General features: G+C 33.5%; 2 protein-coding genes across 2 annotated transcripts; both read left to right on the forward strand.

Annotated features, from left to right (window-relative positions):
* Window positions 1-53,910: 53,910 nt before the first annotated feature.
* Window positions 53,911-56,449, forward strand: LOC125054054 (cyclohexanol dehydrogenase-like). Its single transcript, XM_047655723.1, has 3 exons — window positions 53,911-53,980; window positions 54,092-54,286; window positions 55,353-56,449. Exons 1-3 carry the CDS (start codon window positions 53,911-53,913, stop codon window positions 56,138-56,140), a joined length of 1,053 nt encoding a protein of 350 aa, XP_047511679.1. The 3' UTR covers window positions 56,141-56,449.
* A 9,599-nt stretch (window positions 56,450-66,048) lies between these two features.
* Window positions 66,049-67,238, forward strand: LOC125053744 (3-oxoacyl-[acyl-carrier-protein] reductase FabG-like). Its single transcript, XM_047655268.1, has one exon. The coding sequence runs from the start codon at window positions 66,176-66,178 to the stop codon at window positions 66,926-66,928; it is 753 nt and encodes a 250-aa protein (XP_047511224.1). The 5' UTR covers window positions 66,049-66,175; the 3' UTR covers window positions 66,929-67,238.
* The last annotated feature ends 4,851 nt before the right edge of the window (window positions 67,239-72,089 follow it).

The raw sequence follows: 72,089 nt of genomic DNA on the forward strand, positions 1-72,089 counted from the left end.
AGGTGAGCCTCCTGCCCGTTTGCCTCCTACATAGAAAATGGCTAATTGGCAATAAAATTATATATTGATAAATGGACTATCTAAACAACAATTTTTTTTCAGTTTCAACCAGTAATTTCGTAGCGTGTACAACCAAACATACGAACATATAATGTATTTCCATAAAATTCCATTCTCAACTAATAAAATTGTGATGTATGGAATAAAATAAAACATATTTATGCACATGAGTAGCTTAGATGGTAATGGGAGCGTGGAGATAAGATTCCCGATAATTCAATTATTGTTCCAGAATGACATTTAAAATGCGTAGTAATAGTAGAAAAACTGGTCTTTAATCTATTTAGAATTTAAAAATTTAAAAAAAAATTATATTTATAAATAACATATGACTAAGTAAAGAGTGAACGAACATTATAAGCAGAACTTCTAAGCCTCACAAACTATGGAGTCAAAAATAATCAAACAATGAGTGAGTTCCGTCGCGGGGTCGTATTTCACTTACACAAAGCAAACCGGAGAGAACCGCCGAGAACCGGTTTCTTGAGACGATGAGAACAAAGACCGAGTTATTGCTTCCGCCGGAACGAAAAATGAGATATGAAGACATCGATTGTTGGAACTTCACTATTGTACGATTTTCGATATTAAAAAAATACTAGTACCAAGATTTTCTATACAATTGACATATCTTATGCAGTTTGTCTAACTCTACGCTGGGTTCGTGCAACATGTCTATATTTGGTTGTTACCTTAACAAACATAAGAGTTAGGTAATAAGACGCTATTATTATTACATTGATTCTCACCCCTGTGGTCGTAAATTCGATCCCCGGCTGTGCACCAATAGACTTTCTTTCTATATGCGCATTTAACATTCGCTCAAACGGTGTAGGAAAACATCGTGAGGAAACCAGCTTAACTTAGACCCAAAAAGTCGACCTAGAACCTATTAGATTGACAAATGATCATGACACAGATACGGAAATCTGAGGCCCGGACCTAAAAAGATTGTAGAGCCTCTGGTTTTTTTTTTATTATTACACCCCTAAATTATTCCTGTTACATCAAGTAAGATATGTCCTAAATATATATAAATTAGAAGATTATGGCCAGTTTAAACATATCGAATTACACTTTATACTATCAAAAGATAAGTATGCTAACAAACTTTTTAGTAATTAAAAACTATTAATAAAGATATAGAAAGGTAAACCTAAGGCTCGAGATATACTCGGCTTTAGGCTTACCATTAGTTAGTTACGACGGCTCATTGGTCTAGTGGTTAGTACCCCTGACTGCAAATCCATGGGTCCCGGGTTCGATCCCCGGTTGAGACAAACATCAATGTGATGAGCATTTGGTCTTGTGCTTAGGTCTTGGGTGATTAAATATGTATTTATATGTCTATCTATCTATAATATTTATGTATATCAGTTGCCTAGTACCCATAACACAAGCTTCACAAGGTCAATTGGTGTGAATTGTCCAATAAAAATAAATAAAAAAAAAAGTTATTATTAAAGGTTTATCATCTCTGCACATCCTGGTCTTGTCTTAGTTGGTTACGTTAGTTACACAAGCTCCTAGTCTCATAAAACAATATAAAATGCTGATAATTAAATAAAAAACATTCCGATAACATGTTCGTTTGAAAGGGACCTCTGTAAAAGAGGGGTAAAGGTCAAAGAGAAACATTTTTTTCCTGGGAATCAACTGCTTAAATGAAAGAACGTGAACATTTGAGGTACCGCTAATAATGGATGGTGACAAAACAATTTTGCCTAAGCGTCGTAAAAAGGGCTGTGCCGACATGTATCAAACTGTCGTCTTAGACTTATTTATGAGAGTTTTTCCTATTCGTTTCTGGGAATGGAAATGGAAAATAATATTCGTTACTTTTCGTGAAATGTGTATTCGAGTGATTTGTCAACTTTATTTTTGAATTTATTTACTAATAGCACAAATACTTATAAACTATTAAAGAGTTGAAAATCTCATAAATAAGCTTTCCTAAGGTGTAACAAGTGTCATTATATTGAAATTACTATGTTATTTTAGTTATTACTAAATATTAGAAATAATATTGATGACCTTTTTGCTACATACAATCACAACAAATCTTTGGTTTAATGTCTCTTTAAATTAATAAATAATAATTATTGTAGTTGGTGCATAATGTAACTAAATATTTAAAATAATATATCCATCCATATTACACCTGCAAATTAATTACTACTGGCGCCATCTGTTGGAGAGTAGCTGTATCAATCGTAAGCGTGTTTATGATGCTTGTAGCGTCAATTTGCTAACTAAAACATTATTTTTAGTAAGAATTTGTTAATCTTATAATTAAATTGGACTTTTAAGTGATAAAAATAAGATAGTACATATAGTTTTATTTTACAATAAATTAGAAAACATCTATCGTCAACTCAACTTGCGCTCTAATGATTTTACCTTTAATGCTACGACGTAGACCTGAGCTACGCCGTAGCTATAATTCATTTCATTCAAGTGCCTAAATGAGTAATAATTAGGGTAATAATATTTCATAATCCCATCACTCCCCGGGGAAACCCGAACCGGGCTACATAAAATCTTTAAAATAATATTAATGCTATCATAACCCTTCCCAAACTCAAAAGTGAATGCAAATAAATAATAATAAAGACTTGTCTCACCTTAAAACGAAAATTGTGTCTTTGTTAAGGAAGTGAAAATTTATGGACTCCGCAATTATATGACTTAATGAGTGCTAGTGTGCTGAAATTTTATAAGTCTGTATAAAGTAGTTTTTTTAGCTTTTAAAAACTACAATTCATATTAAGGTTAATTCAGGCTACTTTATGTATTATATGGTATCGTGGTTACCTCTAATTTGAGTAATTATTATACTTGTTGTATAAGTTATATAAAAAATATTTAAAACAGGTTAACGAATATGTCATTATTCACTTATTAATTATATATCTTATTATTAATTATATATATATCTCACAATTGTACAAGTATACAATTGTTACGTCAATTGTACTAGTCGTATTGTAGGCGTAATCTCTTGTGTTTGATTCCCTGTGATACAATGTTAACAACATATTAATGGCGATTAAAAATAGTGGCGGAGAGTTTATCGCCAGTTATTCTCTTCCGTTCTACTCCCTTGATTTGAGAACTGGCAGTAAATGTAAAATTAGAAGCATTTAATGTATATTTCTTTTTTGACGTTCATACGTGTACATTGTGTTACCTATATGAATAAATGATTTTTGACTTTTATCAAAGTAATGCTTACTGTGTGAGACAGAATAGAATTTAGAAAATTAAGATATGACAGAATATAATTTTGCACGCAAATTTGTAAGCTATATATAGTCAATATTTTTACCATAATGCCAACTGTAAACTAACCGACATATTATTTAAGCGAAAACCCAGCCGCTTATAAAGAATATTTAAATTATTAAAAGTAGTCAATAAATCTACCATAAGTGAGAGAATTGGATTCTCAAATCTATTTTAGTATAAACCAATAGTATTAAACAGAAGGTGGGTACAAAGATATTAAAACTATCAATAAAGCTCCGCCCAATATTATCGGTTATCGGTTCGAGTCTGCGCAGATGTGAATAGAACCTTAAACAGAGCCTTAGGATTCAAATATTAAATCTCTCAATTTCTACTGGACATTGAAGTCTTGTTAGGTCGTAGGGAAATATATTTTGTTTAGATTTAACAAAACAGCGTGACAAATTAAGAAAGCTCTTTGCATTGTTCAATTAAAGATGTTACATACTCAATTTCTACTGGACATTGAAGTCTTGTTAGGTCGTAATAGGGAAATATATTTTGTTTTGATTTCACAAAACAGCGTGATAAATTGAGAAAGCTCTTTACATTGTTCAATTAAAGATGTTACATACTCAATTTCTACTGGACATTGAAGTTTTGTTAGGTCGTAGGGAAATATATTTTGTTTTGATTTCACAAAACAGCGTGATAAATTGATAAAGCTCTTTGCATTGTTCAATTAAAGATTACTTTTACTAAGATTACATTACTACTACTAAGATAATATGTTATGAAATAGTGCAGAATAACTTTAATAATCTTTAGTAAGTTTACCTGAATATCAATTTTGTTGAGTAAGGGTGAGCTCTGATTATTAGCACGAAATCCTTTTAGTACATTGTTCATTACCGAAAAGTTCGGTTAAAAAGCAATAAAAATTATCTGCTAAGAAAAAGCTGGCAGCGCTCAGCAGTCTGCATTATTGTAATTCGCTTTTAGGGGAATAGTGTACTATAATTTAGTTACACGTTAAGCTTAAACTGTTAAAGTTTGAGACGTCTTTTCTTATTGTTATAATGTATATTGTATTGATTTAATAAATAATCTTTCATGTATTTGAATAAAATCAACAATCTCGAATATATTTTACATATAGACTACTCGATCTTCTTAATCATATATAACTGAGTAACTAACGTAGTTAGTAAATAGTTAACAGCTACTTAAAAATTCCGTAAAGATTTATTTTTACCATATACATATATAAACGGAACTTGATCGGTGCACTCTATGAAACCTAATAAGGGATGATTTCACTAATCTACCGTCAAACATAATTGAGTTCTGTAAAATATACCGATACATACTAAACGTAGATACCTTCAGACTAAGTTGCTGTTATATTTTGTATCAAGAGGATATCGAAAGGCTTTACGCCCACATCAAGGCGTATTCAATATATCGATACCCGATCGCCACGCCCTGGAGAAAAAAAATCACCTCCAACAGCGCATGTCCAATACTCTCTAACCGATAACGGAAGGAGAACGAAACGAATGATATTTTAAAACGTTAACTGAGAACTTTAACTGCCGTTATTCTATTCTAATCTTCCGGTTATAAAAACGTTTCCTTTAGCCTAATTACGGCTTATAGTACGTTTTATATACAGACATTTGATTTTCAGAATCATAATATATTACATTTTTTAAACTTAGTATTGATTTAAGTGTAGTTATTGTTCCCTGTTTATTTTTAAGTTTTTAATTATGGTATTGTACTGTTACTATTTAATAAATCTACGTCTTGGTTGTGTGGAAGAAACTGCTCTTAGATGTGTCTTTTTTATGTTACAGGGGGCAGACGGACAGGAGGCTCATCTGATGTTGTCTGTGATACCGCCGCCCATGGACACTCGCACTGCCAGAAGCCTCCTTTCTTCTAAGAATTGGTACACTCTTTTCTTGAAGGACCCTAAGTCGAATTAGTTTGGAAATACTTCAATGGGCAGCTGGTTCCACATAGTGGTGGTGCGCAGCAGAAATTGCTTTAAAAATCGCTCAGTTGTGGAACGACGGACGTCAAGGTGATACGGATGGTATTTTGTATTCTGCCTCGACGTCCGATGATGAAACTCAGCTGCCCAAAGTGACTGCCCTTATACACACCTTGTGCACTTATATTTTCACTTGTTTGCAATACAAGTTAAGTGTTTAATGATCGTAATTATTATTTTCCATAAATAGTTTAACTTTTTAACGATGAACTAACCAAGAGGAAGTCCGGAAAGTAATTCACATTTCACATTTTGCATTTTTCACTACGTAATTGAAAAGTTTGATATGATTTTCTATGTGACACTAGCGCGTGAGTTATTAATAGTATTAATATAATTGGATCAAAGCTACGTCGCTTGTGTATACTTTGGAAGCTATTTTGACAATAGATAGGCCTGGAAAGATAGCTCATAAGCTGTAGGTACGTAGAACAGACCTTACATTTTCTTTTTATTGAAAAAAGATTGCCAACGCTCGGCACACTGATACATACATACAAAAGAACCACAACATACAATGTTTAATGTGACAAGCATTAATGTGGCAAATATGACATACACGAAGAGATAATACAAATATTTAACAAAACAATTATTAAAGGAAACCATTACTAATCAAAAATAAAATTACAAAAATCGATTTTAAAGTGTCAGGAGAGCAACTATGAATATCCAGACCATAACCTCAACCTGGACATCGGTGAGCTTTGACCAAAACGCGTTCTTCGGAAAGGAGGTAGAAATGGAATGATGGGATGCCTGTGTGGACAACAATAAATATTAAGAGGTGCAGAAATGTTTCGGTCCCAAGTCCCGTTTTGTAGTTCTTGTACCTCAACAAGTACTTTAAAGTTATCGAAGCGTTAAACTTATAATATTGATTATCTGCAAATTACTACATCTAATTGATAAATAAAAATAACATTCATTCAAAAGCACTCATAAAGCTCGTAGTTAGAAAGCTCCTTTCAAGAAACTAAACACTCAAATCTCGTTTTCGTAAAAAGATACGAAAAAACTCCGCCAATGCGGTGTGAGTGTTTGAACTTAGAACGCGTTATAGGTTATCGATTGGTTTCCAATCAGCCAATGGGGGCAGAGTAACACGCCCGGACACACGCCTACCATGAAGGCTCTATTGAATATTGATTCGTGAATGTGTTATGGGATATGTATTGGAGAGATTTGGAAGCATTGGACGGGTATTGGTTGAGCGTTTATGTTGCTCAGAACCTCAACAGATGAGATATCTGACTATGTATTTGTATTAATAATATAATGAAAGTGTTTTTTTATTGAATACAACTATCTTGTTGAACAAAATATTTGGCAAATACAAGCAGTGTCGGAGAGTCTATTGGCAGTTCTCAATGTCTGTACTTTGTCCTTGATTTGAGAAGTTATAAAAAGACATTTGATGTTCACTTACAAAATGTACAATAAATAAACAAGCGGCGCTAGTACATTTTTGGGTCTGGGCCTCAGATTTCTGTATCTGTTTCATGATCATCTGTCAATCAAATAGGCAAGTAGGTTCAGCCTTCTGTGCCCGAGACAGGCTGTCGAGTTTTTGGTCTATGGCAAGCCGGTTTTGTCATGTTTTCACCCTTCGAGCGAATGTTAAATGTGCACATAGGAAGAAATCGATTTAGTCCAATTCAATAGAAAAAATATTTGACTTTTACTTTACTAATGTTTAGACATGTAAGAATAGTAGCGTAAGGTTTAAAAGCTTTCTAAATTTTTTAAGGCTGTTTTCACCATATGAAATTGTATGTTATTAAATTATACATGTTGTATTTTAAAAATTACAAAATTATTTGTAATTCAAACTTTTTTCCAATTTTAAAATAAAAAATTCAATTATTATAAAATGTTTATTTTTTTTATTTTTTACATACATTGCATTTTAGTATACAATAATGAATGTTCTGTTGTTGTCTTAACCTAAAGCTTCTTTGATAAAAATAACGAAAAATATTGATTCTGTTGTAACTCTAAATAAAAAATATGAAATAAGAAGTTATTAAAAAGTTTTTATTAGTAATCATACCTATCAAATATACAGTATTTACAAAAATTTTAACCTACATAGTAATAATTAAAATAATTAAAAATTAATAAAACGACAATTAAAACAAATTTATAAAGTTTCCCTGTGGCAGTGTACCTTTAATGCTAGCAGCATTTCGTCGCTGTATTGTGATACATAGAAGTTATATAGATTTATCAATGAATATTGTAAGGAATAAACTCAAAAACTAAAATCCCCATTAGAGACTACATTAAACCCGAGAAACGTATATATTTACTTAAAAAATAAATCTCCAGCCATGCAAAACCGCTAAAGGCCGCCAGTATTTCTACGTAAAAAATCAGGACCATTACACGTGAATTATCGAAAAAGGAAAGACAAATTTAATTTATTCATAAAAATTTCATTAAATTTATCACGGCTTCAAAGAGAACAATGGCAGTCATACAGCGAGTGGATCGGACAAACTAATTTGTAGGACTCTATCTTAAAGGATAAAAATAATTACAAGATAAAAGATCTCTCAACGGCGGACATTTTTTTACGTTTTGTTTTTTCGGAGACGCGATCTGTCGACTGTAAATCGGATGGGCATATTGTGGATATAATAAAATAATAAGTACTTATTCTGATATATAAAATAAATCCTTTCCTCAAATGTTGTGCTTAAATTATTTAATCAGATGACACATTTAGGGTCGATTCGACCAAACAAGAGTAAATCTTAATCTTAGAATAAATCGTCAGTTAATCGAGAGTAAATCAATTTTACGTTTTACCAACTACAAATTCTAAGAATAGTGGTCTTATTCGGGAATTGCTACTATACCACCGTTTCGCACGGAATAACAGCTATTCCTAGAATAATTTAATGGCGTCAGTCAGTCCAATCAGCTGATTTCTGTCATTTCACAAATATGTATTCTGTGTTTTAATTTCAAGTCAACGCAACGCACTAAATTAATAGTTTAGCATTGTATAATGAAACGTTTAAACAATTTATTATTTATTTATTTGTTTTTAGATTTTTTATTTTCTATAATATTAGAATGAAATTCAACTGGGCTCAACAGAAGTTCCTTTTTAGACGAAAGCCTCAAACAAACAAGAAATAAAAACTTTTTGTTGTCGTTTGACACCTGTTTAAAGCTACTTTTTCACACTATAATACGGCAAAATCGAGTTGACATGATGTATGCTCTTACACTGTCCCGTTTTGGAACAACATTTATTTGCCGAGTTTTATTTTCGTTCACCATTCTCTTGCTATTCGCGTATTGTTATTCCTAGCACAATTATACTATCGATTACGTGGACAAACGAATATGGATTTACTCGAGATTAAAATCATGGAATAGATTATTCTTGGTATAGTTACTCGTGTATAAATTGAAGTTTGGTCGAATCGACCCTTAGTGGATTTAAAAGGCGTTCTAAATTTAAATTAATTTAGATAACATTTTTTTTGTGAATTGATTTTTCACATTTCCATTACGAGGTTAAAATCATCACTTCTCTGCATCTGTAGCTTGAATCTTTATCGTACTTAGGGCTGATTTCACCAATGTCGTAGTTATCCGAGAATAGCTATACCAAGGATAAACATATTCGCTTGAATTTAATCCCAGATAACTCACTTTACATTTCACCATGTAAAACATCCGATAAACTATTCTCAGATTAGCTATTCTTTGGAATAGCCGTTTTGCTTATCTGTGGAAGTGTATATTGAGTGAACGAACGAATGAGTGTATAATGAAAACAAATTAAATGTGCAATTTCTTTAAAGAACATGAAGGTTAAATGGAACTTTTTACTTTAGTTGGATTATACGTCAGTTTGAAGCTGTCATGGAACCTACTTTGTAATCTGTGGTCAGGTCATAGAAGCTTTGTTTTGCCTGAGTGTTTATTTTGGTTTTGATTTGAAAGAAGAAAATAAATAACAGAAACAATATCGTTCATGATAATGACCGATAGAAAAAGAAGTCCTAACTGGCAAATGCCAGAGAAGATGTTACTGGTAGATCTGATAACTGACCATTTTAAGATAGTGGAAAACAAGCGTACCGACGCAGTAACCATGAAAGAAAAAAATGCTGAATGGATTAAAATATCCAATGAATTCAATTCGCAAACCAGTTTCAGCCACAGAACCGCGGAAAATTTAAAGACACAATGGGAAAGCTTAAAAAAATTCACCAAAAAAGAATCTGCTGCTGCAAGGCAGTACATGATTCAAACAGGTAAAATCATTTTATCATTTTACATGCTTATTTTCGCAGCTAAAAGCATCTTCATGATAAACCTATGGTGGTACTGTGACATTCTTAACTATATTTGATTTTTTGTTTAGGTGGGGGACCTGCAAAGCCTTAATCTGACGACCCGTTATTTACCCGGATCTTGGGTCTTATTTCAACAGTTGCTGTTGGACTCGAAAATCTATATGATTGCGATAATTTTATATTAAAAGAAAATGAAACATTGGCTACAGTTAAAATTCCAGATGTATCAGGCATATTTGTGCCGAACACCACTGTGACCAAGTCAACGCCTCTTGACTTGGATATTGATGCTGCAAATTTTACCTGCGATAATGATAAATCACAAAGTGACTATGCTGCTGATTGGGGAGACTACACCCCAAAGATGCTGCAATCTCAGAAATCTGCTCCTCTGCGTGCACAGTCAGTTCAGCCTGTGGTTCAGCCAGCTAAATCGACGCCTCTTGCCTTGGATATGGATATTGATGACTGTGCTTTAATATCTGTAGAGGATGCTGGAAATACCCCTCTCACTCAAAAGAAAAATTGGAGCAGCAGACGCAGACCTACTTTACCGGTTTCTTCAACTTTAGAAGAGTTACATAAAATTAAAATAAAAGCTGTACAAATGCAAATGAATTTTGCTGCTGAGGAGAGAGAGGAAGGAAAAAAAATATTTGAAGTTGAAATAAAAATAAAAAATGAAATATTAAAACGGGAGAAAATCAAAACACGAAATCTTTTTGCACAAATGAAACATCGAAGAATAAATAGAAAACAGCTGACATGACATGGCGGCCATTTTTAACCAAGGAATATCTCCGTATTCGTTCAAAATTGGGCGTATAAATCTTATCCTTGGAATAACGTTTTATTCTCAGGTTAAGTATTTGGTGAAATGTAAAATTTGCTATTCCAGGGTTAATTCCTTGGAATAAAACTTATCTGAGTTTGGTGAAATTAGCCCTTAGACGTACATTTCTGACGTTCCCGAACGTCACGACGGCGCAACGGATTTTATAGGAGAGTAATCACTCTGTCTATTTATGATAACACCATCCAGTTAAAACTAAGTATCGCAATACAGCATACTCACAGAGTCCTTCTTAAAGTCCAGATATATTTATTACTAGCGGACCCGACAGACGTTGTTCTGTCTTAACTATGAATATTGATTTCAAATTGGTATAATTAATTAAAAAATATTTCAGAAACAAAGTGTTTATTATTCTAATACTTTATGTTATACAACATTCTTTGTTTGTTTTTCTGGCTCGCATATTATATATTATCAATATAATAACTCCGATCGAAGCATTTATTTTAAATGATATTCATTTTTCTTACATCCTCTTTGACGATATTTGCAGCACGCATTCTGTCAATGTTATGTCAAACGCCATAAGGTTACATCAAAAAGTTCGAATTCTATGGTGGTTAAGTATTCTTACATTTTCTAATTTTCCGCGCAATTTTGTTCTTTTTTTATTTTATAAGAACCTTCTCCTGACAATTACAAACACAACAAAAAAAAGTCAGACAAATCGGTCAAGCCGTTTTCATGTTATGTCGTGATAACGGAAAACGGGTTTCATTTTTATATATATAGATTATTATTTGTATTACTATGTAGGTTAACAATATTGTTAATACTGAATATTTGTGTGTTGGACATAAATAATACCTAGTCTTAATGTAATCTCTGAATAAACTAAATCGCACGCCAATCATGCTTATATCACGATAAAACTGACACACGACTTGCACACTGATGCTACCCCTGCTCATTTCCCTGCGCTACAACCTTTTTAGGTGTGGGCCTCAGATTTCTGTATCTGTTTCATGATCATTTGTCAATGTAATAAGCAAGTAGGTGATCAGCCTCCTGTACCCACGCCGCCGGCACATAGACAGAAAGTCTATTGGTGCACAGCCGGGGATTGAACCTTCGAACTCAAGAATGAGAGTCGCACGCCGAAGCCACTAGGTCAACGCTACTCCTCAAATAAAGGTGTATAAAAATATCTAATGCTCTTATCCATGCTACACCAACGTGCCATTTTAATTCAATTCTCGGTCCATACTAATTAACCCTTTCTAGAGAATTCTTCACAGAGACAATAATAATAAACGACGACCTGAGCTAATTCTATATTCTTTTTACGCTCTTTACAAGAAAAATCAATATTTAGAACTCACAACAGCGCTCAGGTTACTAAGTTTTATTTCTTGTATTTTAAAAGCAAAAATCTTAATAATCAGCGAAAAATATGAAATTATTTAAAATTAATATCATGTCATCAACATACGGTCTTTTGCTTAGGAATTAAACAAGTATATCCGAACCAATTCGAGTTAGGGTCCTTCAAGATAAGAGCGTACCAACTCTTAAAAGGACGGCAGCGCGCTTGCGAGCCTTCTGGCAGAGTTACCATGAGCGGCGGTATCGCTTAACATCAGGTGAGCCTCCTGCCCGTTTGCCTCCTGTAACATAAAAAAAATAAAAGGAAACTTCTTTTGGCGCATGAGGGTAAAATTTTTACTGATGAAACGCAATAATAATAATATTAGCGTCACAAAGATGTGCAGCGTTTTTTTTTCGAAGAAAAGAGAGAGAACGATTGAGGCCGATTATGAGAGAAGGGCGAATTACCTTATAGAAATTATATTTTTAAAACTAAAATTTCGTAAAGAGAATTTATGAAGTATTGTACAATAAAAAGAAGTTTCACTACTGACACGTGTATTTTGTACGCACACACTTTTTTTTATAGAACAAATTATAATTATTATAAGAATAGATAGGGCAATTGGGCAGGAGTCTTACCAGAAGGCTAGCGACTGCGTTGCATTTTAAGAATGTTTATAACAAACATAAAAAAACTTTGAAGTTTAAACGCTACGATCATTGTTAACGAAATGTGTATAGTGTTTCAGACATTAAAGGAAAAAAATAGAAATCCAATCCTTTCTGAAGGGTTACTAAAAAATACCATGTGTTAATTCACAGGTGGTATTAAAGTTGGGTCCCTCGGGGTCATTAGGGCCCGGTCGTCTTAATCAAGCCGACAAAGGACAATCGCTTGACCCTTCAGGAGAGGGTTAACTCCAAACTAATTATTGTCATTGGTAGTTGATCAATGTTTAATGTCCTTGTTACAAGTTAATTATTCGAATTTGGCTGGCTTTGTTTGGGATAGGTGTGTATTGATTATTGTATAGATGTGTTCGAACCTTTTTTTATTTGTTTGCTAAAGCGCTAATATCTGAAAATATAAATAAATATACTACCTATAACAAAATATAAATATGGAAGCTTATAATTAAGATTTTGAAGGGAAACTTCTTTAGGTGCATGAGGGTAAAATTTTTACGGACGAAACGTCACGAAGATTTGCAGCGTTTTTGTCGAAGAAAAGGGAGAGACCGATTGAGAGAGAGTGAAAAAAATACACGCTATTGGTTGATGTATTCGTTTAGTAGTTATATATTATAACTTTAGATGGTAATTCTGTCGCATAACGTCTTGTGCAGTAAACGCAGATTTTTTATTAATTTATTATCATTAGCACGTATACAGTGTAAGCAGTGTGAATATAGATACCTATACAAATACATGGAGTGATCATATACTGGTACATGATCATCTATTGGGGCTTTTACCTTAGTAATAATTAATTTACAAAGAAGGTTCACTTCTAACATGTGTACTTTGTACGCACGCACTTTTTTTTATGCAACATGGGGCAGGAGGCTCACCTGACATTGTGATACCACCATTAACACTCACATAGCCAGAGGTTTTACTAGTGCAGCATGTTAAGAATTGGTACGCTCTTTTCTTAAAGGACATTAAGTCGAATTGGTTCAGAAATACTACAGTTGGTTCCACATAGTGGTGGTGCGCGGTAAAAGCTGCCTTAAACACGCTCAGTTGTGAAATAATGGACGTCGAGGTGATACGTTAAGACTTTCCCATATTGAGTATGCTCAATTTTAAGTTCCCTTTAATTATACTCATCCCTAAGGTAGTAGGTTCGATCCCCGGTTGTACAACAATGGACTTTCTATGTGCGCATTTAACATTCGCTCGAACGGAAATCGACATGTCTTCGACGGCGTGTGTCTCCGTCAGGAGGCTGTTCACCTACTTGCCTATTAGATTGAAAAATTATCATAGAACAGATACAGAAATCTGAAGCCCAGACCTAAAGAGGTTGTAGCGCGACGTTTCGTATAAGTAGAATAGCAGTAGAGTAACTTATTTTATCACCTATTCATATAACCAATAATTAAAAAATCCTTGTCTGTTATTTACTTTGTTTGTCAACGTATTTATATTTAAAAACACATAAAAAATTATAGGCCGCTATAATACTACACAATTCCTCGTTTCTTTCACAAATATTTTAAGGATTTTCTAAAGAAAACCTGCAAATCGTTACGTTTTATTGTTAAATCAGGCGGAAATCCACAGATTACAAAAACTCGTATCAAATAAAAGACGCTTTAAATTTAGCTCGGTTTGCTAAATTTTATTATCAATCAATATTTTTATCAATTTGACGACTCATTGGTCTAGTGGTTAGTACCCCTGACTGCGAATCCATGGGTCCCGGGTTCGATCCCCGGCTGAGGCGAACATCGATGTGATGAGCATTTGGTGTTGTTCTTAGGTCTTGGGTGTTTAAATATGTATTTATATGTATATCTATCTTTAATATGTATGTATATCCGTTGCCTAGTACCCATAACACAAGCTTCACCAGCTTAACATGTGACTAGGTCAATTGGTGTGAATTGTCTTTTAAAAAAAAAAAAAAAAAAAAAAAAAAAAAAAAAAAAAAAAATATATAACTGATAGTATAATGTAAAATTGCAATTGATAAAATATAATTAAGTCTCTTATTAAACGGCATGCTTATTGGTTAATCGTCACCATTATTCATTTGCAACAGACAAATATAATAATAATAGTTTAAAATGTATAAATAGAAAATTTAAACAAATTTGAAATTTCTGGTCCCTTTAACGCTGGCAGCATTTCCTGGCAGTTTTGCACCACCACTATGTGAAACCATCGCCCACTGAAGTATTTCCGAACCAATTCGACTTAGGGTCTTTCAAGAAAAGAGCGTACCAATTCTTGAAAAGCGGCAACGCACTTGCGACCCTTCTGGCAATGTGAGTGTTCGTCATGCCTTCAGGCCATGGGCGGCGGTCTCACTTAACATCGGTTGAGCCTCTTGCCTGTTTGCCTGCTTTTACATAAAAAGCGACTTGTGTTGTCGTTTTTGGATAGCGACTGTTGTAACTATGGCCGGATAGAAATTTGAATCAAGATAAGAATTCAATTTTGCGCGGCAACATTGAGATCCTTTACAGTTCTCGTCGATACGCAAAAAGGGTTAAGATTTTAAACAAAAAGTTAATTTAACTCTGACCTATTAACTTGTACCTTTAAAGAGATGTTATAGTTATAAGGAACTATAATATTAAAATCAATCCAAAAGCTCTTTACAAAGACTACTAAATTTAAAAAAAGCACTTACAAGATGTAGTACTCGTGACTATAGTTAGTAATGATTAAAAAGTTTTATTTTATGTAATAGGAGGCAAAACGGACAGGATTCTCATCTGATGTTAAGTGATACCGCCGCCCATGGACACTGACATTGCCAGTGCAAGTGCATTGCCGGCCTTTAAAATAGTATACTATAATTCGTGTTTTTGGCACAGTAGGAATGTCTAAAACATTAAAATATATACTTTCGATTTTTTTCTTGTAAATTCGTATTTATTTATAATATAAGCGTCCTTAAACAGGTACAAGAAAATTTAGTGAGTAAAACCAAAATATATTTAAATTACTACAATAATTGAGACTTAATATGACTATTTAATCGACCCGATATGAGGTGCACGACAAATAATCTATATTATGGACTTATTACTAATTGAGAATTGACCGGCCCGATGTGAGGTATCCGATCAAAGCTATTGGTATCTGTTGTCCATTTCCTTTGATAACGGTGTTGCGTAAGAGGGGCAAAGGGAGTGCAATGGATATGTAACACGCACTTCTGAAAGTATTTTGATACCTTTTTTAATCAATAATATAATATTAATAATTGCTTTATTTGGATAACAGAGAGTCTTGTAGCAGAGAGAACCTCTCTGCCTACCCCAGTCTCAGTCAGATCTTTCACTCATTAATACGTGTACAATATATTTCAAACTTCTAATTATCTCTTCATTCCTTTATATCTGTCTAAATTACATTTAGACCAGTGCAGATAGCCTTTAAAATAAATAAAAAGTGAAAAAAATTACAGTAGGATGAAACCCATTAGAAAAGCAGGGGAATATGATCAAAATGAAAGGAAAAATAAATTACGGTCGATCTGAGGACGGGAAGGGGTAGGGGGGGAGTTTTAAGGGTAAAAAACGGTTTATCTCGATTTCCGGCAAAACTACAAGTCCTATCGAAGAAAGTTAAGTGGTAAAGTTGGAGGTAATAAAAAGATCTAAAACTTTTGTATTCACACATTTTTCACATAACCTCAAAATTTATGTGAAAAATTCAAAAAACCAAGTTTTTTATTTTTATTTTTATCTTTAACAAAAATATTTTTTTTTTAACGAAATTTGGTGAAAACTTACCTATCTATGTCCCAAATACACTGTAATTTATTTGATTAAAAATATTTATTTGTTCACCTTATTTTGAATTAATATCGAAAAAACACCCTAATTTTCAATCGAAAATTCTGACGTCAAAATTTCAGCTTTTTTCAAAAAGTTGGTGTGCTTTCAGTTCGTTGAAATCTCTACTTTCCTATGGTGAAAAATTATATATATATTACCATAGTAAATCTTCTCAGAAAACGCAAAAAATCGTATGCAGTAACGCCCAGACCTGTCATCCCCTTCCTTACTTCTCTATGAAATACGAAAATTTTAGCCCATCTAAAGGCTAAATTTTTTTTTTAGGTCACTCAGGTATATATAAGTTATCTTAAAATAGTAATAAATAGGCATCTGATTATAATTTAAAGAAGATTCATAGAGAAGTAGGGAAGGGGATGACGGGTCTGGGCGTTACTGCATACGATTTTTTGCATTTTCTGAGAAGATTTACTATGGTAACATATATATAATTTTTCACCATAGGAAAGTAGAGATTTCAACGAACTGAAAGCACACCAACTTTTTGAAAAAAGCTGAAATTTTGACGTCAGAATTTTCGATTGAAAATTAGGGTGTTTTTTCGATATTAATTCAAAATAAGGGGAAAAAATAAATATTTTTAAACTAATAAATTACAGTATATTTGGGACATAATAAGGTAAGTTTTCACCAAATTTCGTTTAAAAAAATAAATTTTTGTAAAAGATAGAAATAAAAAACCAAAAAGTTGGTTTTTTGAATTTTTCACCTAAATTTTGAGGTTATGTGAAAAATGTGTGAATACAAAAGTTTTAGATCTTTTTATTACCTCCAACTTTGCCATTTAACTTTCTTCGATAGGACTTTTAGTTTTGCCGGAAATCGAGATAAACCGTTTTTTACCCTTAAAACTCCCCCCCCCTACCCCTTCCCGACCTCAGATCGACCGTAATTTATTTTTCCTTTCATTTTGATCATATTCCCCTGCTTTTCTAATGGGTTTCATCCTACTGTAATTTTTTTAGGTTTCAAAAATTATCGGCACTGGTCTAATTAACATTTATATCCACATTTGTAGATATCTAATAAAAATTGCGTAAATTTAGTTGACATGAACTCGACAAGTGAATTCAAATCTGTGAAGAACAAAAAACAAACTTCAAACGCTGAAACTGACAGCTCAAACAAACAGCTCTATACAAATACCGATGATCTGAAAACCAAAAAGAATTCAAAGACAATACAGGGGACATTCTTCTAGTTAACTCGCCGTTATAATTTAGTCCCGATTGGGATCAAGACGAAATTAAGAAAAAATAAAGGGACAAAGGAAAGGGCGCTGATTGTCTTTTTTATCTCGAGTTGATTTCACAAACAAACTCTTGATTCGAATCGGCTAATAAATAAAAGGATTCGGGGGACTTTTTTCGATATTTTTAATTAAAGATGTTGGAATGAAAAATGAAATGTCAGTGATAAAAGATGATTGAAAATTGTCTTTTTCTTTGGTGGTCTGAACATTTGGATGGGTAAACTGAGACTGTTTTAGTAATGGTTTTATTTAATTGGCAATACTTATAATTATGTACACACTTACTTTTGACGACTCATTGTTCTAGTGGTTAGTACCCCTGACTGCGAATCCATGGGTCCCGGGTTCGATCCCCGGCTGAGACGAACATCGATGTGATGAGCATTTGGTGTTGTGCTTAGGTCTTGGGTGTTTAAATATGTATTAATATGTCTATCTATCTATAAATATGTATGTATATCCGTTGCCTAGTACCCATAACACAAGCTTCACCAGCTTAGCATGGGACTAAGTCAATTGGTGTGAATTGTCTTTTAAAAAAAAAAATACATTGGTTCAGTGTTCTTAATTTAAACATAATTAATGTTTCGTAATAAAAAACGTAGGTAATATTTTTGCAAAAACTTTTAGATATTTTATCGTAAAGAGGTTTTAAGTGACTACTATACCCATAGTTGCTCCGCTCCCCTCACAGTATAAAATCGATTTTGTTTAGTTTTTTTGTATTTTTAATTTTTTTTATTAGTAATTGTTTTTTTTAATGTTTATTTTTATTAATATTTGTATGATCTCTACATATATGTCATGTTTGCCTTCAAGTGCTTGTCACATTAAAAATTGTATTTTGTGGTTGTTTTACCAAGATCAGTGTGCCGAGCGTTGGCAAGCTTTTTATCAACAAAGAATAATAATTTTTAGCGAGAAAAATATTCCCTCGATAAACAGATTACCTTACTGAATCAATAACCAATAACGCTACAACCCATAACATATATATCGTGTATTTGTTTATGACAATTTATCCCTTAATGCGGGTTTAATAACACACACATTGCAACAACAAACTATTGACATTTTCTTTCATAATTCGTGATGTATTGAAATGCGTATAAAAGAGTTGCGAATATGAGTTACTAAAAGTGTTATTTAGCTAACAATACACCCAGTTAATAGGTGATTGACCTGACAGCATTTGAGTCTCACTTGTCTGCATAAAAGCCTACTCTTGAATAACCAGGTTACAACAGTTATGAAATTGAGGGAAAAATAATATACCATCTTCAATTAACTGCAAGTGCCACTTGTGTTGCCAGTTAATTAATTTACATGTTTTTATAAAACTGGCGTTGACATGTCGCTTTTGTTACGGAGTGATTTGTTAGAAGAGTAGCTTAAAAAAATTCACAATAGTATATGTGATTGCCTGGAGGAGATCCTTACCCGTGAAGGGGGTAGTGAAGGAAGTTAGGATATTACTTGTAGGATAATAATAATAATAAATAAAAAATGTGTGCGTGTACTAGGTGTACACACGTAAGAAGTGAAACTTCTTTATGACCTTATTTTTCGAAAAATGATCTACTATATGCAACTTAACGAAATTGGTTAAATAAAGTTTAACAAAAGGCTTTTATTATCAATACAAATACAATTATTTCATTTTACCTTATTACTACTAAGATTATTACAGAATTTCATTAATTGTAATAGAATTATTACTATCATTGTTATCGTTATTATATATTTTTGTTATTAACGGCTTCGAATCTCTTCGGATCAACCGTGGTAGGGACAAGAAAAAGATGGCGCGTAACCGAAAAACGTGACGATTTGCTACAAAATTTCTCCCATACGTTTCACTTCAAATATAAAGCCCGTTTTATTTCCAATCATGACAAGAACAAATTATAATACACGGCTTAGATTATTTTACATTTTTATGTTTTTTTTTTGCTTGTTATCCTACATCCTAGCTTCCTTCAGTACCGTCGATCAGAACCCCTTCACGGGTAAAGGCCTCCTCCAGCTTTTTCCAACTAACTCTGTCTATGGCTGTCTTTCTCCATTCGTTTCCTGCTACCGCTTCTATTTCTTCTATCCACCTTTTTTTGGGCGACCTCTTCTCCTTCTTCCTCTTGATCCTTTCCATACAGTTGTCTTTAATGTCCACCTATTGTGTATCTTGCTATATGCCCATTGCCATTTCTGTTTTAGGGCATAATTTAAGGCATCTATCACTTTTGTTCTTCGTCTTATATAAAACAAATCTATACTTTTAAATTTAATTAAAACGGGTTTTTTATATTATTATCGTATAAATATAATACAGTTGATTTATATATTTAATTATGTGTTTTCAGATCCCGGCAATTAAAAAAAATTCTATGCAATTTTTTTTTTTTATAAATTATCAGACTTGTATGTACTTCAATTTGCTGGGACTATATTCCATGGGATGCCGAACGACCTGCCTTCGCAAGCTGCAAAACAGTTTCATTTTTAATTTGCTGAACTATGCGTTCAGATGTGCCACTTTCCCGTTGGACACTCACATTGCCAGATGGCTCGCAAGTGTGTTGCCTGCCTTTAAAATTTGGTACGCATTTTTCTTCAAGGAGTTGCAATCAGACCAATAAACCAAAGTTTAAAGCTATAAAATAACATATTAAGTTCAAGTAAAATTTGAATAGCAATAAAAAAATTGTCTCCATAGGATAAGTCATTGTACTCTGTAAAAACGAAAAAAACCTGTTTATCTTTATAAGAGGCGTTAACTGCTTAACTTCTGAACTTCGCTTCAACTTGTCATCGGCGACTTTATTTAGTACTTCAGCTTTTCAAGGCTTCTTCAGATAAACTGTGATCAAACGCACAAAGACCGGTTGTCAAAGTAAGAATGTCATATACATTAATTGCCGCCTCTTTCAGGTTTTTTAAGATCTTAAACAATAAACAAAATATTTGTTTTTACAAATATTAATAGATTTTACCTGTTGTTTTTAACCTTTTAGGTCTGAGCCTCAGATTTCTGTATCTATTCCGTATAAGCGAGTGTTAAATGCGCACATAGACAGAAAGTCCATAGGTGCACAGCCGGGGATCGAATCTACGACCCCAAGGATGAGAGTTGCACTCTGAAGCCACCAGGCCAACATTTATTACTTGTAAATTATTGTTTGTGTCATTATATATTTATATTTCCACTATATTAAAGTTTCTATTTCGGCTTTTTTAGTTTTGCTGTTTACCTGTGATTTTTATTTGTTACTTCTGTTTATAAATTGTTTTAAAACTTACAAATAAATATCAACAGGAATATCTAAAACAACTTAAACCCACCGTAATGTAGAGTGCGGTAGCGTATCGTATGAAGAGCCCTAACTATTATGCTAATAAAATGATATTGTTTTCTTTACAAAGTGCTATTAATTAAGAAGTGTGACAGTCACATTTTGTTAATCCCAACCAAGTTAGAAGCTACCCCATTAATGTTCCAAACTCCTCTTTAAAGACAGAAGGTGCGACAGTAAAACACACTTTATTTATTCCCTAATAATTCACAGTTTAATGGGATGTTTTTCGAAATTATGATTTCTTTTAAGTGTGAATTATATTGTGTTATTAACACGAATATAAATGAAAATATAACTACCATATTTAATTTATTAACAACAAAATAAGCTTATATATATATGTATATATACGGTAACTATTAACATTTACATAACATACAAAACAATACATACACATTTCACAGATTAAGATATTTACAAAAACACTATTTGTTACAGTATAGGAACTGACATGAAGCAAACCTTTAGTCAGTTCAAAGGACAATTAAAAACGTCTGTTGATCTTAGCAGTTCATGAATTATTTCCATATATTCTGTCATACTAGTCAATAGTCAATAGTTACGACTGTCCGGACCGTATTAGTTTAGAGAATTCTTTTACTTTGAATTTTATAGATCCATTTATCAAAATATGAAAAAATCAATAATTCATATAGGTACCAATGTCTATTTTGTGTTACCAATAGAACCTATATTAGCAGTGTTGACCTAGTGGCTTCAGCGTGCGACTCTCATCACTGAGGTCGTAGGTTCGATCCCTGATGTGCACCAATGGATTAACTTATGTGCGCATATAATATTCGCTTGAACGGTGAAGGAAAAATTCGTGAGGAAACCGCTTGCCTTAGACCCAAAAAGTCAACGGCACGTGTCACGCACAGGATGGTCACCTACATGCCTATTAGATTGACAAATTATACAGAAATCTGAGGCCCAGACCTAAAAATGTTGTAGCGCCACTGATTTATATATATTTAATAAATTACCTTTTCATTTAAATTAACTAAATCAAGAACGTACCACTCGTTTCAATTGCCAACTATTTTACAACTTTCTTCTAAGGAGCTGGCATTATATTTAGATAAATCCTGAATTATTACGCCTAAAAGTATCCATTGTTGGTAAAAATATGGCCGAAACATTAATGCTTTACTTGCCTTTTAGCGTCACGTTCAATAAATTAAAAGTGCTAATGGAAGTGTACCCGTGGCCCAAAACTTCGGCCACATAAATATGGCCGATATTACGAACTAAGGCGCTACAGCAAAAATCCATCTCAAACTTGTCGCTTAAGGGCACTCGTGATGTGTGCCGTGTGGACGCGCCTTTATTCCGCGTATTTTTGGATGTGCTTTCCTGGTATTTAGAGATGTTATTAATAATTTCAGATGCTTTTCTAGATACAAAATTAAATTAAAATTAAAAATATTCATACTATTTAATGTAATTAAACACACAATTCTACTGTGCGTCATTTAAATTCGAAATTCAAAACCCAGATCAAGTTACATACATTACAAAACATGCGAATTTTTACGATTTCATGATTTGATGATTTTTCGTCACATTTGCAAAGATTCATGCTCATTTCAAGGATAACTTCCTCTAAAGCCTTTTATTTATTGCATAATCAATGTAAACCTAATCCTATTATATTTTTTAAAACAAAATAACTTAAACAAAGATGTTACTAATTTTTATCTGTACTAAGTAATATCTATCTAATTAGTTTGCAAGGCCTCCTCCAAGGCCCTTCAGGTAACTTCCGCTAAATACCACCTCCTAAAAAGCTCTTCCGACATCATCGTACTAGGTGCGATACATTAGCACACGCGTCATTTGGGGCGCGATAGAAACAATAATGAGCGTTGGAGATTTCCCAAACGTGCCTCTGGAACCTACGAATTTGGATAAAGTTATCAAATTTTCAAAGCCGAGCGGTAGTTGAGCTTCGCACCTAATTATAATTGCAATTACTCTGACGTGTATAATGGTATAATCCACGACAATTCACCGGTATTCATTTTCTCTGGTTTATTTTGTTCATCCATTAGCGTAAGGTCTTAGTGTCTGCTATTTTGAAGGAGAAAATTCTAGCGATCGCTTTTATATGTGACATAAAATGTAATGTTAATTTAACATATTATAGCCACTTTGGTAATTACACGTTATCGTTAGGGTATGAAAATATAAAAAAACTAGCTGACCCGGCAAACGTTGTTTTGCCATGTTTATTTCTAGGAAACCTTTTTTTAGTTCAATAAAAATAGCTATCTACTATAATAAAAAATAGAGGTTGATCGTAGAGGGGTGAAAATTAGGGGTTGTATGTATTTTTGTAAGTTGTATCATAAAAAAATAATAACAAAAATTTTTATCTAAAAAGTAATAATTTAGGGGTGCACCACACATTTAGAGGGTTGAAAGATAGAAAGTAGCCTATTCTCAGACTTATTGAATATGTATAAAAAATTTCATATGATTCGGTCGAGCCTTTTCGGAGGAGTATGGGAACGAACATTGTGACAGAATTGTATATATTAGATAAAAAATTTCATGAATTTAAGTTAAAAGTTTAAGTGTTTACCGCCGCCCATAACTGTGGACAGGAAGTTTGCAAGTGCGTTGCCGGCCTTTAAAGTAGTGAGCACGTTATCGTCTTGAAATACCAGAAGTAACGCTAGATGTCACGGTGGAACGGATTGCATTGTCTTAACGTCCGATGATGAAATATAGCCAAAGGAAAAGGTCTGAAAAGTTCTTCTGACCACTACCCCTGTTATATCCGATAGTCGATCCAGAGGGAACCTACACATCGCCATACATCTGGGGTGGTTGAATGCAATCGATTGTTTCTTTCATAAATTTTGGTAATATAGGTACAGTACAGTTCGTTTAATTATAAACCCTTTAGTAAACAAGTATTTTAAAGTTGAAGGAATCATCGCACGCTAAAACCTAGTATTAAGTATCACATCAATACTTTTTTACAATTTTACATTATTAGTAACAAGCATATTTACTTATAATGAATAAACACATTTTTTTGAGAACAGCCCTGCGATTCTGTAACTCACTTTTTGAACTCATACAGCGGTTTTCGCAGCGGCGGTCGCGCTCAAATCAGTCGTAAAGCAGTCATTTTACGATTTAGCATTATGATAAACAATAAACTACAAGGAGGTACCTTATCAGAATGCTAAATAAAAAATTACTGAGTGAAATGACTGAGAGAAAAGTGAGTTACAGTTACGCGTGTTCCTCTTAACGCCGGTCGTAGTTTCGAATCAAGGATGTGTAGTCTGTACCAATGGACTTTTTTTGTGAATGTGCGCACTTACTCTCATTCAGTGAAGGAAAACATCGTGAGGAAATCGGCATGCCTTACTCCCAAATAGTCGGCAGCGTGTTTTAGGAACATTGTTGTTTTTTTTATATCAGCTAGCTAACAGTGTCATAGAAGCTATGCAAGGTAACAATGTAATTATAATAAGCAATGATTACACGTTGAAGTATAGTGGTATCTATCTCTCAGCTCATAACTATAGATTGATTAAGAGCTGGTATTACACAATATACAAAATTTGCACCTAATAAAATTAATTTTTAGTTATTTTTATTATTACTATGTAGGTTAAGCAAATTGAGAATACTATATTGTTATAGTTACTATTAAATATATATATATATATAGAATATAGCTAAAATCATCATCGTGCCAGCAGTTATCAAGCTACTAATTAAAACCTTAAAACATACATGTATTAGTTGTTTATTAGTCAAATATATTAGTTATTTAATTCAATTGTTTTTTTGTGATGAACAAAACATTCTGGTATTTTTATATTAACTTGTATATATTTTAATTGTACTTTTTATTTTTTTTGTAACCTTTATGTTTACCTAATTTTTCATACATTTTAGATAAAAGAGTTTGTAACATATTCCGTAGATTTAGTAAAATATATGATGTGTTGAATGAAAAAAAAATGCGGAAAGGCTGGAGAGCCTTAGAGGAGGCCTTTGTCGGAAGACAAGATGTAACCGAACTACCGTTTGCCGATAATCAATAGATAGTAAAACTCTTAGTATATTAGTTAAACTCTAGTTAATAGTCAAAATGTGTTTTTTAGTCATAAGTAAATTAATTTTAGGCACACGAAACTACTCTGTGTAAAACTTGTTAACAACAATAAAGGCTTTTTATTTTTATTATATATTATGATGTGTTGAATGGATAAATAGAAAATTTAAAAAGTTAAGTCTCTGTAGTAGTGTACCTTTAATGCTGGCATTTTCAAGCTGTATTGCGATGCTTTTTCAGGACACTTCAAATAAAATTCTGCTAAACCATTGGTCAGTGACCTAAACGAGCGATATTCGAAGTTCTTCGATTTGGCTTTATTTAACACAAAACACAAGTAATATATGTATAAGCAGCGCATTATATTCCAACTAATAATCTCATTCGACACGCGGCAATTTTCAGTTCATTTGATATTAAAAGCTTTTCACGGAGGCGGCGTGCATCGTCTATTCAGTCAAATGGCGGGAACTAGCAGCGCCCGCGCGGTTATTGCAATTAGTATCATTTTATATCATATTGGCTTACATTATACACTAACGAATATTACCACCTTCGAATCACATTGTTCGAAATTGAGGCATAACATAAAATCTAAATCAAACCCTTTTAACTAAAGTAATGTTTGACTTGAAGAGTAATGTTGGCTTAATGGCTTTAGCATGCGACTCACATCCCTAAGGTAGGTTCGATCCCCGGCTGTGCACCTATGGACTTTCTTTCTATGTGCGCATTTAATATTCGCTTGAACGGTGAAGGAAAACATCGTGAGGAAACCGGACCCAAATTGTCTTATCCACAGCCTGATAGATTTCGTGTTAGACCTATAATTTGTTTTTAATTAAACTAAAAAAAATATTTTAATTATGATATACTTATGTATCTCTGAATTATTATCTAAATGGTTTTTATTATAAGCCATAATATTCCCCAAAGTAACCCGAACCGAATCTGAATTTGAAATGTATTTAAAACGAAAATAACTTAATGAAATAATAGAAAAACTTATAAATATTCAAGGAAATCTTAAACCTTTAGCGACTGACGGATTCGTTTTTACTTATTCCGCAGAAAATCTGCTTAAAATCTGTATTTAAAAGAATCACTCGGAATTTATTTGCTCCATGGGTTAAATTATAGGTTGTAGCGGAATCTGATTTTAGTTAAATAATCTTTGAGTTGTAATCTCGAAAACACTTACGCTTTCAACAATGGAAGGCTGCCTTCCTGGGCCAAGCTTTGCGCCACCGCTACCACCTAGTTTCATTAATTATAATGGCTCAAATCCAGGGTAAACAGCGTGTAGGTAGAAGGAAAAATCGTGGCTTCGCAGCGTTAAGGAGTGGAAGGGTATTGCGACTGCGGAAAAGTTGCTGCATCTGGCACAGGACAAGACACGCTTCAGGAGACTGACGGTCAACCTCCAGTAATGGAGAGGCTCCAAAAGAAGAGAAAGAGAAGACCCTTATATTGTAAGTATTGTAAGTGTAACGGTAATTCATAAATGTTTGCTTTAAAGTTCCACGAGAATAATGTGTGATAGTTTGATGTTTTTATAAAAGAAAATCAAAAACTGGACTTTGGACTTGTGACCTAATCTTAAATAATCGTTGGGCATGTTCGTTTGTAGACATACAAATGATCTAACTGTGTGTGTATACTGTATATTAAGTTTCTGCTCTAATATAAAAACACTGCTTTTAGTAAGTTTTGATACGCAATTTGTTTGCCTTTAATAATAATAATATTTTAGTTAAATCGTAATTTAAATATATATAACACATTTAACTTGCCCCGTGGATTTGCATAAGTAGTAGTGTTTTTATAGATTTTTTTTTAAACTTTTCAATATTAATTAAATAAACCTTCCTCGGTACACACGCTTTCTAGTAATATTATATTCATACAAGCAGGTAGGTTCGACCAGGTCACACTGATAAATTGGTACTGAAGAAAAATACAATACAACATTTAATTTGACAAGTATAGTCAAACAAATCCAAAGAATAAAACATCGGTTCATAAATTATAAAAAGTAAAGGAAAATTTATTTCAAAGTGTGAGGGGAGTAACTATGGCTATCCAGACCTGGCTAATTTATCAGAATACTCAATATCTGTGAGTTTTGGCCAATGGTTTGATGGGATTCTAGAAATCTAGAGGGTACACGAAATTTAAATTGAGTTAAAAGGTTGCGGCAATCATACTAATTCTTTCTGACATTGAGTGATTGTTTGAATGCTTTTGACATCATTTAGGAATACAGTAAAAGCTTATATCTTGGGCTAAACATAGCTTCTTATCTCTTAGCAATGGTCTCGATTCGCGGTTACCCTTTGGAAGTCGTAGCGAATGATTTTAAATGTAAAAATTATTCAAATGGTGCGGATAAGTCGCGGCTCGAATGGCGTTTGATCGCGGATCGTAGCCCACTTGATCGTCTATTTTGTTTTATTAAAGTATACTAGCCCTGCCCTCTTCCAACTGGTGCACTCTGGTCATAAAGATAAGCTAATTAATTTATCAAATCTAAGTGATATTGAGGACAAAATCAGTCGTAGTATGTGTACATATTGTATATTCACTGATGAAGCGATACAAACCTGATCAAAGATAAGGTGACTAGCAAAATGGAAACAGTTAAAAGCCTTTTTTAAATAGAAATGGATAAATGCAAGCTGGATCTTGCTGGAAGGAAAGCCTTAACAATAATAATAATAATTTATTTCAAGTTTGTTTCACCGGAAAAACTTATATCTAAACTAGCAGACTCGGCCAAGCGTTGCAGTGGCTAAGTTTTTTGTTATATTACATAGTAGGAAACTATTAAAAGGCAACGGTAGGAGAACACCAGTCATGGGGACCACTAACCCCTTAAATATAACAACTATAAAAGAAAACTCTAGCATCAAGTACATAGCTCATTGAAAAATATATTTAATTAGTTAATCTCATTAAGGGTCTGTTTCACAATGTATGGATAAAGTACCAAATAGCTATGCAGCACATAAGTTATTTGGAAGATAAATTGTGCTATTTGACACTTCATCGACTCATAACTTATGATGGACTTTATGTGACGAATAGCGCTATTTGACAGTCGTGAAACGCAACAATGGTGTTTATCCTACCAATAAGTAATAAATAGCTAATTTGGAACTTATGCAGAACTTATCCGTACATTGTGAAACAGACCCTTAATTTGAGTATCGGTGATTCATAAATTTTTGCGTTTGCCCACGAGAAATATTTATTACTTGTAAACGAATATTAGGCCGATGTGCTTGCGTGAAACAGATGCAGAATGATAATATGTAATAGCCATTAGTAAACAGTCTTACGTAGCTTTAAGCTATTGATGAAAGTTATCAAGTACACAGGAACTTGTTCAATATGCCTCGCCACAGGATAGTCAACACAACAGACAAACATCTGTATGCGACTAATCATACGAGTCGGGGCTTCAGGATGTCTCTTCATCTTGCTACTAGAGATTGCCATTGCTAGGGAAAGTTATACATCAAATCCAAGACAATCAAATAGTTAATCTAATTTAATAAACCAAAAACATATTTTGTCTGTTTACTTGATATAATTATTAGACTGATTCAAAATAAAAACAATATTTTTATAGAGTAGATATATCTAAAAAGATTCTTTGTTAGACAAAAAAAAAACCACCTAAAAATGAGCTTGATATCATGAAAATTGAGCTGGCGCATGGGAATGGGATGCATTGAAAAAAAGAGTTTTTTTTTTATTGTAGTGTCGAAATTTTTTTGTTTTTTTCAAATTTCTCTTTTTGATATCTTGTAGGAAATTAAAGGAAAAAAGGAAAAACTAAAATTATAAAATAAATTTACTAATTAGGTAATAAAAAAGAATGTTGTTTTATTTAATAGAAAAATTGAAACGCACTTTTTTGACTTTTTATAATTTTAAGCCCCGTAACTTTTTTCCTATGCATTTTAGCGAAAAAATGAAAGGGACCTTTTTTGTAGAAAATTTAATTTCCTACAAGACACCAAAAAGGGAAATTTGAAAAAAAATTGTTTAGATGATTTACAATGAAAAAAAAGAAAAAAGGTCAATACATTTTAAATGGGCAAGGGGACCCCCCATGCGCCAGCTCAATTTTCAAGATATCAAGCTCATTTTTTAAGGAGGTTTTTTTTTGTCTGACAAAGAAGCTTTTTAGATATATTTACTCAAAAAAAAATATGTTGAATCAGTCTAATAATTATATGGATAGATCTATACATTTCCGTCAGATGGACTGGACAGAAATATAGCAAAGTTTTACCTTTCGTCAATCATACAAAATTATGTATCTGAAGTATATAAACCATTTATCTGACAGAGCCTTAATTATCTTTAATATATGTATGTCGTAGTAAATAATATTTATAACATACGCACAAATATACAGTATTTACAATATTCTTAACCTACTAATAATAATTAAAAGTAACTAGAAAACTAAAACAAATTTAAAAAGTATGGTTCCTGTGGCAGTTTACCTAATCCTGGCTGGGAGTAAGAATGTACCAAATAGCATCAAGACTCAGTGTCTTAACGGCAAATTTTTGCACACAAATGTTATTTTAAATAAAAATGATTTGTTATTTTATTTAGAGGATGTATGTAAGAAAATAGGGATGGATAGCTTAATCGACGCCCCGGTGATAAAGTAGCCGGGGAAGGTAGGCTTATTAGGACCAATAAAAAAAATTAAAAAAATCCTGGCAGCATTTCCTCGATGTGATACTTATTCGTTGAGTGAGGAAAGCACCAGCTCTTTCACCGATATGTATGTATTAGATGTAAACAAAAAAAAGCAGCAAACAGAGAAGCTTCCACCGCTAATATACGAAAATAATATACAATTGAATAGACACGAACTATGAATAATGTTTAAACAATATTGAAAACATTTATAGTTTCATAAAGACCTCATCCAAGGATCATCTTGTATTTCAAAAATATTATTATTCAAAATTCATAATGACCAAACTACTACGAAGACCGAACCCCATGATGCTACGAAATTTTAAACTCGTAGAATAGCTACGTAAATACACTCAAACATACATAATAATCGATCGCTTAAACCGAGAAGGCTTTATGTGTAAATTAAAAGCCTCCTCGTATCTGGATATCCGTCATTCCACATTTCTTAAGGCGGTTCATTAATATTTAATCATCATTTATATAGGCTTCTAGGTTTTTCGACATTTATTTTTAATTATCTATACACTATAAAAAAGCCGTACATTAGTAATTAGTCGTAATTCCTCATTTTTACCTAAAAAATTCCATTCATTCACGTACTCACATGTACCGCTCAGACATGACGGCATAGTGCCCTGAGTTATTTAGTTATTTCTGATATAGTAACAGCCTTTTAAGCGTAATTTACGTTGGTTCATTTCCAGGAATTTTTGTTCCATGGGCTATCACAAGCAGAACGAAGAATAAGCTGCTGTCAAAGGTATTATAGTACTAATACTTAAAAAGCCGCTGCAAGCAAATCCATGGTATCACTAAACATCAGATGAGTTTGCTCTATTAAAAAAACGCATCTTTTCACTGCATTGGTCAGTGGTCATTCAAAGCGATGTATAAATGTTGACCTACGGTTAACGATTTGTATATGTTTACATGTGACAGTTGACTGGAATGTCTCTTGCTTGCTTGCTAAATGTGAAGCCGTTACACAAGTTGTATTTAAATAACCGAACATGCGTTTATGTCATCTATTTTCTCATTATTCAAATTTCGAATTTAATATTTTGTAGTAGGATCGATCTTCTTTCTATGTGCGCATTTAACATTCGCTGAAACGGTGAAAGAAAACAACGTGAGAACACCGGCTTGCCGTAGACACAAAAAATTCGGTGTGTGTCAGGCTGTTCACCTACTTGCTAATTTGATTTACAAATGATCATGAAACAGATACAGAAATCTAAGGCCCAGACTAGCTGACCAGGCAAACGATGTTTTGCCATGTATATTATTTCTAGGAATCATTTTTTTTAATAAAAATAACTATCTACTACACTAAAAAATAGGGGTTGATCATAGAAGGGTGAAAATTTAGGGTTGTCTGTATTTTTATATGTTTTATTATAAATAAATAAACACAAAAAATTGTCTATAAATAAAAACATTTTTTTTGTGTGGACACTCCTTCCACTTAGGGGTTTGAAGATAGATAGTAGCAGATTCTCAGATTTACTGAATATGTATAAAAAATTGCATAAGAATCGGTCGAGCCGTTTCGGAGGAGTATGGGAACGAACATTGTGACACGAGAATTTTATATATTAGATTCGTGTTCATATTCGTAAACAACTTTTTAGTCATTTAGTCATGCGTAAAGAGATTTCGCTGATCGATCTAGTAGGGTGTTGGAAATGCAAACGAGGCACACGCAGGTCACACAGGTAATGATGTCCTATTGAGTGCGGTCAGACTATCTCCCGGTCAATGTAAACATGGCACAGAGGGAACGATTGCGGAATGCAAAGCGACATCTTTTGGCCTCGATTGAATGTGTGATCTTTCCTTTGCTTGACTTTTCTTTTCATTCCCGAAGATGTTTCAATTGAGATATACTTTCCTATTTACAGGTGTATACGAATACCACCCTGATGTACATAATTTTATAGTATTTACTGGTCTGAAAATTCTATTACTTTTTTGGTTAATTTAATTTATTTATAAAACTTCACCTTAGTTGTTAAGCTAAATTCATATGTTTGAAGCTATATTCTTAAACACATGACAATTATGGGTATCATAATTTTTTACAAAAAATTAGAGAAATATATTCGAAAACACTTGCTCGTACGGTGAAGAAAATATCAGGAGGAAACCGGCACCCACCTACTTATCGTCGTGTATAGAAGGAAATAGTCTGTAAAATAATGCAACAATGTTGTAATTAATTGTTTATTACCTGTGACTGTAATACGGATAAAGTATTGCCATTTCCATCTATTAAAAAAGCAAATACGTTATACTCTCTGGCATTGAGAGTGTCCATGGGCGGCGGTATCACTTAACATCAGGTGAGCCTCCTGCCCGTTTGCCCCCCGTTCTATTAAAAAAATAAATAAATATATAAATATAACATATACTCTACCATAAATTCGTTACTAAATTTTCAATAACACAAATCATATTGTCATTTCGGCGTTCAGTTTTATAATAGAATAATTTGCTGTATATTTTACATTAAAAAATATGATATATATAAATAATAATTACTCGTACAAGGATTTAGATTTTATATAGAAATCGGGCTTGCTTTTACGACTTACCTAAGCAATTTTACAGCGTCAAGTTATTCCCTGTTTGTACTTTATAATTCCGCTGTCATTTTATTTATATTTTCCCAAGATATCGCCGGTATCTTGCTAATAAACTTTGCGATGAGATCGGTCGGAATTTTAAGTATTATTTTATGTTAATTGCAGTCATAGTTGAAACCCCGTCGTAACTTTTAACTTTGATTTCATTTGCATTGTTCAAAATAACTTTGTTACATTACAAAGCTTTTAATATTATAAATAAAGTGTTATAATATTTCGCGAGTCAAATTTATTTAATTATTTCGTTAATTTTAACGCAAAGATGCGTTTTTTTCTACAGATTTAATGCGATTTAAACTAACATTATTTATGTAATTTATATGTAACAAGAGATTAGCATAGGAAAGCCATGCACCACTTATGTGATTCTAAAGATATTATTATTTTAAGAATACAATAGGCAATTGGCAAGAGACAGCACGGTCTCCCGCGGCTATTGCTTCATCTTCTGCCCTATGTCTTACAGATCTTGTGATTTTTTCACTAAGACTCCCAGCTGCCTAGACGCTAATGCATTGACACATCTCTGATAGAAGATATTTTCAATTATCTCTAAACATCTATAACTAAAACATCAATGTGGAACCAGATGCCCACTGAAATTCTAATATTAATTCGACTTAGAATGTTTTAAGAAATGAGCTTACCAATATAAAAAGGCCGGCAACACACTTGCGTGTGTCTATGGGCGGTGGTATCACATAACACAAGCTGTGTCTGTTATTGCCCCCTATTATATATAAAAAAATTTAAGGTTCAATTTGTACCTAGGCTGGACAAGCGAAATGGAAGAAATTTTAGAATTACAATATCAGTAAATAAAAGTAATTATGTACATGAGTATGCACTTTCAATTTATGTTGTTTTTTTATGTTACAGGAGGAAAACGGGCAGGAGGCACACCTGATGTTAAATGATACCGCCGCCCATAGACACTTGCACTGCCAGAAGACTCGCTGCCGGCCTTTGAAGAATTGGTACTTTATTGTAAGAAAGAAAAATCTAATGTATGAATATTTAAAAAAAAATCCATTTAGAAGCAAATTTTACAGATTTGTTTCCGGTACTGGCCTCTTTCTTAGTCAGATGTAGTATAAAAAAATGCAAATACTATTAGTATTAGGAAATTCATTAATAATTCAAATGTACTATACATAATTAAACAGATTAACACTGCAAAGTTATCAATTTCGTGTATTTGAGAGGTCAATTCAAACAACCTGAGGGTTCTAAGGTGTTCCTTTGAACTGGCAAGTGGTGATGTATAGTTTTGTAGTAGGGTGACCACGATAACTTTAAATAAGGATGACAATAGTATTTAGTTTACAAATTTACGTAAATTTAATTATTTATCAGGCCATTTAAAATGTATTATTTCACAGGAGACCTAAGAGCTGGCAGCTACCTCGGACAGAGAATTAGTCTGGCAATTCAAGACTACCTGCCAGTATCTCCGGAACCTTGCCTAAAGGAGTCCCTCCTTTTAATAATATATATTAGTAATTTTATTTTAAGGTTAGTTATTGGTTTTTTGTTATAGATTTAATTTGGTTATTTATTATATAATATATATACATTATTAATTAAATAAACTAGTGTAATAAATGAACCATTTGATTAAATTTCTATTTACAACGAATTCTCGACTTCCCTTTTAATATAACCATAAAAATATATTCCCTTTTAAATTTTTCTTTTCTGTGTTCGAACCCTATTTGTGCTCTAATTGGTAGTTATATGAGCAATCAGTACTTATTCTTAACCAATAAGAAAGAAGATGTCATGTACCATAAATGGAGATGATGGATCATGATAGCGTGGTCATAAAATTTTATTTCTATTTACAACGAATTATTTACTTCCATTATAATAAAATAAATGAGACGCTACTTAGTTCTGGGCCTCAGGTTTCTCTGCTTAGTGAGAATTTGTATTTTCCGTTATAATAAATATATTCCCATTTAGTTTGTACTATTCTGAGAAGCATCCGGAGGCTAAAGGTTCACGCCTCTTCAACAAATTAAATTACTTATTCTAAAGTTGTTATCTAATCTATTAGTAATAATTAATTAATCTCAAAATAGAAGACCTGTTACCCGAGAAAACCCGTAATATCCAATCTCAGCCGCTTCTTCCTTATTAGGCTGTTCACAAATTGAATCGCCGGGTATCTTGTGCTAGTCTAAAAAGCTCCTCAGCAGATGTAGTGGCTGCCCACACCCATACCGCAACCACAACATCTTCCTTCTACCGGCTTCAGCTTATCGCTAAGAACTCCTCAGTTCATACAATTTTGTGGCACCACTATATTGCTAAATCATGGCCACCATTGCAAGATACCTTTAAGTGGCAATGTTTGCTAAGGAAGTTGACCTGTATTGACTCATCTGATTTGCTTAGTCCTGTAGTTTTGGAGTTATTAACGAACATACATAATAGCCTAATTGATGTTTGCCAAGGTCTTTGTGGGCTTAAGATAAACCCGTTAATCATTTGTGACCAAAATGTTGGTAAACCCTGGAGACACATAGTCTGTTATTATATTTGAATTATTGGTCTGGAGGATTTAGATAATTGTGAGATACAAAAATTGTGTTAGACAAGATTTTTTTAATGTCACATGGGCAAGAGGCTCATCTGCAGTGATGGACTTGGACACTCACTTTGCCAGAAGGCTCGCAAGTGCGTTGCCGGCATTTTGAGAACTGGTACGCTCTTTTCTTGAAGGACCCTATGTCGAATTGGTTCGGATTGGTCCGTTCTACGCCCTTGATTTCAGAACTGGCAGTAAATGTAAAATTAGAAGATTAATATGTATTTCTTTACTGACAAGTCATAAGTGTACATTATGTTACCTACATGATTAAATGATTTTTTTAATTTTTTTTAAATACTTCAGTGGGCAACTGGTTCCATAGAGTGGTGACAATCATCAAATTTAATAATACTACCAATTAGTCAAAAATACATATTATTAATTCAATTAATTAATAGGTGAATTAAATATTAGTACTAGCTATCCACGACACAGGGAATCCTAGTGTGGGGGCTAGCGCACTTTATTTTACCTAAATATCCTGTTATTGTGTATAATAAAGTTTTTAAAACAAAAGCTGGGGCGGCCGCAGAGCAGGCGGAAAATAATAAACGGCTCAAATATAAGAGTCTTTCCACCAACTTCGAATTTGTTCCCTTTTGGGAGAGACTTGGGCCGTGGGGTTTAATTGCAAGCGCAAATTACAGATTTAAATTGGTATCGCGTAGACTGAACCGGTGACTTCAGAGCTGGTGCTTTCCTCGCTCAACGAATAAGTATCGCAATACAGCGAGGAAATGCTGCTAGCGTTAAAGCTACACTGCCACAGGGAAACTTGATTTTAATTAAGTATTACCATAAATATATTACAGTTAACAAACACACGCACAATCGCTTAGATTAACCCTTTAAAACATTTAATTACAAATGGATCAGAATATGCTTGTCATTGAAATATAAAAAATCACTACGCTAATTAAGGTGCGGTTTGAGTAATAGATTGGTTATCTCACGAAGCTTTACGGTTATTAATGTAATTCATTTGAATGTAAAGCAAAAATAGGTTTGTGTGTATAATTAATCGGAAAGGATTATAATTTACTATTAAAATTTGTCGTCATCGTGGCTTCGTGTGTGTAATGCAAATAAGCAGGTCGTCATGATCGTAGAACAATGTCGGATTTGAAAAAAAATCCAAAATCCACTTTCTATCATATTTGGATACTACATTGACTAAACGTTACGGCTACATTAAAAAAAATTCCATGTGTTTTAAGTTTCAAATTAATCAGCCGGTAAAGAACATATATTAGAACTTTAGATGGCAATTCTGTCGCATAACGTCTTGTGCAGTAAACGCATATTTTTTATTTATTTATATTATCATGAGCACGTATACAGTGTAAACAGTGTGAATATAGATATACAAATACATGGAGTGATTATATACTGGTACACGATCATCTATTCTTAGAAATAATTAATTAACAAAGAAGTTTCACTACTGCCCTGCGATTCTGTAACTCACTTTTCGAACTCACACAGCGGTTTCCGCATCGGCGGTCGCTCTCAAATCAGTCGTGAAGCAGTCATTTTATGATTTGGCATTCGGAAAAGGTGGGAGCTTGTAGTTTATTGTTAATCAGAATGCCAAATCATGTGTACTTTGTACGCACGCACTTTTTACCATTAATTTCGTCACTCTATTAAAAATTTCTTACGGTCATTATTAAATTTCTTCCTCAATAAAATTCACCGAAAATCTTTAAATCAAACATATGATTCCCTAAGGGAGTTGTAATTGTTATAACACACGCGAAGGCGACATTGTTATTAATTTCTGTCATTCCACCATGCTTTTACGATCGTTAGGTGGCTAATATACCATAAATATTATTGTTATATGTAGGCTGGTGACAGAGCTCCCTAAACTATTAAATTTTGTATGAACTGGACGGTTAAATGCTTAGAATTACGTTCAAAAACCTCTAGTGAGCAACGGTTTAGTTGGAACTGTTTTGGATGTAATACTATGGCTATGACTGATGAACCAAGACTGAAACATTTAAAAAAAAACGATGGGTTGCACTCCGGGAGTGCCGGCAGAAGTGAAAACTTGAATATTAACGTTGTGCCTTGCACGAGTTGCTTTATTTATCAGTATAAAAGTATCATTATGTGGTAGAATACAATATTTATTTATTGTGCTATCGTAGACAAACATGACAATTTATATTACACTAAATACGCCGCGCCAGCTGTCTACTCTCCATCTGTCTTACGAATTTTCGATCAGGTCACGTGTCCTGACGCGAGTTTAAATTTTTTTACCCATTCCAAAAAAAGTATTCGCTAAAGAAGTTTTCACTTCAAAATATACTATTAGACAAAGCAAACTACAATTTACCTACCTTCATTTGTTTTTAGTGAGTCATAGACAAGACAAAATTGGTTGGGGCTTACAGCTCCGCTACACTGTAACCAATGCTTATGTGCTACGAATACTTTGACTTAATAGGTTTATTTTTAAATCAACTATTGTTTGACAAAAGGCTTTGTTGAATGAGAAAATTTTGTATGAACACGTATTTATCGTTATAATTTCTTTGTTATACGAAACAACAAAACATTCATATAAGTCAGTTATTACATTAATATTCGTATATTAAAAAATAATTAAGGTCACATTACACCGCCCTATAATTAATCAGAACAAATCCGCTCCCAGCTATTCCGAAACATATTATTAATTACAAGTATATCACGATATACATTTATGTCTTTTATTTGCATATCTGTATGGGCGAGGTTCGGCATGCGATCTGTTTGGTGCAAGGTACACGCTTACGCTTACAAATAAAATCCGTAACTGGGAAAATTTAGACCAGGAAAGCTCAGAACAGAGCAGAGTGGAGAGAAATGGAGGAGGCCTTTGCCAAAGTTGGGCAAACAGATGGGTTGTCGGTGTCACCGACTCACTAGTGTTCAGTTTAAGTTTAAAATTATGTTATTATTTTCTATCTGATTAAAGGCTTTATTATTATTATTATTATACACGCTTACGAGCCTGCTTACCGCATCTCATAATCTTTTTGTTGACACTGAGTGTTTTAAGGCAGTTTTTCTACCACTATGTGGAACCAGTTACCCATTAAATTATTTCCGAAAACTCAACTTAGGGTCCTTCAAGAAAAGAGCGTACCAATTCTTAAAAGGCTACGCAAGCCCTCTGGCATTGAAAGATTTCATGGGTATCGCTTAACATCAGGTGAATCTCCTGCCTACTGCGTGCCTTTATGCTGTCTGCAAGCGAAGAAAGTGCCCTTAGTGTGTTAAGTGAGCTCACTAAGTGCTTCATCACCATGAATTCTTTTGGAATTTTCAGGAAGTAACTCGATAAGTATCCTCACTCGTAAAGAACTAATATGAACCCATAAGGGTCCTTCAAGAAAAGAGCGTACCAATTCTTAAAACGCTGACAACGCGAGCCCTGTTTTAGCCGAGTTTTAAAAACTGTTTGGTAAGATGTTTATAATATGCTTTATCAATCTAGTCTTGTCTTTTCTATTATTGATATCTCACTTAATATAATTTTTAATAAAGAAATATAAGTCTATAACTTACACCACAAATATATTTTGATGGAAATATGGGTGTATCCATCGAAATACGAGTGAACTGTCCTCGTTTACTTGGTTTAGGGTTAAAACAGTAACGTACAAAACCCCTTTGCATACGTCCAAGCCGTATTTCATCATTTTAATAATCCCATAGCTTTTCGACAACTGTGGTGGCGCTACAACCTTTTATGGCTGGGCCTCAGACTTCTATAACAGTTTCGTGATCATTTTTCTTTATAATAGTTAAGTGACCAGCCTTCTATGCCTGACACCCTGTGGACTTCCTTTCTTTCCTTCACCGTACGAGCGATTAAATCACCATTTTGATAAAAATCCTTGCGAAAGAAAAAACTACTACATATGTTCTAAATAACACTGGAATGCAACTCCTATATCCATACGATATTGTGTTTCACAGAAATGGAGGCTCTTTTCATTGGAGGCTTTAATCAATACGAAGATCATTGCACTCGACTTTCTAGTAGAAGCATGAAAGCCTTTCAAAATGCCTATCACAGTATGGGCTAGTAAAGTATATTTAGTTACTAAATTACGGCAAATTTAATTGAATTCGAATTCTGTACGAATACAACAAAATTAACTAATTCAGAGTTTATATATTAGAGGTTAATTTAAATAAAAGCGTAACAGTTACCTATCTGCAAATAATCATTCTTTAGTAAGATATTAAGGTAAACATTTTTATTTTTTTATTATATAATATACTAATATTAGTTTGAAACTTTAAATTATGTATATTTAAATATAACCTGTAATTAAAATTCTTTACAAGTTTTTTTTATTTCTGTTCTGTGTTAGTTTGGGTGGCTTAGGAAAGATTATCGCTACAAGGCCGTTGGGATATGCATTTATTTGTGTATTTCGTAATCCTTCAACTAACATAGATTATAATATGTAACACGAAACAAATATACTAAACATATAGCCAAAGATTGAATTCATAATATATATAATACTATATCAATAATATTACCGGAGTCCAACTACTATGGATTAAATAAATATTAAGTCCATAATAGCAGAGTAGTGCGGCACACGGTTGGTCAATCAAAACAAAAATATACAGAACCCTATATCAATTTATAATGCTCTTTTCCTAATAGTTTTTTGGAATTATGCGCATGATAATAATAAATTCTGACCTTATCGAAAGATTAGGAATTTTTAGATTTAATTAAATGACCAAATTCACGGAATGTATTACCTAGATATCCTCGAGTATTACTTGGGAAGTTAGTATAATTCAAATTAAAATTTATACTTGCGATATGAAAACAGGTGCGCTACAGCCCTTTATATATGCCTCAGATTCGTAGTAATTTTTTTTATTAGGCAAGTAGGTAATTGCTGTGTAAACAATTAAAAACTTAAATGGACTTGGACTGGGAATATCATAAAATAAAAATAAATCAGCGGCGCTACAACCTCTTTAGGTCTGGGCCTCAGATTTTTGAATCTGTTTCATGATCATTTTTCAATCTAATAGGCAAGAAGGTGATCAGTCTCCAGTGCCTCTCATACTTGACAGATCAGACAGTGTCGACTTTTTGGGTCTAAGACATGTCGGTTTCCTCACGATGTTTTCCTTCACCGTTCGAGCGAATGTTAATGCGTACATAGAAAGAAAGCCCATTAGTGCACAGCCAGGGATCGAACCTACGACATCAGGGATGAGAGTCGCACGCTGAAGCCACTAGGCCAACAATGTTCCCAATCATAATAAACTAAGATAAAATATAAAAGATAAAGACATATTTCTCTCCCAATATCAACATAATTACATACATTTTCCTTTCTAGAAAACTGACAAAGGCCGTCAAAACATTCGAAATCCCAAATTGCCATAAGTTAAACATTAATACCCCATTATACAGCCTCAAAGCGAACGACACAAGAAAAAATCACTTCAAGTGTATGCTACTAAATTTTTCATCTTTCATTACGGGGTTTTTCCGTTTTTGGCGCTTTTTGGTTATTTTCAACCTTATTGACTAAAATACGTATGTCTATACATAGTTATTAATCCATAAGCGATTTTCGTCTGTGATTTGAGTCTTTGTGCGATTTTTAGTCGTTCAATATTATTTCTATTGATTTAGGCACCACATTAGCACTTAGCCAAAGTTTGGACGTTAAGAATTTCCATAGAAAAATATCACCTTCAATACCTCTTGTAACGCTAAAATAACTTCTTCTTTTAGTGACTCTCTATTTCTGAAGGTTGACGGTCGGTCTCTTGAAGCGTGTCTTTAATATTAATTTGCTTACATATTGCTGCACATATTTAATTTGTCAAAAATTGCATTCAAATAAAATTCACGCCAAATTTATTTACTGCGCCGTTTAAATGATTCTTAAAAATAATTTTGGAATCTATTCTTATTTAAACCCGCATCAGAACTTCAATTCAGTTCAACCGTAAAACGCACAAGCACATATCAACCATCCCACTATGAACTTTTTGTTTTTTAGCCGTATTTTCGGGTTATTCATACTCTTTATCCCAATACGGCAGAGTTCATTGAAAAATAATCCAAAGCGTACAGGTTAAAAATACGAGTCCTCTGACGCTCGCATCTCGACATCGGTCGTCCATTTTTGATGAGGAATCTTTTGATAACCACCCCCCGGCCTCCCCCTGACTCAGATAATGCGGTGGACACACGGCGAATAAAAATGTTTATTAAATGAAAATCCTTTTTTCAGCTATACATTATAGAGTATTATTGTTAATAAGTGTGCAGTGTTGGACTAATGGATTCACCGTGCGACTCTCATCCCTGACATCGTAGGTTCGATCCCCGGCTGTGCACCAATGGACTATCTTTCTATATGCGCATTCAACATTCGCTCGAGCGGGGAAGAAAAACATCGTGAGGAAACCTACAAGTCTTAGACCCAATTCAACGGCGTGTGTCAGGCACACGAAGCAGATCACCTACTTGCCAATTGGAATGCAAAAAATGATCATGAAACAGATTCAGAAATCTGAGGCCCAGACCTAAGGAGGTTGTAGCGCCACTGATTTATTTTATTTTATAAATCAACAAAATGAACTAGAGTACCACATACTTTTCTTTGCCGGTAAGAGCGTCGCTGTCATGGATATAAGTCATGCAGGCTAACTTAATAATTTATTGAAATGTCTTAATAAAACTATGTATACTAGTATCAAAAAAAATGTGACACAAACTTAGGAACAACTGTTATGATAGTAGTTACCTGTACTATTAATATAATATCTTTTAAGGTACCTAATGCAAGGAATAAAAATAAATACATTTCAGTTGGATTTTTATTAGATGTTGGTCGATAGTGAAATTATTTATTGTACGTGTTTCGCTATCAAATTTACATAGAGTAAAGCTTGCCATCTTTCTCCCCCGTGTGTCCGCATAAACCCCACTCGGCGGTCTGTCCGTATTGAAATTTTTGAATATGCCAACACTCGAGGATCCAGTACTCGAGTGTATCCCAAATTTTCGGCGTAATTATACAGTCGAGAGGTTCTCGATTTTAGTTCACCGATATTATGTTTTGCCAGGCTTGCCGCATTGCCTTTTTGCTGTTTTAACCGCTAAAGAGGCATGCTTTATAACTGAATACAGATTGATACTACAACCAATAATAAAATATGAATTTTCTAATATTTGGACACACTCTTGTCCTTCATGTCACATTGAAAGTTGCTACTTTGTCAGACTGTCTAGATTTTTAAAAATTTACTGGAGTCTTTAGATAACAAAACTTACAACCTGTTTCCTGAAGTTATTTTAAAGTGTTATTATTTTAATTATTTATTTATAGCATAAATTTCAAACAATTATTTTAATTTATAGACAACTTTTTAAAAAAATAGTAGTTGTCTTTTATTGACATAACCTTTACACATTTAAAGAAAAACTTGCTTTACAGCTTAATTTAATTTAATATAATTTTATTATGTTAAATAATTGTAAATTTATAATAATACATAACTTTAATGCGGTTAAAAAGTTTTTTCTTTAAAGAGTAGTTACTACTTAAAGATTAAACAAAAAACTTACATTCATCTTTCAGTCTTCCCAAAATATTAATATACCCTCAAAGTAAAGAAATGAATGTTTTTTATGTAATAGGAGGCAAACGGGCAGAAGGCTCATCTAATGTTAAGTGATACTCATATGGACACTCACAATGCTAGAAGGTGAAGGTGGTTCGTTGCTGGCCTTTCAAGAATTGGTACGCTCTTTTCTTCAAGGACTCTAAGTCGAATTGGTTCGGAAGTTCAGCCCTGCGATTCTGTAACTCACTTTTCGAACTCACATTCTGATAAACAATAAACTACAAGCTCCCACCTTTTCAGAATGCCAAATCATAAAATGACTGCTTCACGACTGATTTGAGAGCGACAGCCGTTGCGAAAACCGCTCTGTGAGTTCGAAAAGTGAGTTACAGAATCGCAGGGCTGTAGGCAGCTGGTTCCACATAGAAGTGGAGCGCGGCAAAAACTGCCTTAAAAAACGCTCAGTTGTGGAACTATGGACGTCAAGTGATACGGATTAAGGATGGTATTTTGTATTCTGTCTTGGCGTCCGATAATGTAACTCAGGTGTAGATATTAGTCCGAACAACTCCTCTGAACATTATCCATGATAAATGCGGTAGAAGATGAAGAGAGTCCCAACATCTCTACGCAACGCCAGGGGATCAAGCAGCTCGGAAAGTGACTGGTCGTTGACGATTCGAATCAATTGCCTGGTAGTTAACTGGGCGAAAATCTTTCCTCTATGTCGGAAGTGCACAACATCCTGCAAGTTACATTCTGGCCTTTAGTCTACGACTGATTTGAGGTAGCCTAGTCGTGACTTATAATCCTAAATGCACTTATTCTGTTTCCTACCAAGGCTTATTGTTATGAAAATTACGAAAAGTTAGTGTAAAATTCCTTGTACGATACGAACTTTAAACGATATAGGACAAACTATTTTAAAATTCAAAGAAACAATATCGAATACGTTCCCTACATTTTCGGTACTTTACGAGCGTTCAGGGAAATGTGACATGTTTGCAAAGTGACATTTTTCGTGGCGTTACCGAATCATTTATTCCATCAAGCGATAGCTTGCAGTCTAATAGGGTATGAGATACCTTTAGATAGTATTTATAGTCAGCTTTCTGTCTATCAATAGTTTGAAATATATATAGTATAGAGCCAAGAAAATAAAAAAAATATTCTTTCAATTGTTATTTATTTATCTATTGAAGTGATAATTTGCTATGGGATAAACTGCTTCGTTACGTAATGCGTTACGGCGCCAGTCTGTCTAGCTTCTCACGCATACGGCAGCGGTAGGCAGGCTCCTCCTCTCTCTACTTAAATGATGCGATTAAAAAGAGTGGCGGAGAATTTATTGCCAGTTCTTCTCTTCCATTCTACGCCCTTGATTTGAGAACTGGTAATGTAAAGATAAATTTATCTATTTTTTTTTGACGTTCATAAGTGTACATTGTGTTACCTATATGAATAAATGATTTTTTTTTAATCATTACTGAAATAGTAAATGGTTAAAACAAATCACTGGAAACTTTCAAACAAATTTTTGTGGTTTTATTAATAAATAACCTTTCCTTATATAATATTCATTTACATACAATTTAAGTAATAACCTAAGCTTTTCTCAAGTTAAACGATTTCAATATTAAATAGTTCAACTTAGATTAGTTTAAGTTATCACTTTTCTCGGGCGTCCCGAGACGCACACATTTCTTTTATATATTTTATCTTGGACTTATTAATATTTGATCCTAGTATAAAAGAAAATATTATATATTTGTTAAATTAAATATGTGAAGCCAATGTTAAATTAAACATTTACTTAAGTATTTATTAGTTTATTTACATAATGTTTTTAGTACTTTATACTTTGTAGCGGTGTTTTTTAATATAATTACTTTGATTTTGTTTCCTTTGGAGTAGAGACTCTTGGGCCGTGTTGAAGTGCACAGGCGCTAATTAAAGTTATAGACGCCTGGTAGATAGTACCGGTGACCCCAGAGCTGGTGTTTTCCTAGATCAACGAATAAGTATCGCAATACAGCGAGACAATTCTGCCAGCGAGACACTGCCACAGGAACCAAATTTTTTAAATTTGTTTCATTTTCTATTTATCAAATGTTTTATCATTATTATTATGTAGGTTAATAATATTGTAAATGCTAAATATTTGTGTGTTGGAAATCAATTACTAACTTTAGTTCTTTTGTATTATCTACTCAGGAATCGAAAAATACTCTTTCATTTTACAACGAAATTTTCTAGAAAAAACACTGTATGAACATCGCTCTTGAGCACGTATCAAAAGACCAAATTCGATTCCGAGATGTTTTCAAGAGCCCTTAAATATGAGTGGCAACCCCGATCCTAAATCAAATATGAATCTGTGCTTCCAAATATTCGACGCAAAGACTTTTATAAGTAACATTGAGTAAACACTTGGCATTTTTTTAATGTTCATTTAGGAGACTTTTTTTTAAAGAAATCATGGCTTCGTAACGTTAGGGACGGGTATTGCGACTGCGGAATATAGAATCATAGAAGATAGAAAGCATCTGACACAGGACAAGAAAGTCAAAATCATTTATTCATATAGGTAACAAAATGTACACTTATCAACGTCAAAAATAAAAATACAATAAATGCTTCTAATTTTACATTTACTGCCAGTTCTCAAATCAAGGGCGTAGAACGGAAGAGAAGAACTGCCCTGCGATTCTGTAACTCACTTCACGAACTCACACAGCGGTTTTCGCATCGGCGGTCTCTCTCAAATCAGTCGTGAAGCAGTAATTTTATGATTTGGCATTCTGATAAACAATAAAGTACAAGCTCCCACCTTTTCAGAATGCCAAATCATAAAATTACTGCTTCACGACCGATTTGAGAGCGACCGCCGATGCGAAAACCGCTGTGTGAGTTCGTGAAGTGAGTTACAGAATCGCAGGGCTGGCAATAAACTCTCCGCCACTCTTTTTAATCGCCATTTTTTTAGGTTTTACACAACGTTTGTGATGAGCAACCATTACACCTTACACATGACATCTTAAGTGATAGATAATAATAAAACAAAAACCGTCAACCTCCAGTAATGGAGAGGCACTAAAAGAAGAAGATTTTTTTTATTGACGTTAGTAAATATATATAAATTAATTAACTTTGATTAAATTTGTTGATTATTTATTATATTTTGTTATAAGCAAGGAACAATCTTTATGTACATATCGACAATTTTAGGGTCTAAGACATGACGTATATGATATTTTCCTTCACCGTACAAGCAATGAGACAGTGTGAATTGAAGAGAAATATTTGTTATAAAATATCAAATTTTCAAATCTTTAACGACTTTCGGCGCTGCCGAGTAACCCCGATTAGCCAGCAGTTCAGGCGACGCAAGTGGAAGTTGATAATCCATACACTCCAAAGAGATTCCAATTATATCTCCAAGCAAGCGCTCGATTCAAGGAAAGCGGCAGCGTGGTCGTCCTAAGCAATCTGGCAGAGGCAAAGAGAGCCGGAAAGAAACTTGGAGTGAGGGAAATACTCGAGGCTGACAGCGAAAGAGACTCACTGTGGACACCCTCTGCCCCTGTGGGCATTAAGTCAAGTGTGTTATCGACAGTTCGAATGGTTTTGATTCGAATTTACTGGAAAAATCTCGTATATAAAGTCTTTAGTAGTTTTATTATGACAAAATTAATTCCATTCTCCTGATAAGGCTTTGCTGCTTATCCTTCGCAACTTTCAGGTCTTAATTGCCATCGTCATCTCATCTTGTATTGAGACGTCTCAACCAGAAAAATTGAAACCAATTTTTTGATGAATTAAGGATACAGGCCTCAGATTTTGATATGAATTTTTGTCTTTCCTAATCATACTGAGGATTTACGAGGAGGAAGTATTAAAAATTTCTTTAATTATCTTCTTTCTTTTATTTTATTTTTTCTTTTATTTATTCTTCTTTATTTTTTCTTATTCTTAACTTGAAAAAAATCACATAATTTTCAAATTGATATTCGTATCCATTCAAATATAGAACAAAAACGTATTCACAGACAGCGTCTCTACCCTCAATAGGTGGCATAGACAAGCGACAGTTGTCTATACTCCACGCATACGGCGCCCATAAACAATATTATTGTTTTAATATGGAGCGAACTGCGAGCGAATTGAAACCTGAATAAAACCTAGGGGAATGAGTGATTAAAATTATGATAAAAGATATTAAATGTGCCCATTTCTACTACAGTGAAACTTGGTTAAGTGGGACCTGGATAAGTGAGAAACCTCCATAACTGGAACTCATGCTGAGGTCCCAACACTTTGGCACTAAATTACCTCTGTTAGTGGGACGAGGTAAACCTCTATATCTGGGATTTGTTCTTTCGATTTATCATCATAGTTACCTCTATAACTGAGACAGCGAGTAAATTTTATATGCATAAACCTCTGTAACTGAGATAACATTGTTTGTTTACTCATTCTTATTCTACCCACAAAAGAAGAAGACGATGGAATGAGTGCGGAAGTAAATTTAGTAAAAATTTCTAAACGCGAAGCAGAAAAAGCACATGAAACTTTGCACAGTTATTTTGAAATGTCTTCAATTGGTGACCAAAGCATATTTGATAAAATTTATAACATCGAAAAACATCTGATGGCTGATACTTCCAAACGACAAACTAAAATGACAGATTTTTATAATTGATACATTCTGTTTCCATATTCGTACATTTTACGTGTAAAAACGTGCTTGAATATTTATTATATGATTACCTTTACGTATGTACTATTTTTTTTTATTTAAACTCATTTACATACATAACACGTTATTTTATTTAATGATCGCACCTCTATGACTGAAATAACCTGTATTCTAACCTCTATTAATGGAACCCTCTGTAAATGAGACAGATATTTATTTACACCTGTATATCTGAGACACTGGGTAAGTGGAATACCTCTATAAGTGAAACGACATTGCAGGTCCCTTGATGTCTCACTTAACCAGGTTTCACTGTATTACCCTTATGAATATTTCTATTGAACGAGGGACAGGTTTGTGTTATGCCCATGGACGTAAATACATATATTGATTTTGAGTTCATTTATTTATTATGTTCTAAAACAACGTGTTTGAATCGTATTAAGTGGTTAAGTATTATTAATTTTTCTATTTTTTGAAGTGAAAACTTCTTTAGCGGCGTTGTACACTTTTTTGAAATGCGTAAAAAATGTTAAACTCGCGTCAGGACACGTGACCTGATCGAAAATTCGTAAGAGGGATGGAGAGTAGACAGCTGGCGCGGCGTATTTAATGTAATATAAATTGTCATGTTTGTGTACGATAGCGCAATAAATTAATATTGTATTCTACCACATAAATGATAGTACTTTAATACTGATAATTAAAGCAATTCGTGCAAAATTATTCCCTAACCATTCCAAAATATCAAAAATGCACAACGTTTATATTCAAGTTTTCACTTCTGCCGGCACTCCCGGATTGCAATCCGTCGTTTTTTTCATAAGAATCTTCTCCTGACAATAATAAACACAACAAAAAAAGAATTAGCGAAATCGGTCCAGCCGTTCATGCTTGATGCCGTGACGGAAATGCCGGGAAATAGGGATTCATTTATGTTGCTATATGAATAAAGGAATTCAACTTTATAAAAAAAACTCCCTCAACGATGTGTACAATTAAACATATATAATATATATATCTTAATAACAAGTAAGGCAGACGCCTAGTTGGTAAAACTTCGGGCAATAAAAATGTGAGCCCATAAAAAGAATTATTAGTAGGAATGCAATTTCCTCGTCCAAGGCATATGTCACGTCGGGTCGGCAAATGAATAAAAATCAACCACTCACGACAAACTGAGACTAATGACCCGTGGGATTTGTACTATCGATCTAATGTTTTATTTTCATGACGGTACATTTAACGCATTGTTATATGTGAGGGTAGTTTTGTTTCAATGGTAATCTAATTTCTAGATCTACTAGCTTTTCTACCCTAAGTCTATTGAAGATCTGTCTTATTCACTATCACACTTTTCATAATATATTTTTTTAATAAAAAAAATTTTTTTTTCTCTGCGGTTATTTGCAATCAGCCCCAAGGCTATGAGCAATTTTTTTTCTGTGGTGCTGTCATGTGGAGTGACTTCCCATTGGAAGCATCTACTCATCTTCTGTCTAGAGCTACTGCCGGTCTTCTAGCTCTAGAATATGGTGACGTTTTAGTCGACTCACTTTTATATAAATTGTCTCTTTTTTATATAACCTGATATTAAGTGATACTGCCAATGGACACTCACATTGCCAGAAGTGCGTTGCCGGCCTATATAAGTATCTGAACAAAGACATCATTTAACATTACGATCTAGTTTTACGACTTATAATTTCAAACTAGGCTAAATTATGAATATGAATAAATTATTTAAACTTTTGTTTTGTGTTTTTTTCGACTACAATTAAGTAAAGTGGTGTGTATATTTTTTAGAAAATTACTTACAACCGTAAAAAATGATTAAAATCGAATGAAATGTTTTTTAAATCCTACCATTTATAGCAAACCATTAAGCAAGAGGCGCCTGACATGACACCCGTAGACACTGGAACTGCCTGAAGACGAGTGCGTTGGTGGCCTTTTAAAAATCGGTAGGCTCTTAACCATAATTTTCACTGCTTCGTTAACACCTCGGCGGGTAGATAACCTTCTGAACTAGCGGTGTTAAATCTTCAGGCGTATTTTTTGCATAAAAAGCTAATTAAATCAGTGGCGCTACAACCTCTTTTAGGTCTTGGCCTCGGATTTCTGAATCTGTTTCATAATCAGCCTCCAGTGCCTGATACACGCCATCGACTTTTTGGGTCTAAGACATGTCGGTTTCCTCACAATGTTTTCCTTCACCGTTCGAGCAAATGTTAAATGCGCACATAGCAAGGTCCATTGGTGCACAGCCGGGGATCTAACCTATGACCTCAGGGATGAGAGTCGCACGCTGAAGCCACTAGGCCAACACTGCTCAATATTTTTTGCATAACAATAAGAATTATTATAAATTTAATATAAACTTAGTGTAAACAATACATCCATTACCCCAACGCAAGATTGAACAAAGATAAGACGTTAATCAAGTTAGGTCAGACCATCATAAGGCCTGCGGATTAAATTTATGCCCCCGAAATAATTAATTCCCTTTAACTTCATTAAGACACCCGCATAGGTGTAATTAGAATGAACTAAGGAATCTTAATTGTTGAATTGAATGGACACACAGACTAGGAAAATGGTGAGATGTAGTTGTAATCCTTTTAATTGTTTTAATTGTACTGTATTTCTTGAAAAGCGTAAATAAATAAATATATGGAAAATTATGAGGAAGAAACTGATTTTCAAAAAATCGTAAGAAACTGTACGCCGATTGGTTTTTCTCGTCTCGTTTTATATAGATGAAAAAGTAGAGTGAATAAATCGGATTGTCTAAGGTTGAGATTGAGAATCCCCTGGCTCATCGAAGCGGCTGCTCTAGCCAGCATCTGTTGGTGTAGGGTAGATAGTAAAAGTTGGGGTTTAGATCCCCTTCCAGAACTCATAAACAACTGGTGACGGTAAGCCTAAGTGACCGTCCTTCAGAAATAACGCCAACTACGCCACTAAGCCAACAATACTGCTAAAAATATCTTCATAATAATTTAAAGCGCCTGAACAAAAATGTAAGCAATTATGTTTCAATACATTTAGTATTGACAATTTAATTGTTTATTAAAGTAATATTGCTTTCGTTTTCCTGTTATCGAATTCGGGTTGATATCTTTCTCACCGTATTCATAACAAAACATTGCTGTATTTTATCTTAAGTACTAATCTTTTTATCACAGCGTATACACAACTTGACAGATTAAGATTACTCAAAAGAGTACAATTTGACTGAATTAGTATTCATAAATAAACTATTAATCTCCACCAAGATGTAAAAGCTAACTGTTAGAAAATTACGAGCATAATAACAATGTTTCCACACTAAATATCCGTGAGTCTCGAATCCCAGTGTTATTCATGATAATATAATGGGATAAATGTATGGTTTAGCGTTCGGTCAAGGCGTGATGCCATAACAATAAGATGTATACCGTCATTGTTCGCGACCTTTGGAGTAATATATAGAGGAATTAGTGGGTTAACGCTTTGTGAATATTACCGATTATTAAAAGATATGTGTGGCTTAATTGATACTAAAACGGATTATAAATACTCGAAAAATAAGAGCAGTGTTGGCTTAGTAGCTTCGTCGTAGGTTCGATCCCCAGATGTGCACCAATGGACTTTAAAAATTGTAGCGCCACTGATTTATTTTATTACTCGACTGGATTTAAAGTGATAGTTTAACTACGTTATAACTAAGTTTTTTTACGTATATAAGTTATTAAATAACTTTTATTAATATATAAACAATTATTAAACTGTTATGTGTAAAATGTAATTGAAACATGTTTTACATTAAGATTTAAAATAAATAATAGTTAAAAAAAACTAAAAAACACGCTTTTAAAGCACATCAAACTAAAAAGTGAAAAATAATTCCTAATTTAGGCTGAAAATGGTAATGAACAAAAAATACTGGTATTATTGTGAAAAAGCGTGGAGCGCTCTGTGCCATATTTTTCGGATTATTGCATTGTCATCGATCTTTGACAGGTGCGCAAAATTTGAATTAAATCTGTCCGTTTAAAGTGGGTTAAAATCGAGTCCGAAGGAATCGGTTACATACATACATTCATACAGGTGAAGCTAATATAAAGCGTGTAAAAATACCCTGTTTAAACCTTAGAAGTCGCTCTAGGCATTTTACTTAAGGGAACCCCTTACAAAGGATTCAAGAAACACTTCTATGCTCTTTGACATGCATCTATGACTGAACTAAAATTTCATATACCCGTCCTGTAAGAGAATTCACCACCCATAAAATTAGATAATATAAGGCATCAACAAATTCATTTGAAAATACTAATTCTTAATAAAATCGGACTGTTTTTTGGTATATTTCCAGACCGAATATTCTATCGCAATTTCAAAGAAAAATTCCATAGCAACCTTTTCTTTTGATTGAAAGATATTACGGTAATACCTAATAGAAGCGGCAACGGCTTCAACTCGTTCGAGTAGCACTAGGTTCGAAATGAGAAAAGTTTAGCGAAACGCTGTCGAGTCAATACTGACTATAAACAACTCAATGTAGACGAGAGTACACAAAATTAAATCCTATATCTCCCGAATAAAGTTCAATTTTCAATGTGATATTTCTATTTTGCGTATGGCTCCGCTTACCGATAAAGTTTTTCTAATAAGGTTCACTGCTGCATTATTAGGACGGGAATTAAAAGTTACATTATATGATGCATTCGAAATACATAAAAGGTTAATGAACCGTATACTGTATCAATTCAAAATTTCATCAGTATCACCTTGATGGCTTGAAAGCGAACTGTGGAATCGACTCCCGGGATCTACGTTGAGAGATACGAGACTCCTCTTTCAAAGGCCGGCAACGCACTCACTAAAAATGGGTGTCTATGGGCTGCGATGGCTGCCCTTTTTTGGCGTCCTGTAGGCTCGTTTGCCATAGAATATAATTAATAATATAGAAAACTACTACACAAATTAATATATTTAACCTAAAATCTTTATTAGTAATTAATAAAAAACATAAAACCGTGACGCTACAAACTTTTTAAGTCTGGGCCTCAGATTTCTGTATCTGTTTCATGATCATTTCTCAATCTAATTGGCAAGTAGGTGATCAGCCTCCTGTGCCTGACACACGCCGTCGACTTTTTAGTTGTACGGCAAGCCGAGTTCCTCAAGATGTTCATAGAATATAGAACAGCCAAGGATCGAACCTACGACCTCAGGGATGAGAGTCGCACGCTGTAGCCTCTAGGCCAACACGGTTTCTTAGTAATAGTTATAGTCATTATTAATGGCGTAAAATACCCAATGAATTTTTTTTCTCCATTTAAACTCTTGTTGAAGATATTTTACAATAAAAGGAATGTCCCAAGTTTATATTGATCTTTTAATAGCAATTAAAAGATCATTGATAAATAATTTGTCTAGCCTAAGAAACTTTGTAGAAATCTACCAATCTGAACCTACCAATGTAGGTTCAGGGATTTCATACAAACTATGATGTTGATTTAAAATATATGTTCTTAGTAATTGAAGTCGTGAGCATTAAGAACTTCAACATATAATATGATTTTTATTATATTTTCACTTCAATTGACTTGGGTTTTATGCGTGAGTTAACTATAACATTTTATGTGAATAGATATTTATAGTTTAGCAGTTATATTATATTTGAATTAGATTATAAAAGTTTATATCTGACTACGAAAATTTATTAAATTTGCTCAACAATCTGTCATAGATAACAAATTAATTCTGTCATTTCTAAAACTGTTTTTATAAATGTCAAATAAGCAGATAATAATAAAAGCCTTTATTCACCAACCAAATACATACATTGACATGATTCTAAGCAAAGCTATTTATCAGCAGTGAGTGGAATAGGTTAGAAGATGGGTCAGTTCCTCCATCATTCCGGCAGAACATCTTCCCATCTCTTTTATGATGGCCTTTTTTTCTTCTCCCATCTCTTTACCATTCTAAGGCATAAATAAGCAGATCCTTTGACTTAAATAAAATATAAAAAATACATATTTTGAGACACATGGGCACACACGTGTATATAAAAAAATGTGATATTTTTTTGTCTAAATAAATGTATACCTTTCCAATGTAATTCAGATTTGTCTCAATAACTTTTTCATATCTTAGTGTAGTCGTTACGAAATTAAATAATCATTTAAATATTTACCGTTGTTAAGGTTGATTGTGCGTGAAGATAATGAGTTTTGTTAACAAAGTGCTACTAGTAACTGGGGCTGGATCTGGTATTGGAGCAGGAACTGCTATTAAGTTTGCAAAAGAAGGCGCCAACGTGGCAATAGTTGGCCGAAATATAGACAAACTAAAGAGAATTGCAGAAAAATGCGAGAAAATTGGACCCAAACCATTAATAATACAATCAGACGTAAGTCATGATGAATCAGCGTCCAAAATTATTAATGAAGTAATCGCAACATTTAAAAAATTAGATGTATTAGTAAACAATGCTGGTGTTTTGAAATTTGGAACAATTTTGAAGGGGAACTTATTAGAAGCCTACGATACAACAATGGTTGTTAACGTACGCGCCCCAATAAATTTGACATCAATAGCTGCGCCACATCTCGTCAAAACTAAAGGCAATATCATAAATATATCAAGCCTGGCAGGCACAACAGCCCCTGAAAAACCACCAACGAGCGCTTATCACATCTCAAAAGCGGCTCTTAGTCACTTTTCGCGATGTGCAGCGTTAGAACTGGCTAAACATGGAGTAAGAGTCAACACTATAAGTCCTGGCCCAGTCAAAACAGATCTTATGGATAATGCTGGCATCGGTCATGTTAAGTTTGATGATATGGCTAAAACCTTACCTTTGCAAAGAGTGTCTGAAGCGGGGGAAATTGCTGATCTAATTGCATTTTTGGCGAGTGATAGGGCCGTAGGTATTACGGGGTCAGAGATATTTGTTGATAACGGTTATCTTTTAAAACATGGATAGTTTTGAATTATAAAAATGTTAAATTCCTAAGCTGGATTTTTTGTGTTAACTGACATACATTTTGCACTTTGTATTAGTATTATACATCTGTATTTCACTGGGTAAAGATGACTGATTGCCTATTTCTAACTCACAATTTAATGGTAAACAAGTATTTGAAAGGGTTTAAAAGTAAGATATGCATAGAAACAGAACATTGAACATTGCTTACTTATACCAGTAATTACATTTATCAAAATATGTGACTTGGTTTTGCATTTATATTAATTTTCAATTACAATAGCTAGGAATAGTATATTAAGCATGGGTCTGCAAACAACTGATAACAAAATTTTCAAATGGGATAATCCATATTTTTGCTTCGTGTCATTTCTATTTTTAGCCTCTGATTAAAGCATATTTGCAATAATTGTAATATTGTGTAATATATTTTTGACTACTTATAAAACAAGGAAAATTATGCAAAAACATTTTTATTCTACGGAATAATTTATTGTTAACCTTATAAAATCTTTTGTAATATTGTATTAGATAAATACTTTTTTTAATATTATGGTAATAGTTTTAACTGTATGCCAGTTTCAAGTAAAAAATAAATACGTTTAGATGTTGCATACCACGGTAGTCGCAAAGGTTATGGATGCGTTGACTTTTGAGACTTTGACTGTTGACAGTGGAAACGTCAACTGTTTCCCAGTTGACGTTTTCAAGAATTAACCTAAATTATAAGTTACAAACTTACAAAACCGATACAATCTCTTACTATAATGCATATTTATTTATAAATAAAACAAAACATCGTAATAAAAAAAATATGGTGCAAATATCAATGTTATGTTTTAATAATTATAATTTGGTTTTTTATGCACTTAACTTGTAGTTTCAACAGTTATTGAAGCTCGTGTAACCGGAGGATTTAAGTACGTTTGTATTTTCTGTAACGAAGCCCGCGTCTGCTCATTTAACTACACATAATATAGAGTAGCGTCTAGCGAATCGATCGGCTTCAGTGTGCGTCTGCATTGCGGTCAGTGTGCAGGTCAATATGAGTTTTAAAAATAAAGTTGTGATTGTGACCGGGGCCAGCTCGGGTATTGGTGCTGCTACCGCATTGAAATTCTCAAAAGAAGGCGCTGCGGTGGTGATGGTAGCTCGTGACGAGGCAAAACTCAAAGCTGTCAAGAAAAAATGCGACGCCGAAGGTTGGCCTGCATTTATTATCAAGGCTGACTTATCTGAGGAGGAGGAGGTGGAAAGTGTTATAGAAAAAACTGTAAACGAATTTGGCAAAATAGACATCTTAATAAACAATGCAGGTATACTACGATGTGGAAGTATAGTTGACGGATCTATCCTAGAAACATACGACGAGGTTATGAATACAAATATTAGAGGTGTTGTATTACTTACAACATATGCAATGCCACATCTAATAAAAAGTTCAGGGAATATTGTAAATATTTCTACTATAGGAGGCGAGAGAGTTATATGTTCTGAATACAATGCATATTGTGTTTCAAAGGCGGCCCTAACACATTTTACACGTGCAGCTGCCATGGAATTACGTGAACATGGGGTAAGAGTGAGCACAGTGAGCCCTGGAATTGTGAGAACTGACTTATTAAAAAACGCGGGTATTAATGATGATAATGATGATAACTTTATATTCAAAACTGTTATGAATAAGTGGACTGAGCCAGAGGAAATAGCTGAATTAATTCTTTTTGTGGCCAGTGATAAGGCAAAAAGTATAACTGGCTCAAACTTTGTTAGTGATAATGGGAATTTGTTAATTTAAGAGACATTTGAGCAGTACAACGGGCTTATAAGATATCATCCTCTATTTCGTTTTAAGTTGTTTGAAACGAGAGAGCATGTATGTTTACAGTACATAGCCGTATTATGCTTACATACTCATATTTAAAGTATATCAATGAATCGTAGCATAAAGTGTAATATTTATGAATTACCTTTTTTCGTTTCAGTTTCTATATTTCGATATATCGATATTACAATTTAGTTACTATTCCAGCCTGAAGGCAAACCAAAGAACTGATCCTTACTATAAGTGTTCCTGAATAATTTTGTAAATAAAAAAACTAAATAATTGTGTTTATTTATTTCCTTTTACCTATAAATCTTAACTAAGTGTGGAACTTAGTTAAGATATAGAAATATATTTTGCCTTTACTACATACAGAATCAATATTATAGTTTATGTAAGATATATTTGTTTATTAAAATTATTGCTTTTTACAAATACAATATTCCCTTGTTAGACCTAACTAGTATGAAGTCAATCCCATAATCTTTTTCTTGATTGATTTGAATCTAATTTTATTTTTTTGTTTGGATTTTGAAGTTAGATAATCTTACTATTTCTAGACTGGATTCCCCTATTAGAAAATAACAAATAAATGTTATTTTATTGTCATGTAATATATTGATAGGTAACTGATTAACATACCGCCGCGGTTTTCCTTTAAGTTTTTTTTTATTGTTCTTATATAGACAAGAAAAACAACAATTTCAAGAATACTTCTGTAGTAATCATATGACCTTTACATTATTTTTAGTAGCTTTGTTTTATAATCTATTTAGTATGTTTATTACCAATACCTTCCCTTTTTGCCTTTTTGTTTTTAAAGTTTAATTGGAAAGTATACATAAAATATGTATAAAATTATACCCATGGTCATACTTTAAATATTAGTTCCAAATATATCTGGATTGGAGGTAGACTGAGGCGTTCCACATTCCAATATCATTAGATACAATTTGCCTATTTTGTAGCCGATGATGTTTGTAATAATTATTTATCCCTAATTGGGTATTTTGTACTTTGTAGCCGATTTTATGACGTAATCGTGCTGTGTTCAGTGTTGCCAGTTATTCAAGGCCAATGAATGTTTCACAGATTATAGACTTAGCAAATTGCAATCAAATTTTCATTTAATATTTTAAATTTATTGTTTTTCTTAGTACCTATAAACTAAAACAGGACTTTAACAGTAAACCGTCAATAAGAAATGAAGAACTAAGTAGTCATAGACATAACATTTATTACTAACAAAAACACACACACATAAGTACCCAAAATAACAATAATAAAAAAAAATTAATGAGAGATATAATTTTTTTCCCTTTTCCCATTCGGTTCGTTTCAAACAAACAAAGTGTTACTAGTTACTGGGGCTGGGTCTGGTATAGGAACAGGTACTGCTATTAAGTTTGAAAAAGAAGGCGCCGAAATATCGATAAGTTAAAGAGAATTGCAGAAGAATGCGAAACAATTGGGCACACACCATTAATAATACAATCAGACGTAAGTCATGATGAATCGGCGGCCAAAATTATTAATGAAGTAACCGCAACATTTAAAAGATTAGACGTATTAGTAAATAATGCTGGTGTTTTGAAATTTGGAACAATTTTGAAGGGGAACTTATTAGAAGCCTACGACACAACAATGGTTGTTAACGTAAGCGCCCCAATAAATTTGACAGCAATAGCTGCGCCACATCTCGTCAAAACTAAAGGCAATATCTTTAATATATCAAGCCTGGCAGGCACAACAGCCCCTGAAAAACCACCAACGAGTGCTTATCACATCTCAAAAGCTGCTCTTAGTCACTTTTCGCGATGTGCAGCGTGAGAACTGGCTAAACATGGAGTAAGAGTCAACACTATAAGTCCTGGTCCAGTCAAAACAAATCTTATGGATAATGCTGGAATCGGTCATCTTAAGTTTGATGATATGGCTAAAACCCTACTATTGCAAAGAGTGTATGAAGTTATTGCTAATCTTATTGCATTTTTGGCGAGTGATAAGGCCGTAGGTATTACGGGGTCAGAGATATTTGTTGATAGCGGTTATCTTTTAAAACATGGATAGTTTTGAATTATAAAAATGTTAATTTCCTAATAATATGTCGCAATAATGACATACATTTTGCACTCTTATCTAATTTTGTATTAGTATGATACTACATCTGTATTTCAGTGGGTAATGATCACTTTTTCCTATTTCCAGCTCACAATTTAATGGTAAACAATTATTTAAAAGGGTTGAAAATTATATGCATAGAACATTGTATACTTATACCAGTAATTACTTATATCTCTATATTTATCAAAATATGTGACTTGGTTTTGCATTTTTTTTGCAACTTAGACTAGTGTGATAAGCTTGGATCTGCAAACAACTTTTTTAGTATAGTACATAGTTTATTCTAAGAGTACATTGTCTTCACATATAATTATTAACCAAATGTAACAAAATATTGTAAACCTATTTTAAAAGAGTATTCAAATATAGTAGTTCAAATGGGATAATCCATATTTTTGCTTCGTGTCATTTCTATTTTTAGCCTCTGATTAAATCATATTTGCAATAATTGTAATATTGTGTAATATAATATTTTTGACTACTTATAAAACAAGGAAAATTATGCAAAAACATAAATTACGAGATAATTTATTGTTAATCTTATAAAATCTTTTGTAAGTAAACATATTATTGTATTAAATATAATATATACCTACGTTTAGGTGTAGCATACCACGGTAGTCGCAAAGGTCATGAGTGCGTTGACTTTTGAGACTTTCAGAGTGGAAACGTCATCTGGGAAACCACAAGAATTAACCTAAATTATAAGTTACACAACCGAGAAGCGCGGGAAATACGATCGTAGACTGACGCGTTTTTCGATTTAATTAAATTTTATTTTATTTCTAGGGTTTGGATCAGTAGTCTAGTGTAGTTAATGTATATATATTTGTTATTTCTTAGTTTTATTTAATAGTGTATTAAAGAGAAGATTTATTGGTAAGTTATTTTAATATACTTTTGCTCCTTATGGAGCCGCCTGATGACCCTGGGGGCGGAGAAGTCCCTGGGGTGGGCTGTATAGTAACGATTTCAAATGATGAGTCTGGAATGGAAACAGATGGATCTATAAAATCTAGCAGTGGTGCTCGAAAACGGAGAGCCACTGTGCATAAACATTGCACCCACTGTAATAAAAAGAGACGTAGTCGGAAACATGAGGGCAAGGAAATCAAACCAAACGAATGTCATTGCATTCCTTTAACCAATACCCAAATTAGCACTGCTCCCTTGTTCAATGAGTCACAATCCAACCCGTCACAACTTAATTCCTCTAATGAATATAAAAAGCCAGAATCAGTAGCACGTTTAAGATACCAACCAAGTGATGCAGCACCATATGTTGTTCACATACAAAGAGTACAGCAAACTCCAAATGATAGCGTTTCAGTCCACCCAATTGCTTTTGGTCGTTTCTTAAAAAGAAATTCTATACACAATATTGTTAACGGAAGCTTAAAACGAATTGGTCGTAATAGACTGTCTCTGTCTTTTAATAATTACCAGGACGCAAATTCTTTCCTAAATAACTCTGCTTTACAATCAGTCGAGTATAAGGTTTTTATCCCAACATTTACTGTTACCCGTATGGGTGTTGTAAGAGGCATACCTGCTGAGTGGTCAGATGAAGAAGTTACGGAAAATATTAATTTACCTGTTGGATGCGGTCCAATTTTAAAAATAAGAAGAATGAGACGGCGTATCATTACTAGTAATGGCAGTGAGTTTAAGCCTACTGAAACCGTGGTTCTTACATTTGATGGACAAATACTACCTAAGCGAATTTTTATTTGCTACACTTCCCTCCCAGTTGATCTTTACATTTTCCCCACAATACAGTGCTACAATTGTTGCAGATTTGGTCATGTTAAATCATTATGTAGATCAAAACCAAAGTGTTTCAAGTGTGGCCAAGACCATTCGGCTGATCAGTGCTCTATCCTAGAGGAAGATGCATACTGTTGTTTATGTCAAGGTTCCCATTTTGCCACAAGTAAAAGATGTTTAGAATTTGATCGCCAAAAAGCCATCAAAGAATCTATGGCCAAGAGCTGTATTTCGTACGCTGAAGCATCTAAAATTCATGCACCTATCTCAAAAATATCTTATGCTGATGCTTTACTTTCTTCTTCCAATGTAGGTGCTTCTACAATTTCTACTCCTCAAATTGAACAGTCTCATAAACAGTCTTTGAGTAACTCTTACAAAAAGACTTTTTTTCTTAAACCAAAATCTATTCCTAAACTATCCAAAGGTTATGACAGAAATACACAACAACAATTAATTAAAGATTATGATATGCCCTCACCCAGAAATGGTTGTGGATTAAACACAAACAACAATAATGATTTGACATTACAATCAATTGCAGACCTAATAAAAATTCTCATTAACACTTTATCGCAGTCTAATATTCTTTCACCGTCCAACGCTGCTCCTTTACTTGACACTATTGTTAGCTTACCAAATTATATTAATAATGGACAAGCAAGCCAAAGCTCTACAGTGGAACTGTAGAAGTGCTTCGTCTAAGAAAAGTGATATTATTTATCTTATAAATAAATATAAACCTTTTATCTTCGCTCTACAGGAAACCTGGTTAAAACCAGGTGCTCCTTGTAGGTACTCAGGCTATGCCTGTCTCCGTGAGGATCGTATTGACGGGTATGGCGGAGTTGCCTTACTAGTCAAACATCATCTTCCTTTTTCTCACTTTCCTATTCCTTCTCATAGTAATGATTTTTCAATTATTGCTGCTATTGTTAATAATATCTGCTATGTTTCAATATATATTCCTCATCCTAGTTCTTCTATCTTTGTTGAAATTGACTCTATCATTTCTACTCTTCCTAAGCCTTTTATCTTATTAGGCGACTTTAACAGTCAACATAATTCTTGGGGCAGTTCAACAACCAATACATACGGAGTTTCATTGATGGAATTGTTAAACTCTCATAATCTTTGCTTTCTTAATGATGGTTCTGTGACCCGGCGGACCTCTCCCAATGAAGGCTCAAGTGTCCCTGATTTAAGCATTTGTACTCCTAGTTTAGCTTCCACTATTTCATGGTCTACACTTTCTTCTTCATATGGTAGTGACCACTTCCCTTTACTTCTTAGATTTCCTTTTCACTTTAATTTTACATTTAGACATTCACCTAGGTTAAAACATCGACTTAATAATGCTGATTGGGATACCTTTAAATCCAGTATAGAACAAAAGATGACTTCCCTTCCTAATATCTCACATGGTTCAGAATCAATTTGTGCTGATGCATTAACTAAATTATTTATAGAAGTAGCAGACAAAACCTTTCCGCTTAAAAATGGTGCTCTGGGCTTTATTCCATCTCCACCTTGGTGGGATCAAGAATGTTCAGATGCAATTAAAAAAAGAAAACAAGTTGAACTCCAATATTGTGAGAATTGTACATCTGAAAATTTTGATCTGGTTACAGATTCTTTCAAGGCCACTAGTTTATTATTCAAAAAGAAAAAAGCAGATAGCTGGAAATCTTTTTGTCTCTCCATCTCCCCTAATGTCCGTCCTTCTGTGGTATGGCGTAATATTAGAAGATTCAGGTGTGCATTTACTGAAACTTCTGGTTCTCTCCCCGATTCATTAACAAATCAATTCCTCGACAGACTTGCTCCTACTTCAGTTCCTGAAACAATAATTATGCCTCTGATGCCATTGAACCCCTCTGGTCTCAATAGTCCATTTTCTATGTATGAAATTAAAGGAATACTATCTTCAGTTATAGACTCTGCTCCTGGTGACGATGGAATCCCATATTCCTTCATCTCTCATTTAGGTGACCAAACTCTTGAATATTTCCTGAAATTGATAAATACACTTATGTTAACCGGTTCTATCCCTCCACGCTGGAAAAACCAGATCATTATACCAATTCTGAAATCTAATAAAAATCCCTCTATCGCAAATTCATATCGTCCTATTGCATTATCCTCGGTCTTGATAAAACTCTGTGAACATTTAGTGAAAACTCGTCTTGAATGGTTTGTAGAAAGCAATAAATTACTTTGTGACAGTCAATTTGGTTTCCGTCGAGGGAAGAGTACGATCAACGATGGACAGTATTGCCATCTTTATAACTGACATTTTTTTAGCATTTTCAAGGAACGATTCTGTTGTTGCCACATTTTTAGATGTACAATCCGCTTATGACAATGTAGTGTTGTCAGTTCTTCATAAAAAGCTACAGTATTTGAATGTACCTGTAATGTTATCAAATTTTATCATAAATACTTTATACGAAAGACACATCACTCTAATTTCACAAGACTCTACTGTTGTAACCAGAACCTTATGGAGAGGTCTTCCTCAAGGATCAGTCTTAAGTCCCATCTTATATAATATTTATACCCATGATTTGAAAGCTTCTTTGGGTAATCGGATTTGTATTCTCCAGTATGCTGATGACCTTTTAATTTATTCCATTCATCAATCACCGGCCATTGCTTGCTCATTACTGTCTCATTCTCTTAATTTATTAAAAACTTGGCTTGATACTAATGGCCTTGAAATATCCCCCACTAAAAGTGTTGCCATGCTTTTTTCTAGAATGCGTCTCCCTCCTCCAATCAACGTGTATTTTGATAATAATATTATCCCTGTTAAAAACTCTGTGAAGTTCCTTGGTGTGTTTTTAGATTCTAAGCTCTCTGGTGTAAATCATTGTGACTACATTTTTAATAGGTGTGAGCGAAACCTGAACATTCTTAGATGTTTATCCGGTGTATGGTGGGGTGCCCATCCCTTTTGTATGAAACTCATGTACAATGCTTTAATCCGAAGTATTTTAGACTATGGTACCTTTTTATTATCTCCTGGAAATGCAACCCGTTTAAAAAAATTAGATAATATACAGTCTAAGGCATTAAGATTAATCACAGGAGCTATGAAAACTAGTCCAATTAATGCTTTACAAGTAGAATGTGTTGAAGCCCCATTACATCTTAGACGACAATATTTATCTGATAAATTCATATTTCGCTCCCTTCAATATGCCAACCATCCTCTCCGTTCTAAGCTTCAAGAACTATCTCAATTGTTTACATCTTCCAAGTACTGGTCAAATAAATCTTCACCTTGTCTCATCGTCAGCTTCAATAAATTTATCAATATTCAAGCTCCAACTCATACCTTACCAACTTACCCTTTATTTGGAACCAACTTTGAATCTCTAATTATTTCTCCAGACATTAGATTCAATATTGGTATAAACAAGGGCGATTCCCACGCAAGGATTACTTTTAATTATTTCTGTGAACAACACTGCCATGAGTACAATTACATATTTACAGATGCCTCTAAACACGGTTCGTCTGGTAATGTAGGCATAGGAGTATTTCACTTACAAAGTAAAACTACAATAAAAATAAAGTTTCCTCCAGAGTCCTCAATCTTCACAGGGGAATGTTACGGTATATTTAAAGCTTTAAAATTAGTTTTGAGTAAGAAACTTAAGAAATCCATCATATTCACAGATTCACTTAGTGCTCTTCAAGCTCTCCAAAAATATCCATTAAAAAACAAATTAATTTTTCCTATCATTATTGAGATTAGGAGTTTGTTGTATGAATGTGAGCAATTGGGGTTGTCTGTGTCATTTGGTTGGATACCTGGACATTCTGGTATTTTTGGTAACGACATAGCAGACCAACTAGCAAATGAAGCTGTTAAGGATGGCGATTCTATAAAAATTCTATTCTATTCGTATAAAAATTATTATCATGATTTGGCCTCACTTCCTGCTTCTTTTCTTCGACAATCTTGGACTGACCTTTGGATTCAGACCAGTTTAATTAAGGGTAAATATTTTTCATGTATACAGCCCACAATACCACTAAAGCCATGGTTTTTTAAAATGAAATTTAATAAAAAGGAAACATCGTCTCTCATTCGTATGAGATTGGGCCATGTGTGTACCCCAGCCCACCTTTTCAGATTTCATATTATTGATAGTGAAATGTGTGAGTGTGGGCTGAATATTGGTGATTTAAACCATATCATTCTGTCCTGTCCCCGGTATAACCACTCCATGTTATTCGATCATTCTAATCCTTCTTCTAGTATCCCGTTACCTACATCTGTTCCTGTTCTGCTTTCATCTTTAAATAATAATATATATAAAAAGTTATGTTTATTTCTTACTGTAAATAATATAAAATTATAAATACATATGTATACAAATCGTATTTTGTATGATATATACTTTATTAATTACTGTTCCTTTCCATAATGTAGTATTTTGTATTAGAGATAGTTTTATATCCTGCTGATCCTATCCTTTATCGATGTAATGTTCATTCGGTGTAAAATTATTTTTCTTTACTATTCCGTTTTCCTTACCTTTGTCTGTGGCAATACGCTCTGCGTGAGGCTATTAAAAAAAAAAAAAAAAAAAAAAAAGTTACACAACCGATACAATCTCTGACTATGATGCATATTATCTAATATTATATAAAGTTCTCGTGTCACAGTGTTCGTACCCATACTCCTCCGTATCCTTTTTCACTTCTCTACGATCAGCCCTTATTTTTTGTTTGTATATTAAAGTCTATTGACTTGAACTCTGAGGTTTGTATATAGAGAAAAATTCACTAAACAACCTAAATAATTTTCATTCCGGAAAAACGAACAGTCTCTGGGATAGCATATCAAAATATACCATGTTGGTATGTACTTAAAAGGTAGGCTAACGCCGGCTCCACATGTGGGTCCCAACGCTCGTACCAACGTTGGACTGCAAACTCTGTGAGGCGTACACACGTTGGCTAATAAACTAGTTCTGTCCCGTCAGGGCCAATGTGAAGATGTCCGATACAGAAATCGAAACTGCTCTGAGCGCGTTTATAGTAACATTTATATTTGTTACTGAGAATTTTTTTTTTTTTAAATCTTCAATTGAGAAATTCATTCCCATATTTTGTTGAATGGTGCGACATGCATCAGCTATTAATTTTGACGTGATAACGTCTTTAAAATCGTTTTAGTCGGGTGACATGTTCAGAAACTTGTGTCACACCAAAACCTCACGAGCGCGATCGCAGGTATAACGAGAGAGAGACGGACCGATCTCCCGTCTCATCTCGAGCGTTTTACACCCGAAATTTATCATCAAAAGTGTGAATAAAACGATAGATGTAATTTAAAATTTGAAAAAATTGTTATCTTCATTAATTCCTTACTTCCCAAAAACTTATATCACCAATAAGACGTTATCACGTAAACATCTCGATCGTAAACCTACTTTACAAACAACCAATATTTTTTTATTTTTATGATCCTTTCGAGTTGCGTCCCATATTATTGGATGTGCTTGATAAAGTTCAATAAATTTTATTACTTTTTCATTTGTCCATGCCGGTGGCGATTTTGTGGATGAAGAAGCCATTCTCGCTCGACGTACGCACTCGCTGCGTGTTGTAACAGAACTGAGCAAAGCGCCAACGTGTGGACAGATCGCGAGCGTTGGCGCAGATTCCTTTGATGAAACCGACACGAGCCGGCCAACTACCAACATTCGCCCCAACGTTGGGACCAATGCCATTTTCTAGATCCACACGTTGGACGAATAGCGTTGGGGCCAATATTGGGGCCAACGTGTGGAGCCGGCCTAAGTAAAATCACGGAGAAACGGAGTTCGTGGGGCCATCTAGTTTATTTATAAATAAGACAATACATCGTAATAAAAAAATATCGAGCAAATATCAATGTTATGTTTTGGTAATTATAATTTGGTTTTTTATGCACTTAACTTGTAGTTTTAACAGTTATTGAAGCTCGTGTAACCGGAGAATTTATGTTAGTATTTTCCTGTTACGAAGTCCGCGTCTGCTCATTTAACTACACATAATAATATAGCGAATCGATCGGATTCAGTGTGCGTCTGCATTGCGGTCAGTGTGCACGCCAAAATGAGTTTTAAAAATAAAGTTGTGATTGTGACCGGGGCCAGCTCGGGTATTGGTGCTGCTACTGCATTGAAATTCTCAAAAGAAGGCGCTGCGGTGGTGATGGTAGCTCGTGACGAGGCAAAACTCAAAGCTGTCAAGAAAAAATGCGACGCCGAAGGTTGGCCTGCATTTATTATCAAGGCTGACATATCTGAGGAAGAGGAGGCGGAAAGTGTTATAGAAAAAACTGTAAATGAATTTGGCAAAATAGACATCTTAATAAACAATGCAGGTATACTACGATGTGGAAAAATAGTTGACGGATCTATCCTAGAAACTTACGACGAGGTTATGAATACAAACATTAGAGCCGTAGTATATCTGACAACATATGCAACGCCACATCTAATAAAAAGTTCAGGGAATATTGTAAATATTTCTACTATAGGAGGCGAGAGAGTTATATGTTCTGATTACAATGCATATTGTGTTTCAAAGGCGGCCCTAACACATTTCACACGTGCGGCTGCCATGGAATTAGGTGAACATGGAGTAAGAGTGAACACAGTGAGCCCTGGAATTGTGAGAACTGACTTATTAAAAAACGCGGGTTTCAATGATGATAATGATGATAACTTTATATTCAAAACTGTTATGAATAAGTGGACTGAGCCAGAGGAAATAGCTGATTTAATTCTTTATGTGGCTAGTGATAAGGCGAAAAGTATAACTGGCTCAAACTTTGTTAGTGACAATGGGAATTTGTTAATTTAAGACATTTGAGTAGTACAACGGGTTTATAAGATATCTCCTCGTGTCGTCGTCCCTCTCTTTCGTTTTATGTTGGTTGAAGCGAGAGAGCATGTATGCTTACAGTACATAGCCGTATTATGCTTACATATTTAAATTATATAAAAAAAATTCTAGCATTAAGTGTAATATTTAAGAATTCCTTTTTTAGTTTATTATATTTCGATAAATCGATATTACAATTTAGGTACTATTCCAGCCTGAAGGCAAACCAAAGAACTGATTCTTACTACAAGTGTTCCTGAACACTTTTGTAAATAAAAAAACTAAATAATTGTGTTTATTTATTTCCCTTTACCTACAAATCTTAAATAAGTGTGGAACTTAGTTAAGATATAGAAATATATTTTACCTTTACTACATACAGAAAAAATATATTTTATGTAAGATATTAGTTATGAAGTTTTTGTTTATTAAAAATTATTGCTTTTTACAAACACACAATATCCCCTTGGTAGACCTAACTACATAGTATGAAGTCAATCCCATAATCCTTTTCTTGATTGATTTGATTCTTATCTGATGTTTTTGTTTGGATTTTTAAGTTAGATAATCTTACTATTCCTAGCAACATTATCTAACTTCTATAGACTGGATTCCCCTAATAGAAAATGACAAGCAAAAATTTCTTTGATTTTCATGCAATATATTGATAACTGATTAACATACCGCCGCGGTTTTCCTTTAAGTTTATTGTTATAGTTAGTTCTTATATAGACAAGAATAACAACAATTTCACGAAAACTTCTATAGTAATCATTTACATTTATTTTTAGTAAAGTTGTGTGTTATAATCAATTTGGTATGTTTATTAACAAAACCTTCCCTTTTTGCCTTTTTGTTTTTAAAGTTTTATTCTTAAGAAAGTGTTAGTTACAATAAAATATGTATATACCCCTGGTTCATTAACTTTAAATATTAGTTCCAAATATATTTGGATTGGGAGTGGATTGTGAAATAATTTGGCCTTTGTTTACTAAGAGTACCTACCTACCCACTCTTCGCGCTCCAAATTCAAATATCAATAGATACAATTTTCCCATTTGGTAGTGGATTTTATGACTGTGTCGCCAGTTATTCAAGGACAAGGAATGTTTCACAGATTATAGACTTAGCAAATTGCAATCAAATTTTCATTTTATATTCTAAATTTATTGTTTCTTTGTGGAAGGAATTGTTTTTCTTAGTACCTATAAACTAAAACTGGACTTTAACGGTAAACCCTCAATAAGAAATTAAGTACATCCTTTATTGTAACTTGTAAGCATGCGTCCTCTTATGAATAACATTGAAAAATCTTTGTAAAAATTCTTTCCAATTTTTTTTCATATTTATTTTTCGAGTTTCATTTATTTTTAAGTAATAATTTTAAATTAAATATTCTTAAAGTGTCTCATCACTTTCGTGACACAAACCAACTGTCGATGCAGTTGTCCACTTTTCCATTTACTTTTTTTGAGTATATAAAATTTATATGAATTATGAAACGCTTCATCAAGTTTTTGGTCTTGGGCCGTGGGCGTCGATGGCTTCACGTTCCTTCCAAGTCTTCCAACAAAACATAGCATGTTGGGTTTTTTTGCAACGCGCCTTTTTCCTTGTTTTGCTAACAAGACGGGGACTTTGAAACCTGTTTTGTGGCTACCGTGTCGTATCGACCAAATACTGTATGAATGTGTGTTACTGTCTTCCTTTTTGCGTTGTTTCAAATTATTAAAGATACGTATAGGTAATGTAAATGTTTATATTTTTTCTAATATAAAATATCAGTCAATCAATATTATTTGTTTTAAATTATAGGTACCTAAATTACGTAAATTATGACTAATTAAAGGTACATTATTTCTTGTAAGTACATATAATCTTTTCTAATTCATATTTATGTCAGATTTCGGATATTGTTATATGTTGATAGAAGTAGTATTTTATTCCTACTCTGGCATATTTAGCCATTAAGGCCGATTTACATTATCTTAGTTTTTAGGAGAGTGCTTTAGGATAGTACTTTAGTTGAAACATGTAAACGCTACTTGCTTTAGTAAACGCTACGCTAAAGAACTTGCCTTTCAAGTTGTACTAAAGCACTCTCCTAAACACTAACATAATGTAAATCGGCGTTTAGTGACCTCGACCTCTACAACTAAAAGTTAACACACTTTATTCGAAATAACATCATCTTTTTCAAGCTATGAGTAATCTTAGCAACAAATTTCACAATGTGGTGCATATTACAATACGAGTAGGTACTAGGTATATAAATATATTATTTTCCTGTTTCGAATGAAGTTTGTAACACGCGAATTACATTACGTCACCTCCATTCCAGTATAGTATACTTTGAATCTTTGACTTCGAAAATCACTCACTCGAGTTCCACTCGTACTAAACTATAGACGACATGCGTTTTGAAAATAAAGTTGTGATTGTAACCGGTGCAAATACGAATTTTGGTAAAGAAATATCAGTGCAGTTTATTCTTGAAGGTGCATCCGTAGTGTTAGTTGGCAAAAACGAAGACAAACTCAACAGTTTAAAGAGAATTTGTGACGCCAAAAAAGATGACGATACGCAACCGGCTTTTGTCATCAAAGCAGACTTGACTCAAGACGATCAAGTTACAAATGTAATAAGTCAAACAAAACAGAAGTTTGGCAAGATAAATATATTGATAAATAACGCGGAGATTGTGCGCGAAGGCAGACTTACTGATGATAGTGTTTTAAATTCATTTGATGATGTTATGAGAATCAATCTACGCGCTGTTGTAGCCATCACTACTTCTGCGGCACCACACCTTATCAAGACGAAGGGAAATATAGTGAATATATCCTCTGTTGGTGCTGAAAGAATTTTAGGTAACAATCACATAGCTTACTTTATTTCTAAAGCTGGGCTTAATCATTTTACAAGAGCATGTGCTATGGAATTAGGAAAGAAAGGTGTCAGGGTGAACACAGTTAGTGTAGGAGCAACTTCAGGAAGCTATAGTTATAGTAAAAGCATTGACACCCATATTGACCCTGAGGAAGTAGCCGAACTGGTTCTCCATGCTGCTAGCAAAAAATCTAAAGGAATTACAGGTTCTAATCTAGTCAATGATTGTGGAAATTTAGTTGCATATGTTGACAACTGGAACAACTATTGAAGACTGAACTTTAAACTACAATTTTGTATAAGTATAAATTTAAATAGAATTCAACTCTGATGAAAAAATTGAATAAGTATAAAAGTTGTTCTTGTTGTTATAAGGAAAATCTTGTTTTTTTGTTTAGCTATCTTAAAAACTGATGATAATAGTAAGTGTTTATTTTGAGTTGTAAATACTATAAGTATGATGAATCATAGGTATGATTAAATTCTTTTACCTACTGATATTGTGTAGAGATTATATCAATTTTTGTAATCATACTTTGATGATGTTAAACTATGATAAGCTATTATATGATAAGTATTAGTCATAATTCTATATTACCTATAGTAAAAATAAACGTTTCATGTTTTGTAGTAAAACAAAATATATGAAATTATATATTGTATTCAAACCATTTTTAATTATTTTGTTTTATTTACAGTCATTTTGTAAACCTCCAATTTAATAAAGTGTTATACTAAATTAGTTAGATAGTTTAGAAGGAGCAGATAATATAGTGTCTGTTCAAAGGGAAAATTAAAGGGAATAAATGTTTAATGTATGGGTTTCCATAATCAATTCTTTACATATTTTCAACGGTGAGTTAATGGAATCCATCCAGTTATGCATCACTATGTTTGTTTAAATATGCATAAATGCATTGAATTAAATGATTTTAGATCCCTGGGCAGAACTAAGCTTGAAACTCAATACCTAAGATTTGAATTACAATTTGATCGTGAAATGTCATTTTTTATTATGTGTTTAAAAAGTGTGTGCGTATAATGTGAGACATGTCAGAAGTGAAACTTCTTTGGCAAACTAATTTTTAAGTCTTGTTCATATTTATACAAATCTAAAACTAGATTTCCGAGACTTAGAGGGAGGTAAAAAGGAACATATTATGTTAGGAATTTAATTGTCATTAAAATTAATTAATACAAATTATAAATTTTAATTTTATTTCTTCGATAATAAAAACACGTGGCATTTTAATTTATAATTCGTCCTTTGTGATTTCAATAAATTACTTTGCATAAAATATAAACAACAAATATTTAATAAATTCTCTTTACAAAATTTTAATTTTAAAAATAGAATTTCTATAAGTTATACCACCCATCTCACTCTCAATCGCTCTCTCCCTTTTCTTCGAGAAAACCGCTGCACATCTTCGTGACTTTTTTTTTAAATTTTACCTTCATGCGTCTAAAGAAGTTTCACTTCAAAAAAGAAACCAAACATAAACTATACCACTAGTGTATTTGCTATTATTAACTGCTTAATTATCAACACAATAGGCATATAAAATCAACAAAACTCATATCTCAGCTGATAACGTTTTTAATATATATATTAGAAACCTATACCTATTTAATAATAGTTTTTCTTGGTAAGTCTATTGAAAACCACTAGAAATGAGTTTCGCTGAGAAAGTTGTTCTTATTATTGGTGCAAGTTCGGGTATTGGAGCCTCAACAGCTATAGAGTATACCAAAGAAGGAGCTAAAGTTGCGATTGTAGGCCGAAAAGAAGATAAACTCCAAATTGTCGCAGCAGAATGTAAGAAAAATGGTCAAGATCCACTCGTTATCAAAGCAGATGTATCAATCGATGATGACGTAACTAGGATAGTCCAAGAAACAATTGATAAATACGGTAAAATTGATATTCTTGTAAATAATGCTGGTATCGTCCGATTTGCGTCTATTTTAAAGGGAAATTTAATGGACGCCTTTGATGAGGTTATTAAAACTAATCTTAGAGGCATCTTGAAAGTTACAACCCTCGTTGCTCCGCATATTATAAAGACGAAAGGAAACATCGTTAACATATCAAGTGTTGCTGGACAAGCTGTGCCAAAAAATCTTTTATTTACATCGTATGCAATCAGTAAAGCGGGCTTAGATATCTTTACAAAAGCAACTGCGGTAGAATTAGCACCTCACGGTGTGAGAGTCAACGCGATCAGTCCTGGACCAGTGTACACAGATA

Source organism: Pieris napi, chromosome 11, assembly GCF_905475465.1.
Source record: "Pieris napi chromosome 11, ilPieNapi1.2, whole genome shotgun sequence".
NCBI lineage: Eukaryota > Metazoa > Arthropoda > Insecta > Lepidoptera > Pieridae > Pieris > Pieris napi.

Excerpts from the sequence above, each read along its gene's own strand:
- LOC125054054 (XM_047655723.1), top strand. The coding sequence starts at position 53,911 with ATGGTTGTTAACGTACGCGCCCCAATAAATTTGACATCAATAGCTGCG. Across the intron at positions 53,981-54,091 it reads ACATCTCGTCAAAACTAAAG|CGTTAGAACTGGCTAAACAT; the intron begins GCAATATCATAA and ends CGCGATGTGCAG. Across the intron at positions 54,287-55,352 it reads GGCGAGTGATAGGGCCGTAG|TGTGCGTCTGCATTGCGGTC; the intron begins GTATTACGGGGT and ends GATCGGCTTCAG.
- LOC125053744 (XM_047655268.1), top strand. The coding sequence starts at position 66,176 with ATGAGTTTTAAAAATAAAGTTGTGATTGTGACCGGGGCCAGCTCGGGT.